Here is a 72089-nt window from a genome sequence, read left to right as displayed (position 1 = left end):
AACTGTGTGGTGAGGCGGCAGACTCGGTGTAATTTCGCCTAAATCTCCCAAACCACCGAAACCATAGACAGATACAAACACACACAGAGTTAGACACAGAGAGAGAAGAAGGAGAGGGGAGAGTTAGATGGTAACCTCACCTTCGAAGGCGCCGTTGAACGGTGGAGGAGCGACCGGCTTGGGAGTGATGCAAGGGCTCTTGTCAGAGAGAGAGAGAGTTAGTATGAGATATTGGTTTTGAGAGTGGGAATGGGGACATGTATCTCACATTCAACTGCGCCGTTCATCACTATCGGCAGTTCTGAGAGGAACGAATTCGACAGTTCTGGGATGAACGATTCTTGCTACCATGAGATATGAGAGTTTTTAAATTTTAAAATGAAAACCGTGAAGATGGAACTGTGAAGATGAAGTTTGAAATGGTGATTCAAAAATCGAGAGGGGTACAATTTATAGAAAATACATCATAACAGAAAAATCACATCATATGACAGAAGTTTCAGACTAAATGAGAAAGAAGGTTTCAGTTTTAGTAAAGAAAATGATAAAATGGTCCACGTAGAATAAGTGGTAAAGGGGTAGTAAATCAACCGCAAGGATATCATTACCCCTAAATTAAAGGAAGCATTAATGAAGGCCGCCTTCCTAGTACCATTGGTGCATGCAGAATAAGAATCACACCAAAGTACTCTCTGGCTAGCTATAAATTAGGCATTAATAAGCTGTATTTTCTATAAAAATCACCATGAGGTAAAACAAAAATTATAGTCATCATTTTCATATTACTTATTTTATATTATATTTTTAATTTTTTAATTTTTTTCTTATTAAATATGTGATACATAGATGATGAGTAAAAAAATTTATTTAGTTTAAGAAGAATAAAATTAAAAAATTGAAAAAATAAAAATAAAATAAAACAAGTGTGTAGGTTATAACTATAAGGAAAACAGATTTTTCAAGCGATCAAAATCGTCACAATAGGTCAAAATCTAGTTAGAAATTAGCCTACAAACAAACACAAGTAATTTTGTAAAGCAGTAAGCACGGATGATAGGGGTGAGATATTCAAATAAGTTGGAAGCCATACCTATGGTGACAGAAGACATCCAAGAGTCTAAAATGCACAAATTTCAACCTCCAATGTTGTAATTTCTTTGAAAAAACCAAACTGCCCACTAGGTATTGAATCGTAGGGCATAATAGGGTGAGGAAACATCACCGTAGCTTCGTTTTGCCTAAAAAAGGGGTGGAGGAGAGAGGAGAGAAGTGGGAAGGAAAATTAGAACTTGGGGGGAAAATAAAAAACTTCAATCAATTTTGGCGCTTGAGACCTAATCCCAACGATTCTTTGAGCGTTGCAATAGGTTTTTACTTTTTTCGGCGAAAACTTTCACTATAAAAACCCTATTAATCATTGAAAATGCAAAAACAGGGAACCACTCACTTTAAATCAACCATCAGCTCAAAAAACATTGCCACTATTAATTATTATTTTTTATATAGATCTCATATTTATTCACTTTTTCAAAGTGATTATATGGTGTTTGTACATTCACGACTGCAACTATCATATTTCTTAAATAAATGACGGGGTCTATGTGCATGAATAATTGTATGCCAAGTATTTTTGTTTACGAAATAAAAAAATTCTATTTATCATATTATACAGTACTACATGTACACCAATATATATGTTTAAATAGAAAAAAAAATGATAAATTACATATTTTTGTGTTATATAAAAATGATAAGTAGTATTTCTCTTAAAGATATAGCAACATTTTCTAATGTTCAATAAGAGAGTCTGCCAACCCGCCCAATATTAGTGATATAATAGTCGCTAGCGGCCTTAAATTAGTGGCCGGCCAGGCATATGTAAATGCCAGATATCAAATCTGTACTGCGATCTTAGATACAATCCTACATTAATCATCATTCTCTCTAATTTATATTCTAATCTACTTTCGTATATTCAAGCTTCGTATACCTCTTAAATCAAGGATGATTGACGTACATGACTACAAGAAAAATTATTTTTATTGACCAAGATCACATTAGAGATCACAATATAATAAATCTCATAGCTAAAGGTTATCATTTTTACGGACGAAAATTTTAAATTTGTTTCTAATAACACTTTTAACGACTAAAGATGTTGTTACCGTCATTTATATTGATAGTAAATACATAAACAAAAAAGTTTCACATCAAATGTGAAAGTAATTGCGACAACAATTTTAAAATCAACAACGATTGTAATCATAACTAATAATTTTATTGTAGTAGACTATTGCCAACGTACAAGTTGCATATATATTACCATAAATAGTAAGTTTTAGTGAAGTTATCATTGTTTGTCTGTTATAATCTAATAATTAACTTTTTGCGGTCTAATTTATCTTTGCAAAGGCTAACATGTCTCCTCATCTATTTATTAAAAAAATTGATAAGAATTACACACGATGAATATTTCATAGAAAAGAGGAAACATGGAATGAAAATGAGGATGGTGACAATGCTAATGAGAATGACTGGGTTAAAAATATTGATGATGTTAAAGAAAATTTAGATGCCTAAATATTAAACAATTAACCTTAATGATCTTAGTATTTCTTTGAACTAGTTACCTAAAATATGGAGATATAAGTACTAAAAATCTGCAAAAATTTACTTGAAAAATGAGAAAGTTGCAAGGTGCAGGTATCCAAGATGGAGGGAAGACTAGGAGAGGAATACAAAGAAAATGCATTCATATATACAAACATGAGTGAAGAAATGGAAAGAAATTTTTAGAGAAAACCGAGGAATAATGGACCATCTTTTTTTTTTTTCATCAATTGTCAGTTAACCTCCCTGGTTAACCCCTCATTCTGTTTTCTTAAAGGAAAAATATAGTTGCAAGCACAATTGTACACTAATTTGTGTATTACTGTGATGTGATTGGTCAAAAAGTAGATTTTATTGAAAATAGTGTTAATTTAAATTTTAAATATGAATGAATCAGTATTAACACATAGATTAGCACGTGACTGTGCTTGTATATAGCAAAACTCTTTCCTAAAAGCTAGGTATATGCCCCCATTTTCGAAGCAAGCCGTTTTGTCTCCCACACGTGTGAAAATGGGCTTTACCCTCATTATCTTTTTTTTCTTTTTTTTGTTCAGTACTGCTTATTCCCCATTTTCCCAAGCGTAAAGTACAAAATGACATGCATGTCACCAAATGAATTTCAACCCATCGTTGCTGAATGAATTAAAACCATATGTTGATAATAAGCCAACCATTATACTTATAACAAATACAAATTTATTATAAAACCAAGTGGCGTTACTCAATTACCAAACGTACATTCAGTAACCATTTTAGAAAATTATTAATATTTGTTGATAACTGAAAAGGGTTAATTAATTAATATTCAAATTAATCATCTAACGTTTCTTCAATATCATCCACATTTTCTACCCAGACATGATTCTCATTAACATTATCACGAATCTCATTTCCATTCTATGTTTGATCATCTCCTCCATGAAATACCCATTGTTTGTAATTCTTATTAATTCCTTCAATGAATAGATGATCATTCACCACATTTAATTCTATAATACCCATTCTTACGCTTGACACATTTACACCTAATCCTATTAGGCTTGTCTGCATAAGCACGTGTAATACTAATAAACTTGTTTACCCCTAATTTCTATATATGTTGTAGAAAATCTATTAGTAAGATGCATTTAATTACTTTTGTCCATCTTGTTATACCTATGGACAGTTTAACGAAAAAATTGAGCTCAACGAAAACTAAAACCATTGTCGAAAATTGTATATATTACTAAGATCCAAATAATTAGTAGGATTACAATAATCATTTATATGATCTATCAGTGCGACAATTATCATTTATATATGAAATATATTTTAGCACATTTATTCATTTCCTCTCAATTTCAAATCTATGATCACTATATTTTAGAAAATTGTCGAGACTTTGGACAGTTCAATGGGAAGAGATCAAGAACGGCATAACAATGTTCATGGTTCTCTTCATGTAGATGGTATAAGTATTGTTACTTAAGATCTCATTACTTATTTACTAATTTATGGAACCAACCAAAGATAGCTACAACATAAATTAAAATCCAGAACTCATAGTTCCACTAAATACTAAACAAGCTGTCAAATTAGAACCTGTCCACAACCGAAAATAGAAGCATGATGCACTGCTCGAAGCAAGACAAAACGAGCTACATTATTTAAAAATGTCACCAATAAAGTGTTGGATAAAGAGATTTGCAACCCCGGCCCACGACAAAAAAAAAAACGAAGGCCCAAACCCATCACAACCAAGATTATTCGCAAAGTCTCAAAATTAACCATGCATCACAAAATAAAGTAATCCAAAAATCAAATTATAATAATCATTATATAACCATTGAAATTCATACCAAAATTCAATGTAAAAGGGATTTCATCATGGGATCAGAGGTGGTGGAGGGAACGTAGACGATCCAACTAGCATTGACTATGAGTTAGGCTCAAACAATTAAAATGTTATATGTTAGGCTCAAACTTTAAATTGAGAGAGAGAGAGAGAGAGAGAGAGAGAGAGTTGGACTTTGTGTTGCGGGTTGCCTAATTATAAAAAATAATAATAAACTACTGGAACGATCAAGAATACAATCCGTATACAATCCATTAACCAAATTAGAACTTTACTACTTATCATCTCTACACATCCCATACCACACTTATTTTTATTTTTTTAATTTTTTGTTTTATTTTATTCTTCTTAAACTATTTGAGTTCTTCTATTCATGATTATCTATACACCACACATTTGGTAAGGAAAAAAAATTAAAAATCAAAAAATTATGTATGGTGTCATGTGGTGTGTGGGAATGATGGGTATATTTTTTCTTAATCAAAATAAAAAATAATTGATGAGAAGAATTAATAATAAAAAAAAAAACCTCAAATAATCAGAGGTATAACCTTAAAATCTAAATCGATCGCCAAATATTGCATCGTGAATTTATAACCTTTTTTTTCCTTTTGCTAGCTAGTTAGATACATGCATGGGATGTATTCAATATTTCCTGTGTACGTACTAGGATTACATGCGTCTCTTTTGTTATTAATAATATTGGTCATGTAAAGTGTGTGTAAGTACGTGTATATGTGTGTCTCAGGTGAGTGTGTGTACATATATATTCCGAACAACTGCAACATATAGATATATATATATATATATATATTGCAACGTAACTTCAAATTTATTTATAAGTACGACCAGCACATGAGAGAGAGAGAGAGAGAGAGAGAGAGAGAGAGAGAGAGAGAGAGAGAGAGAGAGAGAGAGAGAGAGAGAGAGCTGGGATAATTAAGTGGCATATAAATATATATATATATATAGATCTAAATTTGCTATCACACTTACAACGTCTTTGTCGCTTGCATGTTGGTGGGCATGAAGATTCAATTGCGTGGGAAAAGCAAGAGGTGTTAACGTTGGTGGCCTAGGCATTCATGAACATGCTTGAAAGGAAAAGCTGAACAAAAAGAAATTAAAGAAGAGTACTTAGTGGGCGGACGGTAAAAAAAAGGAGAAAGTAATTAGGTTAAGTGCATATCGATGGTGGACGTCTTAGTCGATAAAAATAATATTAAAAATGATCAATATATGACATGCAAAGGCCAAATCAACGTCGAGACATGATGATCATATAATTGAGATCATGTGTCAAATGGATATCGAATATATATATATATAGTAACTTTTGACTTTAGTTAAATTACTCTGTTGGCCTTTTTGTAAAAAGAAAAGAGGTGTAAAATTAAAGTTTTGCTAATAGAGAAGCTTTGTGAGTGTGTTTGGGGTGAGGAAAAAAATTGTGTGATTATAACAAATTTTCATATAATGGATTTTCTTCTATAAGTCTGGTGGTTTTTCTTTTGTTTAGGAGTTTTCACGTAAATATCTTATGTTATTATTATTTTTCTATTTTTCTTGTTATTACTGTAAATGATAGATCCTAAGAGGGTGAATTTGGGAGGTCCAAATTCCCAACTCCTACCCACTCATCAGTCTTCTCTCTTGCACTCAACTCCCTCTCCTCACCGTAAAGCCCCTATCCACCCCGTGTTCCTCTCTCCCATCGGCCGCTGGGAACCTCGACTACAAGTCCATCTCTTCTCGACACCTCGACCCTCTGACATCCCTTTCTCGGCTATCCCATCTCTCCTCGATGTTTAAGTTTAAGCAAATCAACAAGGGGGATAAAATAGATCTACCATTTCAAGAGGGAAGGGACTCGACAAGCAGAGATTTTGGTTGTGTGGCAAAATATTGAAGGAGTTCAATAGGACTTGACGGCTAGAGGAAAGGGACTCGGCAGCATCTGGACAAGGACTTTACAAGACCTTGATGGCGTTTGGGCGTGGCTTGACGGCGTTTGGGCACGGCATAGAGAGGAGATAATTTTCTCAAGGAGAAAAAATCCCTCATTTTCCTCCAAAAATACACGTAGCTTTCTAGGTTGCATGTTATATTAATCAGTGTTTAAGTAAGGTTTTTTTTTTTTTTTTTTTTTTCATTTGCATTATATAAATTGGTAAACTCGAATTAGGGTTTCACATGCAGGCATTAATTAATTTTGTGCTTGACTAGGAAGGAATTGCAGTACTCAATTCCGCGCGCCTTGGAAATGGGTGGGGAGCTACTGCCGGCGTGGTGCATGCCGTGCAGCGTATTATAATTAAGAGACTCATGCACGGTACCGGCCTTAGTAACTTAGTTAATTAGGCACACAGTATCACTTAATTTCTTGTGTATGCATGCCAAAAACACGAGGAAAAGAGACAAGCTAGAGATGATCATATATATATATATATATGGCGTGGTGCAGTGCATGCTTCACACATCCTTAAATTAAATATCACAATTCCTTGATAATTACTTAACTAGCTAGGCATGCATGCATATATATATATATGTATATTTATATATTACTTTAATTTTCTTCTGCCAAGAATAATGCGTTAAGTCTGCAAGATATTCTTAAATTGTTACTAAGTTTTGCTAACTTCAAATGAAAGAGAAAATGAAAATAAAGTGGGTCTTACGGTATTTATTAAACATTTAATATTATCCAAAAAAATTATACGGGAAAAAATAAATATTATATGACCAAACTTATATGTCACCTATCTCTCTTTCACATAAACCCTCAAGTTCAAATAAGAATCTGAAGAGATAATTTTCTCACATTAAGATCAGACGACTTTGCCTTGGCGTATAAATTAAGTATAAACCATACTCACCCACCCTTTATATATATATATATATATATAAATATATATATATATATATATATATTAATTAGGTTAGGCAAGGAGCTGTCTAATATTGTATAGAATTAATTGGATTCCCTAGCTACCCTATCAATCTACTAGAGTGAACGAATTCTATATTACATGCTAGCTTTCATTATTTCAATACTTACTTACAGGAGAAATTTAAATTTGCACCTCTAATTATAAATTGTGGTCCCTCTGAATGTAATACCACGTTTTACACATTGTACTCTCAAGCGGTCTTAGAAAGTTATAACAACGTACATGATTTTTTATACAGATCTGACAATTGCGTACATATTAAGATGTGGACCCAAAAAAAAAAAAAAATCACATATGATCAAGCGCGATAATATTGTTATAAAATTGAAACTACGACTAATATCTTAACCGAACATTTGTGCCCATGATATATATCATGCGTTCATCAAATGATCTTGCATTGGCTTTATGAGCTGAATTCTCTTAATAAACCGAAGAAACCATGCATCGTCGATCTGGTTCCAGAGGTAATTTAGAATTAATCAAACTGCCTCGATCTACTCATGTCAGTTCAGTTTTGGTTCCACAACCATTTCCCCAGTTTAGTTTGCTGGAGTAGAACTCCTGCTAATTCAGGCTAGCTAGCTAGCTAGCTATTTGAAATTGATCATGAACATGGATGGATCGATCTTCTTTGAAAAAACCGGGAAAGGTCGATCGGCTGTGGTGGGAATGCTAGTACTGAGAAATTAATCAGCTAGTTGGGGAAATGGCTCATTAATTAATACTTATGCGCGCTGAGATTTTCAACCTTTCAATTACAAGCCTTAGCACTGTACGTATTGTTGCCTAATGGATATCTAATGCATGCCCAATTAATGCTTGTTCAATACTTTTTTAATAAATCCTAGTCCCCGTGCCCACCTGCTTGGACATTTCTCTACAGCCAATTAATTATTGTTTTTAAATGCCTCTGTGAAGGCAACTGTTGTAGACATGGAGCTAATTGGGGGCATTTCAATTTCTTTAGTATGTTACCTAAAATTGCTCTCTTTAGTGACCTTATAAGAGATTTGGTTTCTTTGCCAAGATTTAGATCAAATAGGTAAAAATAATAGGAGGCGTATAAGGTTTCTCTTATCTTTCTAAGATTGCTAGATTTTTGTTTAAGTTTTGGTTTCAGAATTTGTTTTGTCCTAACTCTAAGAGCGTATTTTTAAAAAATGTATTCTTCCATCAAAAGTGAAAATAAATAAATATGGCACCGACGGGACATCCTTTCTTTAAAAACAATGATTAATTTATGGCCGCGTCCAATTTTCAAACAAATTTTTTTGAGTAATATTACGTACAGTTATTTTTATATACTCTATGTACATTTTGTTGGGAGCTTTTCTGACACAGAGACGATTCTAAATAAAGGAGGGACGAAATTTAACGTGGTTCGGCAATTGCCTACGTCCACAACTGCTGTAATTTCACTATGAAATTATTTTTTACAAAAAACTCTCTCTTGTAAACTCTCTGTTCACCCACTCTGTTTTTCTCTTATTTTTCTCCCACACTCTACTCCATTCTGCACATTTAAGCTCTCCTATTTATAGGAGAGCAGACCATTTACGGTGCAGCAATCTGCTACAAAAACTAAGGGGTGGGTGCCTAATAAAACAAAGGAGCAAACGGTGCATGGCTCACCGTTCACCATTTTGTCTCCACTCATAACAATCTCCCACTTGGAGACAAATGAGTTTACATATCTTCATAGCAATCATCACAGCAACTTCAAGTCATGCCTTTAAGTACAAAGGCCAACTAAAGCTACACACAGCTTCAGTTTGTCAGCAGTAACTACTTTTGTGAACATGTCTGCTGGGTTCTCTGTTCCTCGAATTTTTTCAAGTATCAGCTGTCCACTATCGAGAAGAGATCGGATAAAATGGTATCGCAACTGTATGTGTTTTGTTCTGGAATGAAAGGCTGGATTATTTGCAAGAAAAATAGCACTCTGACTATCACTGTACAGAATGTCTTTTTCATTCTTCTTTCCCAATTCCTCCAAGAATGACTGCAACCAAACCATTTCCTTCCCTGCTTTAGTTATAGCAACGTATTCCGCTTCTATAGTTGAGAGAGCAACAATCTTCTGTAACTTAGAAGCTCACGATACAGCTGTACCACCCAGCGTATACACAAATCCAGTAGTACTTTTTCTGCTGTCAACGTCACTTGCTAAATCAGCATCTACATATCCCTGTAGTTTTAAACCTGCTTTTGTAAAGCATAGTGACGTATCTGAAGAGCCTTGTAGATATCTTAAAATCCACTTGACTGCTTCCCAATGCTGCTTTCCTGGATTGCTCATGTATCTGCTCACAGCTCCCACTGTTTGTGCAATATCTGGCCTTGTACAGACCATGGCGTACATAAGACTACCAATAGCAGATGCATAGGGTATTCTGTTCATGCATTCTTGCTCTTCCTCCGTCTTTGGCGACTGATCCTTAGTTAGTCGAAAGTGACTAGCTAAGGGTGTGTTCACTGGTTTCGCCTTGTCTATGTTAAACCTTCTGAGTACCTTCTTTACATACTCCTCCTGCGAGAGCTTGAGAGTATCATTAGACCTGTCTCTAATATATAATTCTCATACCAAGGATTTGTTTTGCAGCACCCAAATCCTTCATCTCAAACCGCTTTGACAACTGCTTCTTCAGTTCATTGATTTCCTCGATGCTTGACCCTACAACGAGCATATCATCCACATACAACAGTAGGATAATATAAGAGTTGTCAAAGTTCTTCATATAGCAACAATGGTCAGCCTGCAGTCTTGTAAATCCATTACTGCTCATGAAGTTGTCAAACTTCCAGTACCATTGTCGTGGAGCTTGTTTTAGGCCATACAAGCTCTTCTTCAGTTTGCAAACTAGATTCTCTTTTCCCTTCACTGAGAATCCTTGTGGCTGGTGCATATAGATGTCTTCCTCCAAATCACCATGAAGGAATGCAGTCTTCACATCTAACTGCTCAAGATGTAGATTCTCTGCAGCCACAATTGCCAACACTAGCCTGATCGTAGTCAATTTTACAACTGGGGAGAAAATGTTTGTGTAGTCGACACCTTCTTTTTGTTGAAACCCCTTCACGACCATTCTGGCTTTGTAGCGCTTGCTACCATTGTGTTCTTCTTTAATTCTATACACCCATTTATTATGCAAAGCCTTCTTGCCTTTTGGAAGCTTAGTTAGCTCCCATGTCTGATTTGACATCAGTGACTCCATCTCATCTTGCATGGCTTTCTCCCACTTGATCGAATCTTCAATTTGTAGAGCTTCATCATAACTTTCCGTTCACCACTATCTGTTAGCAAGATGTAGTGTAGAGATGGTGAGAACCGCTGTGGTGGCCTGATTGTCCTTGAAGATCTTCGAATAACAGTAAGTGGTGTACGTTGTTCGATCTGTGTATCATCATTTTCTTGATCCTCGTTCTGATCAGTGTTGACTCGAGTAACATCAAAGTCAACAATCTCAAGTTTCTTTGGTTGTTCCTCAGATTTAGCTTGTGACTTAGCTTGGTACATAATCTGCTCATTAAATATCAAATTTCTACTTCTGATGATTTTGCGATTTTTATTATCCCAAAATCGATAGCCAAATTCTTCATCACCATAACCGATGAAAAAGCATTTTCTATATTTGGCTTCTAACTTGTTACGATCAGTAGAATCTATGTGAACATATGATAAACAGCCAAAAACTTTCAAATGGGAAAGATTTACCTTATTTCCGCTCCAGACTTCCTCTGGTAGATTGAACTTTAAGGGAACTGAAGGTCCCCGATTAATCAAATAGGCTGCAGTGTTAACTGCATCAGCCCAAAAACATTCAGGCAATCCTGAATTCAGCCTCATGCTTCTGGCACGTTCGTTGAGAGTTCTGTTCATGCGTTCAGCTACGCCATTCTGCTGCGGTGTCCCGGGAATAGTCTTCTGAAATCTAATCCCATTTGCAGCACAGAATTCTTTGAACCCTCCGTTGATGTACTCTCCTCCATTATCTGACCTCAGACATTTTAACTTCAAGCCTGTTTCATTTTCAACCATGACTCTCCACTTTTTGAAAGTATCAAATGTGTCAGATTTATTTTTCAAAAGATAAACCCATACTTTCCTGCTTGAGTCATCAATAAATGAAACATAGTACCGCGATCCTCCAAGAGAAGCGACTGGGGATGGCCCCCACAAATCTGTGTGCACCAACTTCAACTTTGTAGATTTTGGAGTTCTACCATTTTTCAAGAAACTAACATTTTTCTGCTTCCCAAAAATGCAACCTTCACACATGTCGAAATCAGTTGATTCCAACTTTGGTAACTTCCCCTTGGATAATAGTACCTTCATTCCTTTCTCACTCATGTGACCAAGCCTTTGATGCCATAGGTTGGCATTTGCGTCAGCAATTGCAACAGTATCTCTAATGCTTGAAGTCATATATAGAGTACTTGTTTTTGTGCCTCGAGCTACTACCATAGCTCCTTTTGTTATCTTCCACGTGCCACCTGTAAATAGTATCGAATGCCCATCAGCATCAAGTTGTCCTACAGAAATCAAGTTCCTCATGAGCTTAGGAACATGTCGCACCTTCTGTAGCAACCATGCACTTCCATTGGGCAGATTGATTGGTACATCTCCCATGCCTTCGATTTCTAACGCTTCACCATCTGCTAAGTACACCTTCTCGAAATCACCAGTAACATAATTCTGCATGATTTCTCTGTGTGCTGTAGTGTGGAACGAGGCTCCTGAATCTAACACCCAATATTCAATTTGGTTGTCGACTGAAAGGAGTAAGGCATTTCGGAGATCTTCTGTTGTGGCATTAGCAGAGTCATGCTCATTCTTCTTCTTTGCTTCCTTGCAATTATTTTTGACGTGGCCAATCTTACCACAATTCCAGCACTGTACTTGTTTTCCAGACCTAGATTTACTTCTGCCTCTTTGGGACTTTGACCTGCCCCGATTTGAACTTCTACTAGTTCCTCTACCTCTCGTCTCGAGATTTAAGGCAGAACTAGAAGTTGATGCTTCTCCTGTATCTCTTCTGCGAACTTCCTCGCTAAGAATATGGTCTCGGATATCTTGATACTTCATCTTTGTTTTGCCATAAGAATTGCTAACAGCTGTTCTCATGGCCTCCCAGCTTTTTGGCAATTGAGCTAGAGCTATCAGTGCACGTACTTCATCATCAAATTCAATTCCCACTGAAGCTAATTGATTGATGATGGTATTGAACTCATTCAGATGCTGAATAACTGGAGTTCCTTCTGCCATTCTCAAATAGAATAGCTTGTACATCAAATGCACTTTGTTATTGGCTGATAGCTGCTCGTACATGTCTGATAGAGCTTTCATCAAATCCGCTGTGGTCTTTTCCTTTCCCACATTGTGTGCAACTGATCTTGACAGTGTTAGTCAAATGACTCCCAACACTTGTCTATCAAGGAAATTCCAATCTTCATTGCTCATGTCATCTGGCTTTCTTCCTAGGAGTGGAAGATGTAGTTTCTTCCCATAGAGATAATCCTCTATCTGCATTATCCAGTAGGCAAAGTCTGTATCGTCAAATTTCTCGATACCAACATCTTTAACTTCTTCTCCAGCCATAACTTTACAAATGAGTTCAAATTCAAACAAACAAAGATCATCGTTGAGTCTGAAACACTCGAATTAGCTGGAAACGAGTCCAGAATGATCCAAATAGTTTGTCAGCACTATTTGATCGTTGCGATGGAACTCCAACTGGCGTGATCTAGCCCAAAATGATCTGCAACACGTGGATGGTTCAGATCTAATGTACTGATGCAGAATCTCAAAATTTTGACCGTACGGATGAGTCCGGAATGATCCAAATAGTTGAAAAGCACTATTTGATCGTTGAAATCGGACTTCGAATGGCTTAGATCTAGCCGAAAACAGATCTGAAAAACGGACGATTTTGATCTGTCTGGCGCGTGGGATACACGCGCTGCACAGTGTGCGTGGGCGGCGTGTATTACACACGCTAGCACTGTGTGCGCGTGGGAGAGAGTGAGGCGCGTGTGACACACGCGCCGAACCTCTGTATGGCGCGTGGGGGCGCGTGGGCGCGTGTCCTTCACGCGTCTTCAACCTCTGGAGTGCGTGAGGGCGTGTGGGCGCGTGTGGAGCACGCGTCTTCAACCTCCGGAGCGCTTGGGTCGCGTGGGTTACAGCAGATGCACGCGCCGATCTTCTAGGGGCGCGTGTAGGCTCGTCCGACCTCCGTTTTTGATTCCGTTTACGGAAACAGATTCGTCTCGACGCGAGAAACATCGTGGAGTTGTCAAAAATTGATTTTGAACAACTTAAATTTTTGGACAGCTCGAACCAGTGCTCTGATACCAGTTGTTGGGAGCTTTTCTGACACAGAGACGATTCTAAATAAAGGAGGGACGAAATTTAACGTGGTTCGGCACTTGCCTACGTCCACAACTGCTGTAATTTCACTATGAAATTATTTTTTACAAAAGACTCTCTCTTGTAAACTCTCTGCTCACCCACTCTGTTTTTCTCTTATTTCTCTCCCACACTCTATTCCATTCTGCACATTTAATCTCTCCTATTTATAGGAGAGCAGACCATTTACGGTGCAGCAATCTGCTGCAGAAACTAAGGGGTGGGTGCCTAATAAAACAAAGGAGCAAACGGTGCATGGCTCACCGTTCACCATTCTGTCTCCACTCATAACACATTCTACTGATGTGATTGGCTATATCAATTTTTTTTTTAATATACAACCAACCACATCAATAAAATGCGCAAAAAAATCCACAAAAATGAATGTATATAAAATTTTTGAATTTTTTTATCCAACAACCTCCTGTCATGCATTTTATAACCTTTTGAAGGATGTAAAATGCTGCATCAATTCTTGGGTCCCTCAGGAAGCTGCCTTGCAGTTTCCTCGCGATCGCCTCCAATCAAGTTTACGTAAGCACATACTTCTATATCCTCGAACTTTCATTGCAAGTTCCGACCAATAAAAAGCCTTAAAAAGTCGAACATATCATCTTCTGATCTCTACAATACAAGTTGTTAATGTTCTGTGTTCTCTTGAATTGAAGGACATTATACAAATATCACATCCAATGGCGACCGACAGAGTTCCTAATAAACCTTCAAAATGGTTCTCTAACAAAACTCTTAGGGTAAGCCTTCATCGCCGGGGATCGAAGTCTGGGTCAGGTTCATTAAGCTCTCCTAGATCTCCGATGTCAGCAGAAGCGCCAAAGTGCATCACAAGAGAAGAGGAGCTGAAAGAAGTTTTTCGTTATTTCGATGGGGATGGCGATGGAAAAATCTCTGCCCCAGAGCTCAGAGCATACTTTGGGTCGATTGGAGAGCACATGCCGCATGAAGAGGCTCAGGCGGTTATCGAAGATCTTGACTCGGACGGCGACAATCTTTTGGACTTCCAAGACTTTCTGAGGCTGATGAAGAGGGATGGTACTGGGGGTGATCAGGACTTGAGGAAGGCATTTGAGATGTTCGAAATGGAGAAAGGGTCAGGGCGCATAACCCCCAGAAGCTTGCAGAGGATGTTGCAGCGCCTTGGGGACACAAAGTCACAGGACGAGTGTGAAGCCATGATTCGAGTGTATGACACAGATGGCAATGGAGAGCTTGATTTTAACGAGTTCCACCAAATGATGATGGCTTAATTAATTACTGAAATATTAAAACTCCAGTACTACTGCATTATTTTGCTTGATCATGGTTTCAAAATTAAAAGTGATGCATGAGATCATGATTAATCCATGCTGGCCTCCTCTTGTAGAGTTTGAGCTCAAGTACTTGGGAACAAATGTTTCAGTGGCTTGTGGCAACCATAATTTGTAAGCTTGGGAGGAGTACATGCATGAATAAAGCATGCTTCTGTATTGGGTTTGATGCTTGTAAGTTGTCGTTTTCTTTGTTCATAAGATGGAATATGTTCAATTATTTCAGTACCATTGGATTTAAGGAAGAATCATATATATGCATGAGCATCCTTGTTGCCATCTTCATGTGTTAAAGCAAAAGTTAGATCTGGCCGGGACCGAAGTACTAAAGGGAAGTGCATGGACACAAAACTAATTATATTAGCTTTAAAGGCTGCCAGTGAGATAACATATCCCTTGAATTCATCAAATATTCCTCTTGAATTTTCACTAAACCAAAGGCTGCATTAAATTGATTGGATTGAGCGTTCGTATAGGCAAACAAATCACATCATTTAATCCACTCAAGAAGTAGCTTAGTTTATGCCTTTCTCATAGATCCTCTAGTTTGTTGGATAATCCTTCAAATTGGGCCTTGTAAGCAGTCACAGAGAAGGTTTGCTTTAAGTAAGTTAAAGCCTCCATAGAATCATCATAAGCTATGGACCCAAACCTCATCTGTAGGGCCTTCACAAATGAATCACATCCTGCAAAAATTTCACATGCAATTGATAGCATCTTGATACCACACCAGAGCCACACCTTTCATATGGTAAGAAGCCATCAAAAGCCTCCGACTCACTAATGTTTGATGGAATTTAAAGTATTGGATGACTTTAAAAATCTATCCAATAGAATTATTTCCATCAAAATGGAGAAATTCAAGCCTAACTTCCCATGGCAAGGATCCTCTCTCATCATTATTCATCACTCTAGGCCCATAAGACCCCTCCTCAAAAGGAGTTACTTGGTGAATTTCAACTAATGTTCTAATCATATCAATCAGTTGGTTTAACATGTTCATAATTCCATGGATGGCATGATGATGATCATCCAACTGCTTCTTAATTGCTTTTTACGGCCTCTGTGAGCTTTCTTGGTGTAACTTCAAAGCTACTGGATGCATTCCTTATGCGACGAGAGGATCGGCCTCTCTGATATCAATTGTCACGGGCTTATTGCCTTTCATGAACCAAACAAGATTGGAACAAGAAAATGCAAGAAAACAAGAACTCAAGAAAGAAAAGCCAAGAACGTAATTGTCATATTTTGGAAGAGATTTTCGAGTAATCTCCAAACTCTACTTAGTTTCAACATACATCAGAATTAATCTCCATTCACATGATTCTAAGATTTATACTCTTCTCGTACAACTGATAAGTAAAAATGCAATGTTTTATTACAAAACTACTCAATATGCAGCGTTTCATTTAAGCCCAACTACTACTCTTCAACCTTAACAAAATGCACTGCATAACTAAAGCCGCATCGCCCAACTATTATTCTTCATTCCTTTGCAAAACGTACAAGTACTTCACTAAAGCCACAATGCAAAGTTTTCACCCTTCCTTATATTAATACCGTTACTTTTCTATTACTTCATAAAACCCAACTCAAACTTCCCTTTCTAGAACACCTCTTACACTGAGCATGGTAGCAAATTGAGCAAGTGCATGGTGCCCGCCCCTAGTATATTAGTAGCACATGCAATGATAACAATCCAATGCCTTATGATTCAATTTTCCATGGATTTGACATAATGCTCTAATGTTGTAAAACTATCTACAGAGTTTAGAAGAGTGTTTTGCAGAGGCCGAGGATTGTTGTTGGGACATTTTTATTGCTGCCAGTTAATCTGCCTAGGATTTGGCTTGTTGGAGATACTGATCACTACAGGTTTTGGATTCTTACCGAATATTTTTTTTTTTTCCTATTTAGGTCGTGAGCAACACCAGAGTGAGGAGCGGGATTAGCAAATCGAATATCTTACTTGGTTAAGTACTAATTGTAGCAATATTTAAGCACACTAATGATATTTTGATATTTTTTATTCAATATGACATAAGCATGATTGAAGCACTTATCTTTACCATACGAAGTTTGGTTTTAGACACTGAGATAATATGAGATGATATGTTAATAGGAGTAAAATAGTTTATGTAAATGCAAGAGCTTGGCTAGAACTTGGTGACTAAGTTGATAAATTTGGATAAAACTAGATGCTAAGATGATAGACTTCATCTTATACTAAGATTTATAATTTAGATGAATGTAAAATAATTTGAGTTTATCTAAAATTGTTTTGATCTTATCTAGAGGGTATTAGGAAGTATTTTAGATAAGTCAAAAGTGTAGAAGTTGAGTTCCAAGAGATAGATCTGATCCAGAAAAGAGTTTGAATGTGAAACTGTCAATGCTGAAAAGAAAGTATCAGGCACTTACTAGTCGTCAGTAGAGTTTCATTGTGACTTGGAAACTGTTTTCAGAAATCTATTTAAACTATCCTACTAGTTATGATATGTAGAGATTTAGTTCCAAATATTTTTTAGAGTACTTTCCAGTGCATATTGACTCATCTCGAATGTGCTTCCAAGTATAGAAATGTCAAGTTGTATCAAGAATAAATCAGAGATCGTATTCCATAGGGACAAAGGGTTATCAAAATATTTGTAAAGTTTTTGCTATAAAAATTATATAAGAAATGATATTTGCAGTCGTGGTTATGTAAGCGGTATGCAGTCGCTTTGAAAAAAATGAATTAATATGGGACCTACATGAAAAAAAAAATTAACTTTTTAATCGTGGATCCCACTCTTTTTCAAAGCGATTACGCGGCGTTTGTAATTCTACGACTGTATGTACTATTGCCGAAATTATATTGACTATGAGAGATGAAAAATAAAATAAAATGTATTGTAAGGAATCTTGAAGATGAATTAAGATAAAAAAGTATGAATTTAATTTCTACAAAAATTAAGTTAGAATTGAAATTAAAGTTTCTAATCAAAAAGACAAATTAACAAACACTTAGATTGGATATGAGACTTTCTGTTTCAGTTCCTAAATAATTTTCTCGATTAACAATCCAATCAAAGCATTTTCAAGGCATTGAAAATAGAAGATAAAAAGTTATGCTCAAGTTTTGCAATATTTTTCCAAGTGATTCTCTATTTTACTAGCCAAACATACATTTACAATCAACTGAAAGAAGTCTTGATAATTTTCAAGTTTTTGTTATGCCTTGCGTCAATAACAAATCAAGAACAAAAGCCGCAATCTATTTTCAATTCAAATCTGACTAGTAACATAGATAAATCAACTTTTATCAATAAAATATTGCATAAACTAGAACTCAAAACCAATCATATCTCATTCCACAACTTAAACTTTAGAAATTAGTTACACATGATATCTTTAGCAGTAAAAATTAATCTAAATTGAACTATGATAAAATCTGAGAGAAAATATCAAATGGAATCACAAAGTCACTTCCGAGACAAATGATCCGAAAAAATCAAAACAAGCTACAATGTAATAACCCCAAAAAAAACCAATCTGTCTCAAATGAAGGTAAAACTCTGTAGAAAACAAAATCGAGATGACGTGCAGAAAATTAAAAAAAAAAAATAAGAGAAAATAAAAATCAGCAGCATCTAAAAAGTAAAAGCAAGAAAAATAAGAGGAAGCCGCTAGCCAAACAAAAATAAATAAATAAAAACAATAAGAATGTGAAAAAGCCCAAAGAAAACGAAACATCCAGGAAAAGGAAAAATATGTAAAGCTACCAAAAAGAAAAAATAAAAACTAAGCAGAACGCCCCCAAAAAAGTAAAACCGCATAAAAATAAAAATGAAGAACAAGCCGGCTTACGAAAAAAAATTCAGCAAAATGAAGGCGCCTAATAGAAATTGACTGCAATTTCTGGAAAACCAAAACTTCCAACCAGCCGAACGAATACTGAAGAAATAAAGAAAAAAAAATTGAACGGCCCAGCAAAAGAAAAATGAAAGAATCTAATAAAGACAAAAAGTCGGCTACTGAATGAAAGCTCCCCTAGAAACGAAAATAAAAGCAAACAGAAAAGATTAAAATGAAGCCGCCCAGAAAAGTAAAACCAAAGAAAGAAATAATGAAGAAGACGCCGCCTGAAACGAAACTAAGAAAAAAAAAACTAAAACTGAGAGAGAGTCCACCATCCAACAAAAAAAAACCGAAACGAAAAAAAGGTCCCCATCTGAAAAATAAAAAAACTGAACGAAGACAAGTATTCCCCACTCAGCTCCATCCGCCCACGAAAATGTAAACTAAAAAAAAAGTTACGGAAAGAAGTTCCAATCGAAAAATAAAAATGTGTCCGTAAGAAATAAAAGTAAAAACAAAAAAACAAAACCCAGCCGAAAACTAAGTAGAACGCCTCCCCTGCTTCTGCGTGATCTCCTTTTTCACGCCTGCACCAATTCCCGCAGCAGCGTCGGCGTGCTCTTTATTTTTTTGTCTTTTTCCTTCCAGCCTGTAGCACCTTCTACCTTTCCTTTTCATTAGGGGTATCAAATCGTGTTAACGGGTCATATTCGTGTTGTGTCAAATCGTATTAACGGATCATATAGGTCAACCCTAACCCGATCCGTTAAACTTATCGTGTCAAAATCTCAAACCCTAACACGACCCATTAACATAACAGGTCGTGTCGTGTCAACCCGTTTTGACCTATTAATAAATATTACGAAATATGTTTTTTTTATAAGTAAACAAATAAATTAAAAAAATATTACGAAATAGGTTAATACGACACAACACAACTCATTTTAAACTATTTATATAAATGAGTTGAATAGGTCTGAAATTAACATTTTTAACCTGATTAAATTTAGCATAATTTTATATAAATGTTAAAATTACAATATCTATAAAAATTATAAAACTAATTATAAGTCCAAAACTACAATCCAAATAATAAAAATATTGAAATTGAAATTCTAACAATTTTATTTTTAGATATAAGGGTATAATTGTAACTTTAACTTTCTTAACGTGTCATAACGGGTTATAACGGGTCAAAACGGGTTAACCCGTTATCAACCCGGTAAGCAATCGTGTCTTAACGGGTCAACCCGTTTTGACCCGAACCCATTAAGGCTAAACCCTAACCTGCTATTATCGTGTCGTGTTCGTGTTGGGTTAACGGGTCGTATGACATATTGCCACCCCTACTTTTCACCCGAGCATTCCAAGCGTGGCCCTACACAGCATTTTGTCGAGGCTTTCTAAGAATGCCCTCTTTTTAACAAGCGCTTCTATTATTTTCATAAATGACTTGCACCATATTAAAAGTATATTTTTTTTAAAAGTAAATATAGAATTTTATATATATAAAATATTGACATCAATTAATTTGATATCCAATACTAAAATTTAATGCATAATTAAGTGTTAAACTCTTTTTTAAAAAAATAAATCACTCACTTTAAGCAATATAATTACGCAATTCTAACACTTTATCACATATTTTGGTGAGAAAATTCATTGAAAAATTTTTATGTTGCTTCTCTTAAAGAGTCTGATCGTTGATCTAAGATTGAGATAACGTGATCGTGATTCAGCCACTAGAGTTTTAGGAGAAAATTCAATATTTGAATATCGTTAAAAATTCTGGCTGCTATTGCGGTAGAGACAAATGGATAATTTGTTATGTCAAGTGAGAGAGTCAATTGAAAAAGTTTTTATCATTGAGACTTACTTGTACTTGATTTTCAAATAATAAAATTGATTTTTCTTGATTTAGCTGCCCCGTAGGGTTTTACCTTATTTAAAGGCTTTTCGTTCATTACCAATTTTGATGTTATGTAATTGATTTATTTTATGTTAATGTTTTTTTATTATATAATTGCATGATTGGCGACTAACCAATTTTTTAGTAAATTGGTAGATCTTTGTGTTAATATACATGGATATTTGGGTAATTTCAATTGGAATTAGAGCGTGTTGAAGTTTTCTACAAAATACATACGAAATATTTGAGAAAATGTTTCTCTAGGCTTTGTTTTCATTAATTGATTTTCTATACAGTACTACTTGATATTTATACACGGAATTTCATCTAACAATATTCGTTACATCTGTGGATCAGGTGACATTTGTCATTCCAGAATATTCTCCTAATTCTTCTAATGTATTCGGCTGTGTAATTGACTCTATGCTGGCATCCTTTCTTCCATTCTTCTAATGTATTTTGTTATCGTTGCTGCACTCCTTTGATTTTCTTGAGCTTGTATTTTCCGTAATAGCCCCCCTCGCTTCAAGTGGCACTGAACAAATAATGAGTTTTGAGCGTAAAAGTAAAAATCGAGAAGTGGCCAATGGTTTGGCGAGAATATCGGCTATTTGATTTTTGCTGGAAGTGAAGGAGACTTGTAATGTTTTGGCTGCTACAAGGTCTCTCATAAAGTTGTCGTCCAATTCTACATACTTAGTGCGTGCATAAAGAACGGGATTAACTGAAAGATATGTAACTCCTAAGTTGTCACACCAAAGAGTGGGTGGATTGGGTGAGAAAATGCCAAGCTTTTTGAGAAGGAATTGGATCCATAATAGTTCACATGTGGTATTGGCTATAGCTTTATACTCAGCCTCAGTGGAGGAGTTGGCTATGGTAGGTTGTTTTTTTAGCCCCATGATACAAGGTGTGATCCAAAGTAGACACAATTCCCACCTGTGAACTTTCTATCATCTAGGCATCTGGCCCATTGAGCATCGGAGTAAGCTAAAAGACTGCAAGAAGAGGATGGAGAAAAGTGCAAACCAAAATGAGTAGTGAGTTTAAGATAATGCAGTATAATTTTAATAGCCTGCCAGTGAGATAACTGAGGAAAATGCATGTATTGACATATTATTTACAGCAAAAGAAATGACAAGACGTGTGAATGCAAGGTATTGAAGGCTACCGATAACACTACAATAAAGATGAGAATCCTCAAATGTGGACCCATCAAGTGGAGACAATTTAGTAGAAGTGGACACAGGTTTAGCTTGAGACATGTTTGTTTTATGAAGAAAATTAGTGATGTATTTTGATTGACATAGAAACAAACCATGACCATTACGTATAACCTCAATACCAAGGAAATAATGAAGATGCCGTAGATTTTTAAGAGGAAAAGATACACCAAGGGCAAGAATAAAATCAGTAATTAAAGATGGACTAGAGCCAGTAATCAAGATATCATCCACATAGATTAACACAAACACCATATGTGATGCATTCCTAAATATGAATAATGAAGAATCTGACCTAGACTTAATGAAACCAAGGGAAAACAATTTACTGCTTAATTTGGAAAATAGGCTCGAGGGGCCTATTTGAGACCATAAATTGCATTTTTCAATTTGCATACATGAGTAGAAAAGTTAGGATAAACAAACCCTTGTGGTTGGTGCATGTATATAGCCTCCTCCAGATCACCATGCAAAAATGAATTTTGTTTGTCCAACTAATGAATCATCCAATGTGAAGACACAACCAGGGATAATAAAATGCAAATGGTAATCGGTTTCACAACAAGGGAAAATGTTTCAGTAGTCTAGGCCTTCTTACTAATTAAATCCTTTGGCAACAAGGTGTGCCTTGCACCTCTCCAAGGATGCATCATCTTTTCTTTTTTTTTGAGGATCCACTTGGGTCCCAAAACATTGCAGGAAGATGAAGGAGGAACAAGGTCCCACATGTGGTTCTGTAATAAAGCTTGAAACTCAAGCTTCATGGCTTCGCGCCATTTATGAAATTTAGAATCTCAGTGTATGAGTGAGGCTCCTCAAGAATATTAACAGAGCTGAGTGAAGCAATAGGTTTGTGTGTGGGCCATAAAATTGTGACATTCATGCGATTAAGGGGTTTATGGACGTTTACCTTTGATCGTTTGATCATGGGATGTTGATTATGAGACAGGCTAGTTGGACTAACTGATGCAGGTAGAAGAGTGGAAGACTCAAAGGAAGATATGGATTGTTTGGGAAGTGAAATGGATGGCTGTGTAGAGGAAGATGAGGGTGATAAAGTAGGAGGGTTAGGTGCCACCGAATGATGGGAATGCTGAGTGGAGGTAGGTGAGGGAGGAGACATGTTGTCATCATGGGATGTGTTTAAGTGAGGAGATATGGGCCAGAATGAAAGAGGCTGAGAACCAAAATTAATGGTGGAATTCATTGGATTGGGATAGCATTGGACTAGACAAAAGAAAAGGGAAATTGGGTTTCGTTGAACACCACATCTCTTGAGACATAGACACACCTAGTTGGATAGTGCAAACATAGATATCCTTTATGATCTGGGCTGTAGCCCATGAACACACAAAGCTTGGACCTCAGGTCCCATTTGTGACAGTTAAAAGGCCGTAAGTTAGGCCAACATGCTGAACCAAATGTCTGCAAAAATTGATAATCAGGAGCATGATGAAAAAGTTTTTGAAATTGTGAGATGTGATTTAGAATTGGGGTAGGCATCCGATTAATTAGAAAAACCACATTTTGAAATGCCTCACACCAATATTTGGTAGGCATTGATGCATGAGTGAGAAGTGTTAGACCCATCTTGACAATGTGTTGATGATGATGTTCCACACTTCCATTTTGAGTATGAGAATATGGGCATATTATCCGACAGACAATCCCACATGATTGAAGTAATTTTTAAAGAGGGCGAAATTCCCCTCCCCAATCAGATTGGACAGCCAACACATTGGTGGAAAAATAATTGCTAACATAACAAAAGAAAGGTAGAAAGAAAGTTGATACATCCAATTTTGATTGTAATGGAAATAATCATAGATATTTCATAAAATCATCTACAATGGATAAGTAGAATCTACACCCAGTTGTAGATAATATAAGGGCAGGTCCCCAAACATCAACTAAGAGTAAAGCAAATAGTTGACTAGACCTAGAGGGGGAAGGGAGATGAGGAAGAGCATGACTCTTGGGCTGAAGACATGCGGTACAGGAAGAAAAGGCGACAATTTTGGTCACTGGAAGCTTGAGCCGATTGATGGTAAGAGAGGTAGTCTTATGAGATGGATGGCCTAGTCGCAAATGCCATGTGTTTGTGGTTTGTTCATCGACAAGTGCTTGAGAGGACGGTTTGAAGGAGGTGGAGACATCATGCGGTAGTACATACAATCCATTTTCAACAATGCCCTGGAGCAAAACCTTCTGGAGCTAAGAATCTTTCACAAAAAAACAATTTGCATGAAATTCAAAGTACACTGAATTATCAATATAGAATTGACGTATAGAGAATAAATTTTTAGCTATGGAAGGAATGTGAAGTAAATTAGAAAGAAGAAAATTGCCATGAGGTGAATGAAGATGTGCTGCACTTGTGTGGTGGGTCGGCAGGGATGATCCATCTCCAATGCTGACTTAATCAAATCTATGATAAGATATAGAATCCATATTAAGGTTATTAATGTCTACAGTGAAATGGTTAGTTGCACCCGTATCTGGGAACCAAGGATGGTACTGAGTATTGGGGAAGGCATGTTGGCCAAGTTGGCTGATAAGGAGGAAGGGGGAGGTGTTTGATAATTGTGATCGAACCGATGATAGGTAGAGAGGGTGGATGTGCTCTGGCTTATGGCAGACTTGACAAAGAGGTCGGTTATCAGGGCAATTTGGAAAGTAGTTGGAAGGACCATGGCCTCGTCCCCGTTGAGAGGAACGACCCCTTCTGCCCCTTAATGAAGATTGAGAGAGAAAATATGTTTTAGTGGAGGTGAGATTAGTTGAGATGGGATTTCCAGGGAGTAGTGTATGGGCTTGGTGATTCAATCGAGACTCATGGTTTAATAAATAACTGTATATCTGATGAGGACTTAAGGGATCAAGGCGGGTTGTAAGGGACGTAACCAAAGAGTTATAATCGGTGCCAAGTCCAGACAAAAGATATACAGAAAATTCAAAGAGTGAAAGGGTTTTACCAGTCGCACCAAGAGAATCAGCAAGCATTTAAACCTTATAAAAATAAGTAGTAATTGATTCAACTAGGGGTGTAAATTTTAACCGGTAAACCGGAAAACCGGACCGGCCCGGCCCGGCCCGGACCGGTTGTGCCGGTTTTGACCTGGTCCGGTCCGGAACCGGTTTCATAAAATGAAAAACCGGCCAGAACCGGTCCGGTTTCGGTTCCGGCCATTTTTAGACCGGACCGGCCCGGACCGAACCGGTACTATTTAATATGTGTATATTTTTTTATTTATTTAATGTTATATGTTATATATTTTATATTATATATAATTTTTTATATATAATATATAATAATATAAATTATAATTATATATAAGATAGTGTTATTTTAATTTATAAAATAAAAGTTTAATCTCAAACATGAAAATTTAATTGATCATATGCTTTAAATATATAATATTATAAATATATATTATTTATTAATAACATTTTATCATAGATTCATAAGAAGTAAGAACCTAAAAAGAAAGAAAATCACTCAAATATTATTACTAAATTTTAATGGCCTAATACACTTAAAACTCTTTATATTTTTTTTGATAAGTACATAAGACATTAGTAGATAAATATAAATTATATATATTAGCATATAATTTATATAAAGCCATACCAAAGCTATACTAATAGCATAAATCTTTTACATAGCACTTTTTTTTTTTGCATAGCAGTCTTTTTATATAGTAGTTTTTTTTTAAGTAGAATTTTTTGACATAGCAGTTTCTTTTTTTTATAAACAGATTTTTTTATAATAAATATATATTTTATTAAAACCGGAAAACCGGACCGAACCGGACCGGAAACCGGTAAAACCGGAATACCGGTTTAGGAGGGTAATCGGTGCGTAATCGGTTTTGAAAAATGTAAAACCGGTGCCTACCGGTTCGGTCCTAGATTTTGTCTAAAACCGGACCGGTTACACCCCTAGATTCAACCTCTTTCTTCAGTGTTGCGAGCTGATGCGTCTGCATTATATGAGCCATCGACTTAGCAGCAAACAATTCATGCAAGGTGCACCAGACCTCATAGGCAGTGGTACAATGCAAAACCTGCATAAGAATATTATTAGATGAATATGAATTAAGAGCCAAAATAATCAGCTAATCAAGTAGAATCCATTGATTGTGAGCTAGGTTTGGCAAGTTGTCAACTGTTACAAGAGGAGCCATAGACGTGCCATCAACATGACTATAGAGTTGGTTGTCTTTAAGAAATCGCTCCATTTGAGCTTTCCAAAGTAAGAAATTTTCAATAGTCAGTTTGATAGTAACAGAGTGACTAGCAAAATTTATGATGGTGGAATTGATTTGAGGGGTTTGGGATTTTGTGGAAGAGGATGAAGAAGCCATGATGACTAGAAAAAAATTAAATCTAGAGAGGAAACGATGAATGTAAGAGGGACGTGAGTCCTTTAGAAGGCTAGTGATACCATGTTGAAGTTTTTTACAGAATGCATACGAAATATTTGAGAAACTGTTTCTCTGGGTTTTGTTTTCATTGATTGATTTTCTATACAGTACTAGTTGATATTTATACACAAAATTTCATCTAAAAATATTCTTTTCATCTGTGGATCTGGTGACATATATCATTCCAGAATGTTCTCCTAATTCTTCTAGTGCTGTGTAACCGACTTTGTGCTGGCACCCTTTCTTCCATTATGTTGTGCAGTAGAGATAGTGTTTGAAATCTTTCTATTATTGTTGCTGTACTCCTTTGATTTTCCTAAGCTTGTATTTTTTGTAATAAAGCGTGGTTCACTCAGTTGAGTATGATCTATGTCCCTGTAGATTATTTCGTCGTCGTTATATGTCTCATCACACTTTGATGGGAAAAACTATACTTACTAAAAAGTTCATATGAAGGCTTTTCTCAAGTCTTTAGATAAACGTATGTGGTATGCATTGAATTAAGATGGACTAGGCCCGAAACAACTCTTGATGGTTGGACTAGATGTAACACCCCAGTTGTAGAGATCTAGAGAGTTAGCTCTTATTACTGAATATCAACTCTAATATTACAACTATAAAATCTAAAAAATTATATAAAATATTAATTCATTTGCTCAACCCAAATGTTCATGTTCATTCAAAGAAATACTAACCAAAACCCTTAATAAAATAGAGTAACAACTCCACAAAAATTTGAACTACCCATAACTCGACGTACCAAAATAACCGCCAAAAGTAAACTTACAAAATATGATCCTCTAAAAATACTAGTACCCTTAGCACCTATTCATATATGATCATCGAACTTTTCCAATACTTCCTACTTGTGTTCTCTAGCTGAACCATAAACAATATCTGAAAAATGTTATAGAGATAAAGGAGTGGGTTATTAACAAATTAGTAAGTTGATGACATATACTAGCTTGCAAACATGAGCATTTATAGAGTACAGTATGTAGAACAAAATGTTTTATAGGGTTATCATGCAGAACAAAAACATATTTTCCAACATAATAAAGCGATAGTTTTAAGGCCCATAAAACCCAGAATACTTTGGAATAACATAACCTGAACATCATCATCACATTAAAATAGAGCATCTCACAAAGCAGAGACCATGTTTAACCTCTATGGTAGGGCTGTGCTATCCTCAGTGGCCAAACCAGGCAAACACAGATGTGAATCTTCCCCTTATTATTCTCGAAGTTCTGAGTGTGCACATAAGAAAAATACATAAAAGCCACTTTGTTTCCAAAGTGGGTGCACTCAAAAACAAAGAAGTTGACACCAACCAAAATAGAGCAATGCATAAAAAGTAGAGCAGAGACAAAGTCAGATACAAATCAGTACACCATGCCAAAAGTTTTTCAAATGTCATATAAAAAGAAAACAAAGTACCAAAACATATTCAGATCATTTTCACATTCTAAAAACAAAAGTCGGAGCATCTTTCTAAATCAATGCACAATTTTTCATATTTTCAATATCATTTTTTGTTTTCACATTTTAGTTACAGCATGACAAAATATAGCTAATGTCCACACAATGCATGTCGAAAAATATTTTTCATTTTTGATACAGATTTCATGAGTAATGCAAATAAACGACCAATGTTGTTTTTCCCAAGTTCTTATTTTATAACAAAGCATGCAAAATTTTCAGAAAAGTCAACCTCAGTCTCAATAATTCGTGTAAAACCTAGCATAAAAATCTTGATTACTTGAACTTTTTAACTTTTTAGAAATTCTCCAAATCGTCACGTATAAAATAGTCACGTACTCCCATAAATTTCCAATCGAACATGTATATCAAATCTTAAACGTAAAATACTAGGTAATCTATTTTTCCTTAAAAAATAATCTATAACTCTCGTAACTCTAAAATATCATCACTTCCCAAAATCATCGATATCCACTTATTATTCACTTAACTTAATTCTCACTTACTCACAAGGTTTATTTAAAAAAAAAAAATTAAAACCCAACCCATTTAAAAAAAAACATGAAAAGTCATTGAAATAAAAATATTACCCGACCAAAAAAAAAAAAAAAGAATCCGAACTCAACCCAAAAACATTTTACTTTAAAATCACTTAATGTAACACACTAAAAAATATATAAAACAAAACCAAGTAAAAACAAACCCACTTAAATAAATCCTTAAAACACTATGTTTTAAAAATTGAGGGCAAAATTATAATTTATTAACAAAATTTTTACTATACTCTACATAGAACAATTAGGAAAAAGCTAACCAACTACCTTTAGTTAAAAGAAGAGGGAAGAGGTAGTGACAGAGGCTTACCAAGGGAGCTACGGGGCGTTACACTAAAGATGAGATCAACAACTGCAACTGGAATAGCAAAGCGCTTTTCATAGCTATATCTCTTGAAGAGTTTAAAAGAATCTCCGTGTGTGAGTGCCAAAGAAATTTAGGATATTTTAGAGATTACAAATGAAGGTACAAGAATAGTAAAAATTTTGAAATTGCATCTGGTAACTTTAAAATTTGAAGAGATTAAAATACTAGAATATGAGAGTTTAATGATTTTTATGCTAAATTTAATGATATTGAAATTGCTAAATGATTTTTATGCTAAATTTAATTTTGAAATTGCATCTGGTAACTTTAAAATTTGAAGAGATTAAAATACTAGAAGATGAGAGTTTAATGATTTTTATGCTAAATTTAATGATATTGTAAATTCCAGAATTAATCTCAGCGAGAAGATGGAAAATTCAAGAGTCGTGAGAAAGATTTTAAAATCCCTGCCTGAAAATTTTCACCCAAAAGTTATAGCCATTAAAGAAAGTAAGGATTTGGATGATGCTATAAAGGTTAAAGAATTGGTTGGCTCTTGCAAACATATGAGTTCTTACTTCCTCAAATAAAAAAAAGTAAGTCCATTACATTAAAGACTATGAAAGAAGATCGAGATGATTTTTCAGATGAAGAAAATCTGCAGGATGAAGATATAAATCTCATTACAATGAAATTTAGAAAATTCTTATTTAAGAAGAAAGTTAGTGGAAAACAAAAAACGAGGTAAGAAATTTCTTGCAAAGAAAAGTAATAAAGAAAATTTTGAGAAAAATGACAAAGTATAGTGTTCAAATTTTAAGAAAAATATGGAAAAAGTAATAAATGTCACACTTAGTAACTATTCAGATTCTGAAACTTCAAGGTCATCGTTTGTTGATGAAAACTCCTTTATAGCTTTTACCAATATTGTTTATGATTTTTCTGAAATTGTGCTAACAAAATCTAAAAGTGAAGTTGATCAAAGTGACTCAGATATAGTTCTTGTTGATGCTGACCATGAGCTGAGCACACATGATTCTTATAATGATTTATGTGAAGATGTGGTCAAGCTAAAAAAGTTTAACAAGAAGCTAGACAACAAACTCATAACAGTGGAGAATGAAAAGAACAATTTCTCAAAAGCACTGAGAAATTTCTAAAATGGAGAGATTGAAATTGATGGTTCAAAAGGAGGCACTAGACAAAGAATTGAAGAACTCCCTGAGTGCCAACAAAAATCAACAACTCAAAAATTGGATAAGATGTTAAGTATTAAAAAAAAAAAAAAATCTAGCTATGATCGTACTAGATTGGGGTACACAACTTCCCAAGGCAAAGATCCTCAAACCTCATCATCCGCTGTCACTACCTCTAAGAGTATTATCTTTGTCAAAGAAAGTCAAGTTGTGGATGCTCCAAGAAAAGTGCGTCAACGTCAAATCATCTTTAAAAACCACATGAGAGATCAACGACAAAAAAGTTAAACCGAGATAAGTGTGTGGAGGTATATTTGTCCCTATTTGCTATCATTGTGGTATTTTTGGTCACATAAGATCATATTACTTTAATTTGAGTAAACTGCAGAAAAATAAAGTTGAAAGAAAATCAAAGAAGAAGTTATCAAATTACCTCCCTCCATAAGCCTAAAGTTAAGTGAACCAACTAAATTTTATTTTCATAATAAAAAAAATCATAAAAAGTGGTGATGATGAAAAGAATTGCTCAAGACGTAAAACAAAATGGGTAGTTAAAGAAGATGGTGAGTGGACCTTGCCAAGAAAGAAAGTCATTGGTGTGTGTGACATTAAGTGATAGGGCCACTTGCATTTTTTTTTCCCTACACATCATTAGTCTAGAACATGTATTTCACAAATTTTTATTTTCTTTCATTATTTTTTTTATAAAAAAAAAAAAAAAAAAAAAAAAAACAGGTTGTTCTTTTTCTGCTTTATTTTTATTTAGTTGAACAAAATTCATGCTTGGTGTGCCAAGCCTTGCATACTTGGGTCCTCACAGTTCCTATACTTGCTGAAACACCTCTTTTTATTTGTGTAGTCCACAATGTAAGTGTAGGCCTTATGGCTCATTTTGTCAAAGTCAAATCTTAGTATACTGTGAGGAACTTATTTTCACATTTTTTTTATTATATATGTTCCATAAAGTTTTATAGATGATGTCCAAAAGGAGATTCTATACCTTAAATTGCTAATACTAGTTGAAACTAGTACTAAAAAGTAAGAGGTCTCCCCTTGCCAGACATAAAGGTTTGATCCATATAGAAAATTTTTATGTTTCTTCACTGTGAAAAAATGCAAACACCCTACACGTATTATGTTTTTCAAGCCCTTATAAAAAAATCGTTGCTTTATTCATTGCGGAAAAATATTAGCAATAAAATGAACATATAAGGGTTAAGCATTCGAATGAGATATTTAATCAAATTATCTAGGTTCTAGCATAAAGTTTGACTTTTAAGGTAGAGATAAATTTTTTGCGAGTATCTATGAAAATAAAAAAGGGAAAAAGAAAAAATATACATATATAAATGTGGATTGTTTTTATTGAAGTAGCCTTACACACACACACACTCACATAGAATTTCATCATGATGAACTTATGGGGTGTCCACATCCATTGTGATTTGTTGCAAATGAGAGAGTGTATTCCTTTTCTGTGATGATTTTGTGATGGATACTATGCTTGGACAGGTGGTGCACTTAGACAAGTGCTTTGACCTAATTGAATTTTATTTTTTTTATCCTTTTTGGCTTAATGTTAAGTACTTTTATTATTTCTAAGATGTTTTATTTTTGTTTGGTTTATTGTTTTTAGAATTGTTTTGCATTTATTTCTTGGTCATGGATATGAGCATATGAGTGTTAAGTTATTGAAAAAAGGTTGAGTCCCAATGGGACTCTAAGCCTTAGGCTCAGGTGCATGGCACGTTAAGTCACTAAGTGACTTAGGGCACTTAGTGCCTTAGATAGACACTCAACCCCCCCACCCCCCTCCCGATACTTTCTCATTTCTCAAGCATGACTATACACTTCATGGCTCTTCACTTTTTGTGCCTTAGCCAACTACTACTCCTTAAGAATCTCGAGCCCTAGGGTCCTTCGGTCTCTACTATCAAGTTTATCTTATCTCTACACGGGTGTGCTTGTGATATCCTATATTTACGTATATTTCAATTAAATAATTATCTTATTTATTAGGATTATGGGATTTCATGTTTTAAATTTTAGATGAATTACATGGTATTATTTTACGATTTATAACTGTGAAATTTAATTCAATGTGTTTTATTGTTATTAATTATTGTTCATTATTTAAAATGCTCTTTATTTTAAGTTAGTTTATTATTGGATTTTATTATTTTATTTTACTTAGTTACCACATTTAAATTATTTTATTTAACTTGCCATTTTGAAATTATTTTTGTTAGACCAGTTTAGAGACCCCAAGATGAAGGGCCTGAATTTAATTCCCCAACCCCTTCTTTTTCCCTCTCTCTTTTCCTTTCTTTCTCTCTCTTCTCCCTCTCCTTCAATTATGCATTCCTCCTCCTCCCTTTCACTTGATTTTCTCTTCCAGCTAGCGATGCCAATATGTTCTGTTACCAGGCATCACCAGCAGTTGCTCCCCCTAAACAACAACCACCTTCACGGACCCAGCCACTGTAGCTACCCCTTACCTTTCCCTTCCAAAAATGCCCTTCCCTCCTCTTGGATTCTCTCCCACCACAGCTGAACATTGCTACCAGGACAGACCATCATCGACCCCTCAAGAGTTGAGCCCAAGCCACAATAGCCCCACCCATAGCCCCCTCCCACTTTCCTGAAATGGGTCTTCTCCTCTACACAACTTCACCGTCACATGACCTTAGCACCGCTATTTACCTGTCCTTGTCCCACCGAGCACCACCATGCCATCACCTTGACCACCTCTTCCTCCCCTCCTTGACCCGAAGCCCATAGCCCTCCCATGCCCTTTCACTCTCTCAAGGGTTCTCTCTCTCCCACACGATCAGATCTGTCGTGCACTACCACCCACAGCTCCAAGCCTCCGCCACCTACCTCTCAACACCTCCCTTAACCCCTCCATGCCCCCACCTTAGCCAGCCAAACTCTCTGTTGAATCTAAGGTTTCAAGTTTTGTGTAATTATATATTTACACATGGATTTTGATAATAACAAATGAATTCAAATCTCAAGCTCAAATTGTCTACACAATAAAGTCAAGCACATCAAGCAACCAAGTATGAGCAAAAAATGGAACAAGTTTACATTAAAGTCATAAAGTAATGTTGTAAATTTCTTAAAAATTCAAAATCAGGATTAAGGATGAAAATTAATATTTTATCATAAAGCATTAAAATACATTTTCCACACGTAATTGAATATTTTGAAAATTAAATTTGAAAATTTTAAAAGATGATTGATTGTTATCTTTCACATCTACATTACATGATTAAAAGTTTGAAATTTAAAATATTAAAGATGATTGATTGTCATATTTCATATGTGCATGTTTTATTTGAATATTTTTAAAAGTGATTGATGCTTTTTTTGACTTACGCAAAAGGAAGATGTTTTTGTTTGAAAAATTTGAAAAGTAAAGTGTGCTCTTTTTGGCATATGCAAAAAGTAAAAAGATTAGATTTGAAATTTTTGAAGAGTAAAGTATGCTCCTTTTGACATATGCAAAAAATAAAAAGATTAGGTTTGAAATTTTTGAAAAGTAAAGTATGCTCCTTTTGGCATATACTCATTTTGTCATATGAAAAAAGTAAAAAAATTAGGTTTGAATTTTTTGAAAAGTAAATGATGTTTGTCTTTGATATGTAGATCTTTTTCTAAAGAAAGATCGAAACAATGGCAATAAAGCAATAAAAGATATATGGGATGATGATTCAAGTAGCTGAGATAGTGAAACAAGTAATGAAAAATCAGTAAATTTTTGTCTTATGGCTAAAGATGACATTGAGGTAACAAATCTTGATAATATTGAAGATCTTTCATATGAAGAATTGTAAAATATTTTAGAAGAGATATATGAGGAACTTGAAAAATTAGATATCAAGTATACTGCTTTGAAAAAGAAAAATTATTATTTAACAAACGAAATTGATATTTTAAGAAAAGAAAATATCGTTTTGAAAGATGAAAAATCTTGGGTTGAAGAAAAAGAAAATTGATTTAGAAAATATTGTTGAAAACCTTACGAATGAAAAAAAAAAAATTTAAAAACTTCTTGGTAGTTAAAGACGTGTTTTTGAGAATGCAGGCTTGAGATATATGCTAAAACAAAAATACAAACCTTATAAAAACTTCTTTGATAATCCTTCTATATCAAAATCTAGTATTCAAAATTCTTTTCATAAAAATAATTTTGTCAAAAAAAGATACTATTATAATCACTCAAGTTCTTTATATATACCACATGCTATTTCCAATTTTTGTAATATAAATGGTCATAATTATCATGCTTGTCCTATTAGAAGAAAACATACAATGACTATTAGGGTCATATGGGTACCTAAAAATCTTGTTTCTTCTAATACTAATAAATAAAGGACCCAAAGAACTCGGGTACTAAGAAAAATCATTTTAATTGTTTTTATAGATATGCATGAAGTCCTCCACAAGTAAAAATAAATAGTTTTTAGATAATAGATGTTCAAGACACATGATGGGAAGCAAGACTAAGTTCTTTAATCTTAGATCTAAAGAAGAAGGACACGTGACATTTGGAGACAACTCGAAAGGGAAAATCGTGGGAATAGGTAAAATTGGTAATGGATCTTCTCTCATAATTAAAGATGTTCTACTTGTTGAAGGTTTAAAACATAATCTGTTGAACATAAGTCAATTATGTAATAAAAGATTTACAAGTATTTTCAAAATGGATAAGTGCATTATTTTGAATGATCATAATTATAATATTTATTTTATTACTTTTAGAAGCAACAATATTTATAGAATCGATTTTGAAGAAATTACCTAACAAAATACTATTTATTTTTTAGTTCAAAATGAAACTAGTTGGCAATGGCATCGAAGACTAGGTCATCCCAATATGGAACTTATTTCCAAACATTTAAAAAATGATCTTGTGAAAGGTTTATCAAAGGCAAATTTTCTTGAAGAAAAAATTTGTGATGCAAGCCAATTTGGTAGACAAACAAAAACTTCTTTTAAAACCAAGAAACATATTTTCACTACTAGACCACTGCAACTGATACACATGAATCTTTTTTGACCAAATAGATTTGCAAGTTTAGGAGGAAAATATTATGCATTCGTTATTGTTGATGATTTCTCTATATACACTTGGGTCACTTTTCTTGTTCATAAAGATGAGGCACATAATGCCTTTACCAAGTTATGCAAGAGAATTTAAAATGAAAAGGGTTATACTATTTCAAGTATCCTAAATGATAGGAGAAAAGAGTTTGTTAATAAACGTATTGAAATATTTTGTGACGAAAATAGTTTTATACATAATTTTTCTGCTCTTCGAATTCCTCAACAAAATGGGGTAGTCGAGAGGAAAAATAGATTTCTTTAAGAGATGGCAAGAACAATGCTCAATGAGAATAACTTGCCTAATTATTTTTGGACCGAAACGGTAAGTACTGCATGTTATGTTATAAATAGAGTTATGCTAAGGTCTAAATTAAATAAAACCCCTGTGAGTTTTGAAATGAGAAAAAATCCAACATTAGTTACTTTCACGTATTTGGATGCAAATGTTTTATTTTAAATGACAGGGATAATTTAGGCAAGTTTGATGCAAAATCTGATGAAGGTATCTTTATCAGGTATTCTGCTAATAGTAAAACTTATAGAATATTCAATAAAAAGACTTTGACTGTACAAGAATCTATGCATATAGTATTTGATAAATCTAATTCTCTACTCTTCAAAAAATCTATGATGAAGAAACAGGATATATAAATAATACGGAAAGTTTCAATCTCAACAAAGAGAACCCAATAGAGAAAGTCCAACATGGAGACATTAGGAAAAATCATCAAAATTTAATACAAGATACAACTAAACAGTGAAAATTTGTGAAAGATCATCCAATGGAACAAATTTTAGGAGAACCTTCACGAGGAGTAAGCACTCAATCATCTCTTAGAAATATTTGCAATCATACTTCTTTTCTATCTCAAATTGAATCCAAAAATATTGATGAAATACTTCTTGATGAATCTTGAATTTTCGTTATACAAGAAGAGTTGAATTAAATTGAAAGAAATGATGTTTGGATACTTGTTTCTAAACCCAAAAATCATACTGTTATTGGAACAAAATGGGTTTTTAGAAACAAGAAAGATGAGTTTAGAATTATTACTAGAAATAAGACTTGACTTGTAATCCAAGGTTTCAATCAAGAAGAAAGAATCAATTATGATGAAACATATGCACCAGTTGCAAGATTAGAAACTATTCGAATGCTACTTGCATATGCTTGTTATAAAGATTTCAAATTTTTTCAAATGGATATTAAAAATGCTTTCTTAAATAGTTTTATAAATGAATAGGTATATGTTGAGCAACCTCCAGGTTTTGAAAATCATATTTTTCCAAATCATGTTTTTAAACTCATAAAAGCACTATATGGACTAAAACAAACTCCTAGAACTTGGTACAAGAGACTCAGTGGTTTCTTAATTGAAAAAAATTTTTTAAAAGGAAAAATCGACACAACTCTTTTAATTAAATATGAAAATGATGATATTCTTTTGATTCAGATTTATATTGATAATATAATATTCAATACTATTAATAAAAATATGTGTCAAGTTTTTACTAAGACTATGTAGGAAGAATTTGAAATGAGCATGATGGAAGAACTTACATTCTTTCTCGGATTGCAAATTAAGCAAGCAAAAAGTAGGGCATTCATCAACCAATCAAAATATATTAAAGAATTACTGAAAAAGTTTGGGATGGAAGGTACTAAGGAAATTAGAACACCAATGAGTGTCATTAACTAAACTTGATAAAGATGAAACTGGTAAGACAATTGACTCAAAAGTATATCGATGTATAATTGGTAGCTTATTATATTTGACAGCCAGTAGACCAGATATTATGTTTAGTGTGTACTTATATGCGAGCTTTTAATCATCTCTAAAAGAATTTCATTTAATTGCCGTTAAGCGCATTCTTAGATATCTTAGTGGTACAATTAACCTAGAATTATGGTATCCTAAATACACATCTTTCGATCTAATCAGCTACACAGATGCTGATTATGCTGGTTGTAAAATAGATCGAAAAAGCACTAATGGAACATGTCATTTCTTAGGTCATGCACTAGTTTCCTGGTTTAGTAAAAAAATAAAATTCTGTTGCACTATCTACTGCTGAGGCAGAATATGTTGCTGCAGGTAGTTGTTGTGCTCAAGTTTTTTACATAAAGTAACAACTTGAAGATTTTAAACTCATGTATAATCACATTCTAATCAAATATGATAATACAAGTTCTACAAATATTTTAAATAACCTAATAGAACATTCTAGAACTAAGCATATTGAAATAAGATATCATTTTCTTCTAAATCATGTGTAGAAAGGTGATATAGTACTAGAGTTCACAAACACACACGATTATTTAGCAGATATTTTCACAAAACTTTTACTAGATAATAGATTATGTATGATTAGAAGAGAAATATGTATGATGCATGCTATGAATATCTCTTAAAAAATATACCAGAGTTAATAAAAATAGAGAGAGATTTTTTAAATACTTTTACATAAACTTAAGATTCTTAGCCTCATGTTTGAGATGCTCATTCTCTTCATACAATATCATGTCATCCCTATCCATGGGAACTGGCAAGTGAAAATGAAGAATCTAATAGAGATTTCAACTATTTATTCTTCTGCCGAAAGATTCATTCATTTCTGTGAGAATTTTAAACAATTTATTGAAATACAACAATTTATTATTTAAGTTTTTTAACCTCATGGTTTCTGACTTGTAGCTGCTATAAAAAAGTAACAATAGAAGAAGAGTAGCGAGTTCCAAGTCGTAGATAGCATCAGAATCTGACTTATTAGTCAAATTATTATTTTCTTGCTACAATATGGCACCAATTGCAACTGCATAAAGGACAGAAAGTTGAGGTGTAGAATACCTCATGGATGGATTTAGAGAAATGTTAGAAGAATGAGCTATTGAGAAAAAAATTGAAAGCTTAAAGCAAGAATACTGAAGGAATGCAGATGAGTTATAGAGATAAGAATAAGATTTGATGCGAATTGGATGAACCTTAAGACTGATTTTATACGGTATCAGATGAGTGAAAATGATCATTTATTTTAAAACTCAACCCTTGATCTTGTTTGTCAACAACATTAGGTGATTGTTCAAATCTCCAGCCACACTTGTCGTGTCACGAGGGCTCCAAATTTTCAACTATCTACAGTGTCTACTAACACACCGTTTTCTTCAATCTATTTACTTGCTGCGGATCCTTTTTAATGATGCCAAAAGGGGGATAAGTTTTATACGAGAACATTAACATTGTTTGAATTGATAAACTTGTTATATATGCTTGGAATTATATTTATACTTTTGCTTGAAAAACTAACGCACATTCTCAGGAGGAGTTTAAGTATTAATACATGTTTCAAGTTTTATCAAGTATTTTTCATCATCAAAAAGTGGGAGATTGTTGAACCTAAGGTTTCAAGTTTTGTGTAATTATATACCTACACATGGATTTTGATGATAACAAATGAATTCAAATCTCAAGTTCAAATTATCTACACAATGGAATCAAGCACATCAAGGAATCAAGCATGAGTAAGAATTGAACAAATTCACATTAAATTCATAGAATGATGTTGTAAATCTCTTAAACATTTGAAATTAGGATTAAGGCTCAAAATTAATATTTTATTATAAAACATTAAAATACATTTTTCACATGTGCATGAATATTTTGAAAATTAAATTTGAAAATTTTGTAAGATGATTGATTGTCATCTTTTACATGTGCATTACGTGATTAAAGGTTTGAATTTTGAAAATATTAAAGATGATTGATTGTCATCTTTCATATGTGCATGTTTTATTTGAATATTTTTAAAAGTGATTAATAATTTTTTTGCCTTATGCAAAAGGTAGATGTTTTTGTTTGAAAAATTTGAAAAATAAAGTGTGCTCCTTTTAGCATATGCAAAAAGTAAAAAAATTAGATTTGAAATTTTTCAAAATTAAAGTGTGCTCCTTTTGACATATACTCCTTTTGGCATATGCAAAAATTAAAAAGATTAAGTTTGAAATTTTTGAAAAGTAAAGTGTGTTCCTTTTCGCATATACTACTTTTGTCATATGCAAAAAGTAAAAAGATTATGTTTGAATTTTTTAAAAAGTGAATGATGTTGACTTTGACATGTAGATCTTTTTAAATTTGAATATGAAGTCTCACATGCCTATAAATAGATCATTTGATAGCTTCACATTTACAACATCAAGAGTATACAACATTCATTCAAAGTTTTCATTCTCTCTTCTCTAAGCATTGAGCTTTAACCCTTTTTCATTTTGAAAGATATAGTTTGCGCTGTATTATTCTTATTTCACTCATTGAGAAGTGTTTTCTGATAACCTACCCACTATCAGCTCTTGTATCAGTAAAAGAGTGTGTATAACTCTTGTGCATGTATAAAGTGTTCTACACAGGGAATAGTTGAATCATCACGTGTAAGGTGATTGCAAGTGTAGAGGGTGTTCTACACGGATCCTTTTGTAGCGGTATTGTTCAAAGGTGTAATAGGTTTCTATCTCCACCTGAAGGAGGTTGAATAGTGAATTTGGGGATCCTCAAGAAGTAGCTTAAGGCGAGGACGTAGGCAGTGGGTCATTTTTACGAAGTCACATGCACGATCGTTACCCATAGTATGACAAAGGGAGCGAGGGTGTGTGGATGGTCCCTAAGGGAGGTCATGGTGCATACAGAATAATTGGATAATGGGTCATTTTTTAGGAAAATTGCGGTTTTTGATAAATAGATGTGTTGACCATTTTAGGAAAATGGTAGTTTTTAATTGGGTCATTTTTTAAAAAAAAAATAGTTGTTTATTTTGGACCAAATGGGAATTTTTTGTGTGTTGGAAAAATATTCATTTTTTGGAAAACAATGATTTTGGGTCTCATGCATATTTTAGCATATGCATGCATATATATTGGTTGCATAAATGTATTTTTATCTCTTAAATTTTTTATATGGTTACTTACTGAGATTCACAATCTCAAGTGGTATTCGCATCTTACGGTTCCATTTTATGAAATCGTAGATTTTGATACAGATGAGGACGTTGAACCTGAGGGATTGGCTTCATCGGATATGACGCCCCCAACTCTCACATATAGAAATATGGGAATCAAGGAGTCAGGATGATGACAATACGGGTCAGCACCCCAACAACAAGTACTAAGTGTGTGCACATGCAACACATGTAAAACAAAAGACGCAGCGGATAAATTAAAGTCAATCAACTAAATACCAAAATTGTTAAAATACAAATTTACTTAAACACAAACGTACAAAAAATATTACAACTATCCAATAAAGCATAATAAAACCATAATACAAGAGTCAAACGCGGGAAATAAGTCCCGATAATGAGCAAGTGACACCAAATCACTCCTTCGGCAAAACCACATCCTCAGGCTCAACCATCTCATCATCTGTATCAAAGTCTACGATACCACAGAATGATACTGCAAGTAAGTATTAATCTAACAACCTATGAGATAAAATATATAGATTCAACCAACAAATATACATGCATATGATGGGTTATGCATGAAACCCAAGAACATAATTTTCCTCGAAATTGAATATTTTCCACACACGCCAAAATTTCATTTTGACCCAAAATATTTCAATAAAATATAATTGCTATTTTCTCATAAAACAATCCATGTAGAAAATCCAGCATTTTTGTAAAAAATGGCCCATCATAAAAATCCACAATTTTTTTCAAAAAATAGTCCACATAATTCTTTAATCAAAGCCTGTCATTTTCTTAGAACCAATGTCCAATTTTATCGTATGCACCATGATCTCCCCTAGGGATCATCTGTACACCCTAGCTCTCATCGCCACACTACGAGTAACGACCACCCATGTGACTTCGTAACTAGCGATACCTAATTCTACACCTAGCACGTACCATGACTAGGCATCCTCTAACCCCCGCTAGTGTAGGGGCCATGAAATCAACACGACATCGTTACCTTATCATCCAAGCCTGTTGTCGCCCAGCGACAACCCAAGGAACATTACCTAATATATTTCGCTCTCAAGTGATCAGAGAAGTTCCACCGAGATAATTCACCATCTGGGTTTGGAGTCATGATACACAAGCACCCTAAAATCCTTTTTCATATGAAAATCCAGTTTTCAAATATCCACAAGAACATGTATGCAATTATACAAAAACACAGTTTTCAATTACAAACATGAACATGCGTGCAATTGTAATGTACATGACACGGCATGAATAATCAATAGCCAACAGAATGCCAACAAAAACCAAATCACACAAAAACTCTATCCTCCAATCCATCCGACCACCTTACTCCTCGGACTTAGTCCGGCACAATCAACCAATTCACAATAAATATGAGTTAGAGCAAAAATATAATTAAATCTCAAAAGTTCTTTAGAAAAATATTTACGGCGCTATAATATAATTTTTTGATAATCACGGAGGTGCAAGAGGCGGCGGCAAGGCAACGTCACAATGCAAAATGTACTATAGTCGTGGGTCTCAGAATACCCAAATTTGAACATAGACAAATAAAGACTAGGGAAGGATAGGGTAGGGCTTAGGGGTGTTAATGAAGCCAAAGGTGGTGGTGGTGGTTGGCCATGGGTGGCGGCGTAGAGAGCAGTTGAAAGCCAAAAAGGCCAAATCAAAAAGTGAAATGGCTGGGCTTCATCGGTGGCAAATCGGGGCTGGGGAAGGATGGTTTAGGTTGCTGGAGGGCAAGTGATGAAGTGGTGAAAGAATGGCGGCCAATGGTAGAGCGACGGCAACACTAGAGCACAAAGAAACTGTGGCTTGAAGAAGGGCGTAGGGGCTAATGATGGCACGGTTGGGGGTAAAAATGGAGAGGGAAGGTCGCCGGCCAGTGGGGAAATGAATTGGGGGGGGGGGGGGGTGGCGACCAAGGACGGTGCACAGTGGCTTTGGGTGGAGGAGAAGAAAATGGACGGAGAGAGAGAGAGAGAGAGAGAGAGAGAGAGAGAGAGAGAGAGAGAGAGAGAGGGAGAGGGAGGGTTGGGTCGAGCGCGGGAGCAAGGAGAAGCAAAGGAAAAATAAGAGGAAAAGAAAAGATAAGGAAAGAAAAAAGGAAAGAGTGAAAAAGAAAAAGAGAAAAATGAAAAAACGAGGAAAAGAAATGAGTTCTAATCCTCGACTTGGGTCATAAAACTGATCCAATGAAAAATAATTTTAAAACAGTAAGTTGAATAAATTAATTTAAACGTAGTAATTAGCAAAAACAAAATAATTAATAAAAACCAACAACACAATAATTTCAAGTCCAAAACTATACTAATTTAAATTAAAGAGCAATTTAAACACAAAACAATAATTAATATTAATAAAACACATCAAAATAACTTTCACAACTTAAAAATCATAAAAAAAATCTAAAAAACAAATTCGATAAATTTAAAACAAAAGAACCAATTTTTAAATCAATCAAAATATTCATTCAATAAAAATACACTAAAATACAGGGTATCACACCGAAAGAGTGACTTGGGATCACTTTTTGTGTTTGAGATTTGTTTCCCACTTTTATTATGTATTTTGGGTTATATTATATTATTACCGGATTACTGTATAACTTTTGAAGGTATTTTTATTTTAAAGAATATGTATTTAAAATTTTGATACTTAGTTGGCTAACTTTTGATTATCTGTTGCAATTTTTGTTGTACATTCTTTACATGTATACACACTTAACACTCTTCGTTGGGGTGCATAACCTGTGTTGTCATTATCCCGATGTCACAATTCCTGCATTTCTATACGTGGGAGTCAGGTGAGCCACATTGTTATTTCATAAGTGCAATATCTTCTTCTTTCTAAGTTATAGGGTTTAGCAAACACTAGGTTGGGGATTTTTTTTTACACCTTCAGTCTCTGCCATCAAGTTTATCTTAGCTCTACACGAGTGTGCTACACCGTAAGTACAATATCTTTTTCTTTCCAAGTTCTAGGGTTTAGCAAACACCATGTTGGGGATTTTTTTCTTTTTTAAACCTTGATTTCTGACTTGAAACTTGAATTGTTATGATGGTTGGGGTATGAAGAAGTGGATTGTGTAAAGTGGGTTTGTTTTTGTTCACGTACCAAGGAAGGATTTTTTGTGGTTAATGCTCTTTACACTTTGATTTTTATGCTTTGCCCACCAAGTGTTAAGGTTTTTGTCTCAACCAAGTTGTCTCATTCATATGTTCATTGATTAACATGCATTCGTCTCTATACATCAGGTTTATCAAAATGCATGGTTGAGTTAAGATCAAATGGAGTTTAAGTAGTGCCAAATTAGGGTCTTTCTTAGTATCCTCATCTTGGCACACATAGGGTTGGTATTTATTTTTCAGATTCAGATGGCGAGAATGTTTGAGCCTTGTCAGATTAGTGAAAAAAATTGGGAGTTAGAGGAGCATTAGAGGAGCAGATTGATTTTTTTGGTATTATGAAATTTAAAGGGAGTTCGAGTAAGTGTGTTGCTGAGGGGCAGTTGAATGAGTTTTTTGTTATTCTATTTAAAATAGTTTAATATTGAGAGGGAGAACTAAATTCTGGTTTGCAAAAATTAGTTTAGAAACTTTTACTTGATGGTTGATTTCATTTAAGTTTATTTTTGCTGAACATAATTTTGATGTTGGACTAGAACCTGCTTAAACTTTGAATTAGCTTTTAAATCTTGTGAATTTCAACCACTAGAGTTCCAGGAAAACAAAACCAATGTTTGAATATCATCAGAAGTTCTAACTGCTACTGCAGTAGAGACAAATGGGTCGTTTGTCGTGTCAAGTAAGAGAGTCACTTGACAAAAGTTTCGTATTTGAGACTTACTTATATTTAATTTTCAAATAATTAAATTGAATTTTCTAGATTTGGCTGCCCCGTAGGGTTTTACCTTTAAAGAGATTTTTAAATAATTTCTTTTCATTACCAATTTTGGTGTTATGCAATTGATTTATTTTATATTAATGCTTTCTTATTATATAATTGCATAAGTGACGACTAATCAATTTGTTGAGTGAATTGGTATATCTTTACGTTAATATACAGGGATACTCGGGTAATTTTAGTTTGTGTGTAGTAGTGAAATAGTTTGAATTGAGATGTTTTATGAGATTTTGAGAAATGAGAAATAAAAAGATGAATAAAAATATTCTAAAATTAAAATATTATGAGAATATACTTCTTTAATATAATTTTTGTTTTGAGATTTGAGAAAATTGAATTATTGCTTGGATATTGAAATGAGATTAGAGGCTTTCAACATCCAAACTAGATCTAGTCATAAACAGATTTCATAAAAGTAAATTTACAAATTAACACAGCATGATGTTGTACGTTAGATTATAAAATTATTTTTATTATAAAGTAGATCTAACGTTTTATATAAATTTGTGTCAATTTGTGAATTTATTCTTGTATGATCTCTTTGTAACTGTAACACTTTTCTATTCAGAACCATGATCTCTATTCAAATATAAATATCAGATTTTTTCATAAGTATGTGTACTTTGGCATCATCGTCCTTAACCTTAGCTTCAATATTTTCGTTCACCTTTTTTTCCATAAAAATTTTTCTTGTCCTTGATAGAGAGTTCATTATCCAAAGAAAATATTTGTAAAGTTTTGTAGTATGCAAATCCTGTGTAATCCCTTTAAAAGTGTGGCCTACTAAGATCCACGTAAAAAAACTCACATTTTATGGTTGACTCATCTTTTTTATTTTTATTTTATTTTTCCAAAAGAACTGTATGATACTTGCTAACCATAGAACTGTATCTAGTATTTTTATCATTGTGTTAGTATATTGTTGAAATATTATGTCAATACCAATAATTGGATGTCATGTATAAAAAATGGAAAATATAAAATATCATTTAATAAACAGAAAAAATAAATCCTAGATTTATTTCACAAACCAAGCACATCCTTGGAGTATGTTATGGATAGACTTTTAAATTCTAACCATTTTTTCAAATTAAATGATAATAATTTTATAAATCGCAACTATTTGAACTACAAACAGTAACCACACATTTATTCACGTTGGCATTGACCGTGTTTAGTATGAAAATGATAAATGGTGACTATTACGAAATCTCGAAAAAATTTGGTTTTAAAATAGATAAAAACCATCATGAGTCATCCTCTATTAATCTACATCATGATTGATTTCTTTAATTCCCAACTATTGCTTTGATATTCAATTGTTTTCGACTTCAAATTGAAGTATTTGTCATTTTAATGTGTACAATGTTTAACATATTGAATTAGAGTTTCAAAGTGATAAAATGCTTATGTGACAGAAGTCATCCCATTTACTTTGAAATACATGATTGAGATTTAAGAATTAAGAATTACCTTAAAAACTATTATTAAGAATTAAAGAGATCGATCCAGTAGAACAAGTCCTATTCGTATTTGAGCACAATGCAATCTCACCCACATTCTAGTATGATGAGATGAACCTTTAGCTGAGTAAGTTTTGAGTAGACGAGAAGAAACGTGTATATATTCGTTGATTCGATGTTCCTATATATAGGAGTACAAGGTAGCATCATTATGGGGCCAGGAGGAGATTACAGGAATTGCACATATAAAGGAGAGTTCTCTCGTTTATTTTTCTCCTGAATTCATATGGGTTTGGGTCCTATTGAACTATATATCATGACATGACAGTTAAGACAAGACATTGATTCATGTGGGAGGGAAAAAAACTAGGATATAATATCACTGTATAATCTATGGAAAGCTTCCTGTCATTCGAATATGGTCAAGAGTTCTCTTTAGACCGTATTTGAGCACCGCCTGGTTACCTAACCTGAATCCTTCTCCATAAGCTGATGATGTATCGGACTCGATCTGGTGTTTAAAAAATTCACCTAGTTTCTTCTCAAAGTCGGATCTTTTACCCTTTTTTGATGAGGTATTAGAGGATGACGAAGATGAGGAAGATGGTGATGAAGATGATGAAGAGGCAACATCACTTCCAGGTATCGAATATATCTCAGACTCCAACCACATATGAGCTAAGACCTGGCAGATACCTTCTTCAACCTCTGGACGCAGATTGGGGTAACCTGTCAAAGATTTCAATTGGTAAGTTCAATGCTAGACACATCTGAAACACAAATTATTGTCGATGGGAAAAATGATGACAGGACACGCAAACACCTTTAAGCCTGAGCCATGCATGCATCATCTCGTGTGCCAGGATTGAACCCGTCAATAACCTGAAGTGTTGAAGTTGTTGGTCATGCGCAAAAATCTTAAGCAATTATCATCATTTGCAACAGTATATGTGTCTAGGTGCAAATAAGAGAAAAAGTACCTTGGGAGGCCATATAAAACAAGAATTGCTGTCACTTCACATCGACGACTCAGCCTATAAGGCTCAGTTATCATGTCTATGATCCGGTAGCCTGCCCCAATCCTTGGCCTCCTTAGGATCTGGTAATTTAATGAAACTAATTATGGAGTCTGATCCATTACAAGGAAAGAAAGCTTGTTTTCAACACTCAGAAAGAGGCTCTTACAGTCGTAACAGTCTGTTCTTCCGACAAACAAAGTCCTCTGGTCTCAGGCAAGTGATGATGACCCTACCACAGTTATAAATATAAGATAATTAAATAACATAAAAATCAAGATTAACACCCAAAAGAAATTAAAATGCATATTTGATCTATGAAAAACTAAATGCATCAGCCTTTACATTCTTTTCTCCCTCCATTGCCTCATTTAGTGCTTGTCTCTCAACCAAGAGCATTGGGACTTGCTGCTCCACTTTCATATTTAAACCTTCATAAAATCCTTGTATTTCAAGGTAAAGAGGTTGACATTCATGAGTATCCATAATGGCTGAGTCTAGACACTCTAGACATAGCTTCCGACCATCATCAAGCGACAGATATCTTGTGTCCGTTGGCTGCATGGATTGGAAGGTTAGCATTATGAATGGCATGATGGAAACAGATACTCATAGGTGTTTCTGAAAGATGTTTTCCAGGTAGTGGAAGTGCAAGAAAAAAAAGAAAGAGGGGGGGGGGGGGGTATGTTTTGCAGAACTGACCTCCATTCTTTCACAGCTACAACAACGAGGAGTCCTATCGCGTTCATGTGAGGGGCAGTACTTTTGCAGCCAGAAAGGATGTGCCCTATACTCAATAAGACCTGCTGAATTTGTTGGGATCTGTATAAAAAAGAATTAAGTAAATAAAAAACAATCAAGGGCAGCAAATACTTGGTGTGATGTATGCCATAAAGAATTATTTATCCCGTGAAAGCTAAGCACCTCTAGACATTTTAGCATATCCAGAAGAAGGTCTGCTAATCTCATATTTAAACACGTGTGACCAGACTCTTAGAAAGAACATCCCAATTTCTACGAAAAGTTCACACTAAAACTAATAGGCACAATTAAGAGAATTTATCGTTTTATATATTTATGAAATAATTTTAATGAATGACTCTGCATGTCTGCTGAATAACTGAACTAGAGACCTGAAAAATTTGCACAGGCATTTTATTAGAGAAAAATTTATTACTGATCTCAACCTTCTAAGTTATTTTTCAGCTGTTAATTTTTGAGATTATCATAGTCCAGATTCGATTTACATAATGTTTGATCACAAGTAAACAAGATGAAATGAGAACAATAAATCTCGGTATTTCGGGTTTTAAACAAAATATACTTGATGGAATCACAAAACATTAAAAAGACTTACATAGTTCTTGCAAACATCACATCTTGGGTGATTCTGCTCCTTATAGCACGATTTGTGATACGGGTGATTGCCAGACATAGAAAACTGTCATTATGGAGATTTCCCACTCAGTAATAATCATTGAACCAACAAAATGGAAAGGAAATCCGACAAGAATTCAAGCATTTTGTTATCCAGTTCCAAGCTAGATTTTCAATTCACTTGAATTAGTAGCACCTCATAATCAGTAATAGGTTGATTGCAAGCACGACACCGAAAACATTCTGGATGCCAAACAGCACCCATGCAACTCAAAAACCGTCCATGGCCAATCTCAGTCTTGCAGCCAGCGCAGATCCTGCAAATAGTTTTGTCCAACAAACAGGTCAGGCTTCCTTTCTCTGTCCAACAAACAAGTTTCAAGAGGTGTTGCTATAAGTACATCTTCACATGTAAATTCATGAAGTTATATGACACGTTCCATGTTCCAAACCCAACTTTTCAGGGTCACAGTGAAACAACTCCTAAGTTATTTTCAATGGTACTCCCAAATTTCATAAGATAAAATTACAAAGCTTCTGTTTCTTAGATAAGTTTTTCCAATAAGATAAATTTGCACATCTTCATATGCTCACGTGTTTTTGATACTCCAACAGTTAGATGTCCTTTAGAACTCTTGCACAATGTCGAACATTCAGAAAACTGGAAATCATATGTTTTTCAATTAAATAATTAAGTCACCAGCTAATATCAACAGTATTTCTAAAGAAATGGCTATTGAGCAATGCGATAATTGATAAAATGGCTGGAACATGAGATGAGGGAAAAAGTGAAAACATTTTAGAGAATGATGCTTATAAGCCTTGAGTTCATCTTCTCAACCATGATTCTCCCCAGGTAAGTTAGCCTAGCTCAGTGCCAGGAAATGCAATCCTGAGTATGTTATTATCTTCTCTGTTTTTTTTTTCTTTTTGTTGGTCATTTACTTTACAATAATTAATAAAGATGTTATGAAAATTTTACATGATTGAATATATATGATAATTTCTATGAACTCGTTTAGCAAATTACAATCTAAAATTCAAAAATAATCGCCACACAGCCAGTCAGTCAAACAAAGAAAGTAAAAGAGTGCTTTTAAGAGAGTTCCTATACAGCTCTATCTAATTGAAAGTACAAATATCTCTCTCTCAACAAATGTTAAAACATAATGAGAAGAGGCACTGGTCTCTTCATTGCCCCAAGCATCTCCACCTTTCTTATGACAAATTTCCCTTTCCAACATGCAAAACAAAATCCATCACTGCAATCCAAATAAAGTTTACATCCAATGATCACGATTCTCTGTACATATTGCAACCTAAAAGAAGATGATCCATCCTCTTAACACAATTCTTACACATGCAACACCTTGTCCCAAATTCTCAGCCATCGACATTTACTAGGCAGTTATCAGGCCAAACAATACTACTTTCTTGCTAGCTTTCTCTTCATTTTGAAGCTGCCAAATTGAAATTGTTGAAATCGTAGCAAACTAAGGGTTGGAGCAACTAGCATATAGATAATAGTGTACCACAGATGGCATAATGACCACATATACCTGTATCCACCTGACGAGAAGAATGGAAAAGGTTGAAATATATTTCCGCTATCATATCGAGGAGGGGACTCCACAAACATACTTTCCTGAAGAGCTTTTGCAAGTTGTTCATCTTCCTCCAATTGAACTTTAGCAAGATGTTCATCTTCCTCGGGTTGAGCTCTAGCAAGATGTTCATCTTCCTCGGGTTGAGCTCTAGCAAGATGCTCATCTTCCTCCGATTGAGAGTCATCATCTAAGAAAAGAATGTAAAAGATGGGAGTCCAGGATACCATTTATTTCCATATATGTAAGTTCTGCATCAGAAGATAACTCCTGGAAGGATTATGTACTACTGTTTAAGAAGACTGTTACTATTCATTATGGCTTACATGCATCCATTTATGCATTCATTTATTCCCATGGAATAACTATCAATAGCATTTTCAAACTTGGAGCAATCTGACAAGTAACATATGTTAAGCAATTGAGAGGGAAAACTGACCTGTAGAGGAGGAAGAATGAGGCAGTGGCGAGCAAAAGAGTGCAAATTTTATCAAATACATCATAAAAGGTACTCTCTTATTCCATTCATGCAGATGAATGATAAAAAAATCTTATAACCAGTTTTGTCAGAAAAACAAAATACAGAAATAACATATGATTTAACAAGAATGAATATAACCATCTAATAGAATATAAAGATCCAACATAGAGGCATATATAAACAATTCGCATGGACAATGCAAGAAATTGAGGTATTACATTGCACTTCATAGCAAACATCTTTCAATGCGATATTGCAAGGTAATTATATCACCGAGTTACCACTCTTGTTTAATAGAAGTCATGAACAAACCTATCCAGATAATTTGAAACATGCAAGAGGTCGAGTGCAACTTACCAATCACATTTTTTCCTTTATGGTCTTCTTCTGCGAGGGAAAGTGCAATAGCACAATCAATTTCTTCTTTCTCGACATCTGTCAGTTCATCCTGCATCCAAGTTTTCCACAATAAGATAAACAGGCTCCATATAATTTGAGCACGGATGTTAACACTTCAAATTTAAGCTGGTTTACAAATTTTGTTCTTTTATAGATAAAAAAATCGTGAACCAGCATAAATTTGAACTTGTAATATGTGAATTTTATACAACAAATCACCAACTGTTAAAGAATAGGCTCGCTTAAAAATATTATGGATGTGCAGGACCCATGAGGTATCCATAAGAAGCAGAATCCATGATTACCACTGAATTACGAGCTTCATCCCACATTCTTTCTTCTTGATATTTCCCATGATGGTGCCCTTTATAGCTAGAACCTTTAAGAATCTTGGTCAGCCAACCCATAACATCAAATGTTATTTGCCAGTAGCTTGGCAAGCTTTTCCCTGCACCAAAGTCGTTCATTTGATTTAGAGCACCATACTTTGACCACTGAAAGGAAATTTGATAGGTACATAGAACCTCTCTGACCATTGCGGATGCCTCGTACAACCCTAGATTTACATATACAACTGTTTGAGAAGTTCATTTAGACTCCAACAAAGAGGATGAAAATCTAGAATTACTGTTACTGTTTGGTAAAGTTTAATACGAGGAAGATATGGAAGACGTTTCTGCGTTCAATTGAAGTTCTAGGATGGTAAAGCATACTCTTGAGCAGGCATCTCCAATATAAAGCTGAAAAAACAAAATAAAGTGGAAGGTAATGGCAATCTAAGAACGAGTAACCAAATTCGCTGAGAGATTGAGGAACATAAACCAAAACTATGCATAATAATTTGACTTGTCTTAATATGGGACGCACAGTCTAGAAATTGAGGCAGTAGTTCTATTGAGTAACTGAGGAATTGAAAGGAGTTAAGTTGAAATTTAAAGAAGCTATAACGAAAGAGGGATATTAGAGGGAAATACCAAAATCTTCATTCTCTCAAGAGTTCACTGGCCTGAAACAGCAACCACACAGCTAAGGTCTACAAAAGATTTGGAAAATATCAAAGAGACTAATCTTTCTGAACTAGAATTCTTCTCATGTCCACCCAGCTATATATATTTATCCAATCTAAGCAAATGACTCTATCCCTCACCAATAAAAAACTCAGAACAAGTAATAAAAGAACTCTACTTATTTGGGGAAGAAGTTGAGGAAGATCACTACACATATTGGGGGAAAAAGGTAATCAAAGAACACAATGAATCACCCACCACAGATTCAAATTTTCCGACAACGCTTCGATTCCTCAATTTTCAAATATGATGCGAAAACAACGGCCTAAATAAAAAAGCTGAGAAATGAAATTAGCCCAATACCATCGAAGACCCTCTATTTATACAACCTCCAACAACCCCATCCAATTATTGATTATGAAGCAAGTATAATCTCCCAGATTGATACTGTTCATATAATGAATATAACATAACAGCTATAAATGAAATGAAGTCAAAAGATAAATTCCAACTTCCAGAAACTCACTCCAGATAAATTAAGAATCTGCAGAGACAATAGAATCTGATGAATCTCGATCAGATAAAATCCTGAACACCCATGAATGTAAAGTCACCAAAGAAGAATTAGAGACACCAAAAGAGGTTATCTTTCATAACATTAATTACCTTCGGCCCTGCGAAGCAGTGACCCTTCCAAACACCTTAGAGAGAGAAACAGAGAAAATAAAGATAAAAAGAAAAGGGTGCGACCAAAGATAAATGGGAGTGGGAAACGACTTGGATCCTACGCATAAAAGGAGAAAAATAAACGGTAAAAACGAAAAGCCAACATGACTGTTAATCTGGATGCTGTGGGGAGAGTTGTGTTGATTCTAACACTACCGTCTTTTCTCGCTTGTGGGTCCTCTATACCCCTTTCTCCACCACACTTCCACTAAATGTCAAATACCCCATTGAATCTCTCTCTTTCTGGTTGACAAAAGCGTCATCACCAAGAGAAAAGAGGGTTTTTTTTTTGGGATCTTCCATTCAGGTGTTCACTTAACACTAAACAGTAAACCGCAACTCTATTTTCTTTGCATTACCAGCAGCCCCATCTCCAAGTGGTGTGGTGTGGTGTGGTGTGGTGTGGTTCAGTTCCAGAGGGACCCAATGTTAACACCACAACATGATTTTGCCTCGTGGCCAAATTAACGGCCTACAATTTTTTTGACAAACAATATTGTATTTCTCCTTTTATTAATAATACTGTAATTTTTTTAAACTTATAAATGATTCATGCATGCAGCATGCAAACAAATCATGTCCAATATTTGGTTACATATATAATTGGCTGGTGTTGCAAAATGAGGTAATAGTCCCAATATATTTTTAATTCAAAGCAGTTGGATGCTGATGTGTCAAGGGACAACTTTAAAACCCCATCACGTGTCCGAACCACTATGTTACTTCCATCCAACGTCATGGTCTCTCTCCCTCAACCATCTATAATTAATTATATATAATTTCTGGAAAAATATTACCTAAAGACAGCACATTTATGAACGGCCTCCCCGTCCTAGTCCAAGTGATGCACTTATCGTATCTTATCCTTAATGGTTAAGTTTTGGAAGTTGTAAATAAGGTTCAGTTCCTATAGAATTTTTAAGTTGATTAGATGGGAAAATGAGATAATATAAGATCTTTTTAGATAAAAGTTAAATAAAATATTGTTAGAATATTATTTTTTAATATTGTTATTGTTTTAAAATTTAAAAAAATTAAATTGTTTATTATATTTTTTACCTACAAATTTAAAAAAATTATAATGATAAAATAATATGGATTTAGAGTATTTTTCAATCTCAACAGCTTCTAATATGTCCCTTTACTCAATTGGTATATATCCACTCAATGACATCTTGATTATGAGAAATTGGTATACTTACAATAATTAATTATTGAATATTCTAGATAAAGGGTATTATATTTATGCAAAGCTTAAAACTACCCAAAAAAAAAAAAATAGTATTTTTATCGGGAATTGTTGCAATCACATTATATAGTTTATTGTAAAATGAGTCATTGTAAATAATTAAACAAATATCATGTCAAGATTCCTTACAATTTATTGAGCTTAAAAATTAATGTAGTGGAATTTACAAGTTATGTTTATTTTTTTGAAATTGTAGAAAGTGTTTGAAAAAAAAAAAAAATAGTGAGAATCCTGATATTCAAGTATAAAGTATTTCATCTGAAACTAGGGATTCCACCATTAATGTAGCTTCCATATATATGTGCTGCCATAGCCCATAACTCTAGTAATATATATGTATCTGACTTGGTCACCTTGCCATGTGCATGCATACAGACTACAATGGTCGATGCAAGTTGGAGGTCACATTTACGAGAAAAATGTGCGATGTAAGTTAAGTGATTTGATTAGCCGTGGATGTGGGTAGATGATGATCTATAGCTAGGTAGCTATCTCAAATCGATGTGATGGAATCACTTTTCCATTGGAAAGCAAACCACTCTCTGCCGACCATTGTGTTTTGTTTTTTTATCTTTTCTAAAAAGTCATTATCCTTTCCTTGCATCGTATGTCACTGTGCTGCCTGTCTTCTCTCTTCCTCTCCATGTTATTCAACACACAAAAGGCCGAATGTGCATAAATCTGATGGCGATGTCCACTGTTGTGGTTGGCGCAATGAAGAAAGTTGACAGTCGCAGTACTTATAATCTCTTGGCCAATTCTAGATCACTACTATTCTGAATTGAATCTAATTAAAATGGTTAGGTTCGAGCTGTCTAGATGCATAAATTCTAACTCCTAGCCGTCATCTTGCTTTTCATAAATTTCTTTTTCTCGAAAGCTTCCAGATTAAAGGAAACCCATCGTTAATTAATATCTTGGAGGAATATAATCTGCAGCAGTCACTTTACCATGGTGGCTCGTTCATCTTTTTTCAAAGTTCATTATAATTGCATATATAGAACTGTTTCTAAACTTTGTAGGTACTCCACCTTATAATAAAGCTTTACCTTCGGAGTTAAGACACACAGACGAATAAATTCCAATCAGAGTACTGTATAAGATACATACATATAAATTAGCCAATGAATATACATGATATTAATTAAAGAGTACCACTAGTGGGTCATCAAAAATTTATTACTAATATGGTCTTCTTAACGTGACACCATCATGTAGTGCCATATAATTTATTAAAAAATTATATTCAAGCTAGAAGGGTGTCAAAAAAACAAATATATATATATAAGACACAAACTCTAAGTTCTTTCTATCCTTATGTCTTTGTCATATTTTTAATTTTTTTTAATAAAATACGTAGCATCATATAGTGATGCCACGTGAAAGAAATCATTTGAGCAGAAAGTTAATTTCATCTAGCGAAGTAGCATTATTTGATGCAAAATCTATAAGAAATCGGCACCTATAATGGGCACTTTTTCACTTTCTCTTGGGGGTTATGAAATTCATGGTTAGTCCTTAATGACCAATTTGGGGTTACACTCAGAGGGGCTATGTATAGCCCGTCCCCCCTTTGGATGATGTATGTTTAGAAATAAAAAAAAGTACGATCTCTGTCTTAAAGGAATGGTTCTTTCTAGTCCCAACATCTAGATTATAGATCAATTCGTGGGTGTTATTATGGTATTACCATGTAGCATAGTACTCTATCATCACCAAGAGGATTTTGGATAAACAATGACGTCGAAGAATTTGTAGAATAATCGCATTAGATTTAAAATATTTTCAACGAGATAGTATCGCTTTCATTATACCTTCTAATATAGTATTTCTAACATCAAAATCAAAAAATAAATCTTCTAATGAAACACATGATAAATTAACTTGATCCCTATCTAACGTATGCTAATAATTTGTTCTTATGCAGAAATTTAAAAGCAAATTTCTACAAAAGATTTTGTCTTCACGTCATGATCAATCATCTTGATCACGTACGATCCATGCTAATTTTTCTTTAGTTAACAACAACATTTGAATCGTTCTTAAAACATTTAATTTGATGATAATAAACTCTTCTCCTCTTCTTCTTCTTCTTCTTCTTCTTCTTCTTCTTCTTCTTCTTCTTTTTTAATAATTTTGGCTAGGGATCATGTGTGTGTATTATTAATAGGTGTAGGGTACACATCATCAATTAATGCACTCTTCTTCCCCATCTAGAGCCATGGGGGGAGAGGTTTGCAATCGGCCAAAGTTTGCATTAATTGCCAACATAAATAAATGATCATTTAGAGTACTTTTTGAAGATGATCTTAAAAACATATATAAAATATGTTTAGTTTGTGTATATATATATACACACATACCATTAATCAAATAATTCAAAGCCAATCATGATGATAAGTTTTTCCCTTATTAAGTTAACATAATCTCTTTTTTTTTTTTATTAAGGGAAAAATATGCAACTTTTTAAAAAAGTTTCGACTTAAACGTAAACTTCAACTTTTGAGTAAAATGACACCACCAACGACTTAGATTAGATATATAATTAAGAGTCTCACTCAAGAGTACTCCCAATGCATTATATATAAATCATTACACCCCAACGATTATATATACATATGTCTTCTTTCAATCCCTTGCAATTTAATTAATCAAATGATAAAGCTGTAAGATCAGTAGTACTTGCTAGCTACCACAATTAATTAATAAATGAATGCATATTATATATATATATATATATATATATGCAGCAACGTCATGGGGTCTACAGAAATAATCACTTATATAATTAACCATTCACCTAACGCTTTGTCATCAGCTCCACTAAATCTCTTATAATTCTCTACAAAACTACGTACAAAACAAACAAGTTGTCGGTCTTGGCAAAAGAATAAAAAACCATTAGCATTTTCTAGTAGATCAAACATTAATCATAATTAGACTCCTGTTTGTCTAATCATAATTAGATCTAACAATCATAAGTACTGTTCAACCCATGCATGCACTTCTCATGTCTTTTTGTATGTTGTGGTACTGCTCGCTCCGTCCTGTTTCTTTTATTTATTGGTTTGTTTGGGTGTTTAATTACGTTAAACTCATGCATGCTTTCTTTGAGCTTGCTAGCTAGGTTTAAACAAGCAGGAGCCGGACCAAGCTATTAAACTGAGTTTCATGACTTTTGGGTTTTGGTCCAGTACCCCACATCAGTCGTTGGATGGGAATTCTAGGCCTTTAGAGCAAGCTGGAAATAGGTAAGCTTTAAATGCATTGGTTTAGGGTAAATTAGCGCCCTCCCATGCATCCATCTTGAAACTCCAGCTTCCTCATTGGGAGCGTCTGGCTTACATGATGTCACGTGTGTTAAGCATGACGCTAGCTTTTCATCCCAAGTGGTCAAGGTCGAACGTCGTCTTTATTTCCATGGGCCGGTAATCTGATCTATTGTATGGTTAAGAGGTTGCAGTAGTCGAACCTAACCGGTTAAAAAAAAAAAAATGCACGGATTCTCGGATTGGGTATGCTAGCATGAAATTGTGCACTACTTGTTGCAGGATGCTTACCATGTAAGGCCCGGCAATGGGATTCCAAGACATGAAAATCATGGGCTCAAATGCCAAGCCACTTTTCTATTACTATATATATCAAGAGATTTTAGCCCATGCCCAATTTCACTGTTCCAGATCAGAGCCTATGATAGATCTCAGAATGAATATTTTTTCACTTAGTTTATTCCTGGTAATTGAATCAATGATCAAACAGAATATGGAACTTCAAATGAAATCTTTCTTTGAATATGAACCCAAGATACTAATAAGAGAATTCCTCTAGCTCTTAGCTATCTCCAAACATCCAAATACCTAAAACTCGTTTTTGTATCCTCCACCGGCACCTGCATCCTCATGTCCTTCTGTTCTTATCCATACCCATATCCATATCCATTTTTAGTGGTATTTCTTTTATAATTTGCATTTTCTATGATGAGTAATGACCGAACTACAACCTTTTGGTCATCTCTTGGTGACACACACCATTCCAGCAAAATTCTAGGACACCAATCTATAAATTCCAAGAAGTGGCACATTGTTACTAAGGGTGGATGTATCTCACGCACCACCCATCTTCAGAGTGTTTATAGTGGCATGCGTTGCTCCAACATGATCCTCAACTTCATATTTACAAGATCATCATGATCTGCCATAGCAGCTAGCAAGCACGCGATCTACAATCGTTGGTACAATATTCTAAGTCCCTTGAAACCTCGCAAAAGTATATATGATCAGTTTGATCTACCATTTATCTTACCGCATTTCTAAAAATCAAGAGCTAGCACAATTTTAAATTTTCATAAAGCAAGTTTAAATATTGAATCGTTGCCGCCCACAACTACCCTTAAAACCATTCACTAACTTCTTTCCTCCAAAACTTACAAGCCTCACCCTTATTTTTATTTTAGCCTCACCACAATAGCCACTCAAAACTTTTCAATGAGGAGTGGAATTCACTCAAAAACGACTCACGCAATCAGTCAATCTTAGACTTTCAACTATTTCTCTCATTGTACAAGTTAGCGTCCTTTATCCAAAAATAATGAAGAAGAGGAAGTGAATTTCTTTAGCAACCAGTAAAAGCAGCAAAATGTAGTGCTGCCCAATTTGCCAAAGCTCACAATCGTGGATTTATAGTATGTGGCCACTTGGACTATATCAAAACAACTATTCTAGGCGGCACCCAGCCTCTTGGCTTAGCAAAGAAAATTGGGGATGGTAGAGAGCAATCCTTTGGTTCTAAATGAGTAGAAAAACTCATTTAGTTTAACAAGAATAAAAAAAATTAAAAAATTAAGTCTGGTGCGGTGTAGATAGCTGGATAGAAAGGCTATATATATATATATAAACACACACACCACCTAAAGAGGCTATATATTGACATATAGGTGAATAAAGACCCCATATTTAGGTTTAAAAGGACACAAGACATATAGTTCTGCTAGCATATATGTGACGCCCCCAGAATCCCCACGCCCGAACAGGGGAAAATTGAGACGTCCGGATGGTGACAACCCGGGTCACCACCCCAACGACGGATGCCGAGTGTGTGCAAGGCAGCAAAAGTGTACAGAGAAACACGCAGCGGATAAGATAGTCATAACTAAGTACCAGAATTTTTTCTTAACATAATACAAGCTGTTTAAAACGTACATAGATAAAATATTACGTATACCACAAATACAGTTTTAAACAAATAAAAAGATAACATCAGCAACCCGGCGGAGCCGCATCCTCGGGCTCAGCCTCTTCCTCCTCAACCTCATCTCCTGCACCAAAAGCTACGGAACCACGAATGGTACCGCAGGTAAGTAAAACCCAAACACTACCAGATAAAAACACATATAACTCAAACAAGATGCATGAAACATGCCCAATGCACAAACCCGTAAAACACAAGTTTTCCACGCACGCCAAAAGACACATTTGACATCTCAAACCATTATCCAATTTTAACCGTATGCACCATGACCTCCCCTAGGGGTCATCCGCACACCCTGGCTCCAGTGTCACACCGCGGAGTACCGCCACGCATGTGACACCCAACGAGCGATGCCCAGTTCCGCGCCCGGCGCATTCGTAGCCAAGCACCCCCTAGTCCCGCTCCCATTATCGCTTTCGATAACTCAGGGGACATCACTCAGTTTATTCCGCTCCCGAGTGACCAGAGGAGCTCCACCGAGATAATAACCCATCCCGGCTTGGGCTCGTGATACACACGCACCCGCAACACACTCACGCCAAAACACAGGCTTTTCTCATAAACCCACAACACACGTGCATGCATCATGTAATGCCATAACAAAGCACATTAAAATGATCCAATCACATAAATCAAATAATCAAGCAACTCCATCCTCCATCCATCCGACCCCCGAAACTCCTCGGACTCAGTCCGGAATCAACAACCAACAACAGATAAATAATTGAATGAGCAATATATATTTAAATCTGAAAATAGGGTTTGGAAAATACTTACAGCGCTATACGGCAATTTTAGAAAACACGAGGCGTTGCAAACGGCGGAAAAACAGCAACGTCACAGTGAAAATTCACTGTGGCCGTGGGTCCGAAAAACCCACTTTTGAACGGGGACAAACTAGGTCACGAAATTGATAGGGAATGGTCTAGGGATGGTTGTGAATCTATTGGAAGTGACGGACGGCCGTGGGTGGCGGCGGAATGGCCGGAAATGGCCGGATTACCCAAAACGGAAACTAAGCTCGTAGGAGCTGTTCCGGTGGTCGTTGGAGGCCGGAAATAGGTGGGTTAGGACGGCAAGGAGTCGATGATGAAGTGGTGAAGAAATGGTGGCCGGAGGTGGAGCGACGGCGGCGGATCGGAGCAAAATCCGTGCGCCCTTTGGAAGCTTTTTCCGGCCAAATGGCCGGCCGGTTGGGGGTGGGTTTTGGAGGGAAGGTAGACCGGAAGGAGAGGAAGAGAATGGGACCGGTGGGAGGCCGAACGGTGGCCGGACGGCGGCGGTAGGGCTTAGGGAAGGTGACGCCGGCGTAGGGAGAGAGAGAGAAGAGAGAGAGAGCACGGGGGGGTGACCGGGTCGAGCGGGAGAGAGGAGAGAGAAAAGAAAGAGAAAAAAGAAAAAGAAGAAAAAAGAAAAGAAGGGAAAAAGAAAAAAGGAAAAAGAGAAAAAGAAAAAAGATGTGAAAAGAAATGAGGTCCAGTCCTCACTCCGGGAAAAAGAAACAAACCGCCAAAAAGATTAAAACCACAAAAACAACTAAAAGAAATAGAACACAACCTCAAATAAATTAAAATAAATTAAAAACCGACTTTAAAAACGCAATTAAAATAAAATAAAATATCTGATATATTAATTAAAATAAAAACAATTATTTCAGCGAAAATACACTTAAAAGCGGGTCATCACATCCTCCCCTCCTTAAAAACAATTTCGTCCTCGAAATTGCAAGATCACCACCAACTTAAACCAAGCCACACAAACGCACATGAACCAACTGAGACCAAGATTAAAATTACATACCTTCATCATTCAAACAAATATGGATATAGCTCCCTCATGTCCGCTGCTCGCTCCCAAGAGAAGTCTTGAGCTAACGGATCTCCCCAAGCCACTTTAACCAACGGTATCGTCTTGGACCTCAATTGTTGCTCCTTCCAATCCAAAATCTGCGACGGAACAACCTCGTAAGTGAGATCCGGTTGCAACTGAATACCTGCTGGGTCAACGAAACGTGGCTCTTGCTGCCCAAAGCTCTTCTTCAGGGATGATACGTGGAAGACATCATGAACATCCCCAAAATAATCCGGCAAAGCAACTCTATAGGCGACGGACCCTACTCTCTCCAGAATCTGAAAAGGGCCGACGTACCTCGGATCTAGTTTCCTTTTCTTACCAAAACGCTTAACACCTCTCATGGGAGAGACTTTAAGATAAACCCAATCACCAATTTCAAATGACAATTCTCTCCTCCTGGTATCAGCGTAGCTTTTCTGGCGACTCTGAGCTGCCGCCATTTTTTCTCTGATGATCCGGACTTGGCTTTGCATTTCTTGAATTATTTCGGGTCCAATAATTCTACTCTCCCCAACTTCATCCCAACACAAGGGCGACCTACACTTTCTCCCATAAAGAGCTTCATAGGGAGCCATCTGAATGGTCGCATGGTAGCTGTTATTGTAGGCAAACTCAATGAGCGGCAAATGATTTTCCCAACTCCCTTGGAATTCCAGGGCACAAGCTCGCAACATGTCTTCCAGAGTCTGGATGGTGCGCTCTGACTGGCCATCTGTCTGCGGGTGATAAGCAGTACTGAACTTCAACTTAGTACCCAAAGCTGCCTGCAAACTCTTCCAGAACTGCGACGTAAACCTCGGGTCTCGATCCGACACTATACTCTTCGGTACACCGTGTAGTCGCACTATCTCCTTGACATACAAACGAGTCAACTTACCCAAAGAGTCAGTGTTGTTAACAGGCAGAAAATGAGCACTCTTCGTTAACCGGTCCACGATCACCCAAACAGAGTTCTTCCCACTAGGTGTTCTCGGCAAACCCACTACGAAATCCATCGTGATGTCATCCCACTTCCACTCAGGAATAGGGAGGGGTTGGAGCATACCTGCAGGTCTCTGATGCTCGGCCTTTACCTGACGACACGTGTGGCATTTCTCCACATATAAGGCAACGTCCTTCTTCATTCCATCCCACCAGTAAATTTTCTTCAAGTCTCGATACATCTTTGTACTGCCGGGATGAACTGAATACGGGGCCGCATGAGCTTCCGCCATGATTCGTTCTTTGAAATCTGCGTCCTTCGGGATCACTCTGCGATCTCGGAACCGAAGTACCCCATCACTATCCATGCTATAGTGCAACGGCCCTCGAGATTTTCGGACTCTTTTCCTGATGTTCAGCAGCTTCGGATCCTTTCTTTGGAGAACTTTCAATTCTTCAAAATCGGTTACCCGAATGTCCAGAACCGAAGACAAAATCTCTACTTGCTGCGAACTCTCTATAAGGAGCCTTCTCATCCCATAAAGTAACGAATCCATTTCTGACGGTTCGGCTTCATCCTCCAAATGAGACTTCCGGCTCAAAGCATCAGCAACTATGTTAGCCTTCCCCGGGTGGTACTTGATCTCACACTGATAGTCACTGATTAGCTCTAGCCAACGCCTCTGCCTCATATTCAAATTTTTCTGGGAAAACAAATGCTTCAAGCTCTTATGATCAGTAAATACCTCACAAGCTTCCCCATACAAGAAATGCCGCCAGATCTTGAGTGCAAAAACGATCGCAGCCAACTCTAGATCATGCGTCGGATAATTCTTCTCATGGTCCTTAAGCTGACGAGATGCATAGGCTACAATCCGTCCTTCCTGCATAAGGACACAACCCAAACCGAACTTAGACGCATCACTGAAGACTACAAACGGCTTATGCGGTTCTGGGAGTGCTAACACTGGTGCCGTCGTCAGCCTGTTCTTCAATTCCTGGAAGCTTCTCTCACATTTCTCTGACCAAACAAATTCTGTATTCTTCCGAGTCAAAGCTGTGAGAGGTCCGGATAAGCGAGCAAAACCCTCTACAAACCTTCGGTAGTAACCGGCGAGCCCCAAGAAACTCCTGATCTCGCGTACAGTAGTTGGGCGTGGCCATGACAAAATGGCTTCTACCTTACCGGGATCAACTGCCACTCCACCCTGGGAAATTACATGCCCAAGAAATTTAACTTCTTCCAACCAGAACTCACACTTGCTGAGCTTGGCGTACAACTGGTGCTCTCTCAATTTCTCAAGTACCAGACTAAGATGATACACATGCTCTTCAATATCTCGGGAATAAATCAGTATATCATCAATAAATACTACCACGAAGGAATCCAGATAAGGTTGGAACACCCGATTCATCAAATCCATGAAAGCGGCAGGAGCATTAGCTAGCCCAAACGGCATCACCTTAAATTCATAGTGTCCATACCTCGACCTGAAGGCAGTTTTCGGCACATCCTGCTCTCTGATTCTCAGCTGGTAGTATCCTGACCTCAGATCAATTTTTGAGAACACCGCTGCTCCTTGAAGTTGGTCAAACAAGTCATCAATCCGCGGGAGAGGGTATTTATTTTTGATGGTCACCTTGTTCAACTCCCTATAGTCAATGCACATACGAAGGGTTCCATCTTTCTTTTTAACAAATAAAACTGGAGCACCCCACGGCGACGTACTAGGCTGAATAAACCCCTTCTCTACTAATTCTTGCAACTGAGTCTTCAACTCTTTCAATTCAGCCGGTGCCATGCGGTAAGGAGCCTTATGCACAGGAGCCGCTCCAGGTTCCAAGTCTATAACAAACTCCATCTCTCGCACGGGGGGTAGTCCGGGCAAGTCATCCACAAACACATCGGGGAACTCTTCCACAACTGGAATGTCTGCCAAGGACTTCTTCTCAGACGGCGTGGACACCATCTGAACCAAGAATGCATCCGCTCCCCATGCAATCTCTCTTCTTGCCTGTATCGCCGATATAATCATCGGCTTTTCTTTTAATCTACTCCCCGCAAATTCCAGACAATCACCATCCGGAAGCTGAAAGCTAATTGTCCGACTTCTGCAATTAATAGTCGCAGAATATCGGTATAGCCAATCCATCCCGAGGATGATATCAAAACCCAACAGCTTGAATACCACCAGATCGGCATCCAAAAATCTTCCCTCAAAATTTAACGGGCATCCCAAAGCAACCTTGGAACACCACACCATCTCGCCGTCGGGCAGCGCCACTACCATAGCCTTCGGCAACGGTTCCGTGACCAAATTACACACCCGAGCAAATGTGGAAGACACAAACGATCGTGAAGCACCAGAATCAAACAAGGTACAAGCATAAAACTCATACAAACGAACTCTTCCTGAACCAAACACACAACCCATAAAATCCAAAAAAAAACAACGAAGAAACCAAATATACCAAAAATTAAATCCAACTTAAAAAATTAAATTAATCCATACCTGTGATTACTCCAGCATCATGGGTCGCTGGTGCCTCAACATCCACCTCTCCGGGTGTGACTGCATAAACCCGGGCTTGTACTGCTTGTCTCGAGTTGGTTCTTCCACCGTGTCTACCTCCACGGCTTCCTTGAGCTCTGACGGGGCAATCCCGAACTATATGTCCCACTTGACCGCACCGATAACACTGGGGTCCGCTACTCGTGCGACAGTCGCCCTCATGAGCTCTATTACAAACCCCACAAACAGGCATACGTCCTCCCATGCGAACACTGGAGGATGCTTGAGATCGGGTTCCAGTCCGCTGAACAAACTTCTGAGGCGAACCCGAGCTGCTTCCTTCACCAGAAAAACTCCGCCTCTTTTGCCCTGAAGGGGATCCCATACACAGATTATTTTCCCGCTCTATAAGGGTGGCCACATCCACTAACTCCTGAAAAGTGGATATCCGATGGCTGACCACCAAACGGCGTATATCAGGGCGTAGTCCCTCCTGAAAACGCTCAGCTCGCAGCTCCTCTGTGGCAACAAGATGAGGAGCAAACCGCTCAAGTTCTATGAACCTCCGGGCGTATTGTTCCACTGTTGCGCCCCCTTGGACCAGATTGGAGAACTCTCTTGCCTTTTGCTTCCTTACCGATGCGGGAAAGAAGCGGTCATTGAATTCCTTCTTGAAACGCTGCCAGGTCACCGCAGCGAAAGATCCCAGTTCAGCTTCCAACATCACCCTCCTGGTATCCCACCAATCAGAAGCGATACCTTGTAAGAGGTAGCTGGCATAGAGTACTTGTTGTGCTTCAGTGCATCCACACACCTCAAAGGTTTTCTCCAGATCCTTGATCCATTTCCCAGCCTGAAGTGGATCCTCATTCCCATTGAAGTGTGGAGTCCTATGCGCCAAGAAGCGCTCATAGGTGCATCCGGCTTGCACCATGCTACTGGACCCTCCTTGATACATCCAAGGCCCTCCCTGATATGGCCAGGGACCTCCTGGTTGTGGCCAATACATTCCCTGTGGCGGACAAGGCTCTCCTGACGGTGGATAGGGCCCTCCTGATGGTGGCCAAGGACCCCCTTGTGGTGGCCAAGGTCCTTGTGGTGGCCAAGGCCCTGCCTGTTGTGGCCTAATATTCTGTTGCATGAACTCCGTCATCTGCCGAATTGCTTCGGCTATGGAGTCATCCCTGGATGTATTGTCTTGCGGTTCCTGAGTATTTTTCCTTGGTCTACCTGGTCTCCCCATATTCCTGTCCCAACACCACTCTTGACCCTCCTTTAAGAAAACAAACAAAAACCATCATAAAACCAACAAAACAAAAACAGCACCACGCAGCGAGAAACAAAAGAAACCCGCATGCCAAAACATAACTAAATAAAACAAGCAACCAAACATAAACAAATAAAACAAATAAAACAACTATACTTAACATAATTTTAAAACACAACTTTAAAAACATTCTGGTACTACCTACGGGACTTGTGGTTTTACCCAGAGCCAAACCGCTCTGATACCACCTGTGACGCCCCCAGAATCCCCACGCCCGAACAGGGGGAAATTGAGACGTCCGGATGGTGACAACCCGGGTCACCACCCCAACGACGGATGCCGAGTGTGTGCAAGGCAGCAAAAGTGTACAGAGAAACACGCAGCGGATAAGATAATCATAACTAAGTACCAGAATTTTTTCTTAACATAATACAAGCTGTTTAAAACGTACATAGATAAAATATTACGTATACCACAAATACAGTTTTAAACAAATAAAAAGATAACATCAGCAACCCGGCGGAGCCGCATCCTCGGGCTCAGCCTCTTCCTCCTCAACCTCATCTCCTGCACCAAAAGCTACGGAACCACGAATGGTACCGCAGGTAAGTAAAACCCAAACACTACCAGATAAAAACACATATAACTCAAACAAGATGCATGAAACATGCCCAATGCACAAACCCGTAAAACACAAGTTTTCCACGCACGCCAAAAGACACATTTGACATCTCAAACCATTATCCAATTTTAACCGTATGCACCATGACCTCCCCTAGGGGTCATCCGCACACCCTGGCTCCAGTGTCACACCGCGGAGTACCGCCACGCATGTGACACCCAACGAGCGATGCCCAGTTCCGCGCCCCGCGCGTGCGTAGCCAAGCATCCTCTAGCCCTCGCCAGCGAAGGGCCACGGAGTCGGTGAGTAGGCCGATGCCCGGTTCCGCGCCCGGCGCGTTCGTAGCCAAGCACCCCCTAGTCCCGCTCCCATTATCGCTTTCGATAACTCAGGGGACATCACTCAGTTTATTCCGCTCCCGAGTGACCAGAGGAGCTCCACCGAGATAATAACCCATCCCGGCTTGGGCTCGTGATACACACGCACCCGCAACACACTCACGCCAAAACACAGGCTTTTCTCATAAACCCACAACACACGTGCATGCATCATGTAATGCCATAACAAAGCACATTAAAATGATCCAATCACATAAATCAAATAATCAAGCAACTCCATCCTCCATCCATCCGACCCCCGAAACTCCTCGGACTCAGTCCGGAATCAACAACCAACAACAGATAAATAATTGAATGAGCAATATATATTTAAATCTGAAAATAGGGTTTGGAAAATACTTACAGCGCTATACGGCAATTTTAGAAAACACGAGGCGTTGCAAACGGCGGAAAAACAGCAACGTCACAGTGAAAATTCACTGTGGCCGTGGGTCCGAAAAACCCACTTTTGAACGGGGACAAACTAGGTCACGAAATTGATAGGGAATGGTCTAGGGATGGTTGTGAAGCTATTGGAAGTGACGGACGGCCGTGGGTGGCGGCGGAATGGCCGGAAATGGCCGGATTACCCAAAACGGAAACTAAGCTCGTAGGAGCTGTTCCGGTGGTCGTTGGAGGCCGGAAATAGGTGGGTTAGGACGGCAAGGAGTCGATGATGAAGTGGTGAAGAAATGGTGGCCGGAGGTGGAGCGACGGCGGCGGATCGGAGCAAAATCCGTGCGCCCTTTGGAAGCTTTTTCCGGCCAAATGGCCGGCCGGTTGGGGGTGGGTTTTGGAGGGAAGGTAGACCGGAAGGAGAGGAAGAGAATGGGACCGGTGGGAGGCCGAACGGTGGCCGGACGGCGGCGGTAGGGCTTAGGGAAGGTGACGCCGGCGTAGGGAGAGAGAGAGAAGAGAGAGAGAGCACGGGGGGGGGGGTGACCGGGTCGAGCGGGAGAGAGGAGAGAGAAAAGAAAGAGAAAAAAGAAAAAGAAGAAAAAAAGAAAAGAAGGGAAAAAGAAAAAAGGAAAAAGAGAAAAAGAAAAAAGATGTGAAAAGAAATGAGGTCCAGTCCTCACTCCGGGAAAAAGAAACAAACCGCCAAAAAGATTAAAACCACAAAAACAACTAAAAGAAATAGAACACAACCTCAAATAAATTAAAATAAATTAAAAACCGACTTTAAAAACGCAATTAAAATAAAATAAAATATCTGATATATTAATTAAAATAAAAACAATTATTTCAGCGAAAATACACTTAAAAGCGGGTCATCACAATATATATCTCAGCTCAACATTCCAAAGATGAATAATCAAATCAACATATTACAATTGGAATGTCAACTGCAAATATCGAAGACGCTCATTACTTACTCTCTACATATCAAATCCTAGATGGAAACAAATCAGTATCTTAGAAACTGTGTTTGTGTTTAAATTTACTTGATATGCTGCATTTATATTTCCTTTCATTTGTATATTTCCATACCAAGTGTACATTGCACTCTTGTATAAATTCAATAGAAACGTATACTGGTTTGGTGTGAAAAAATAAATAAATTATTTCCTATCTAGTTATCTCGTGGTATCAAAGCATTTCATAGGACTACTCCTTTGATCCTGCTTTGAAAAACATGGAATCTAGCTCCATCAGTTTTTGCTGCCACACGGCATATCACTACTTCTGCCTTATCTAGCATCATTCATAAAATTATATGGCACCAACTACTTGAACTAGTTGTCACAATTTCTTCTCCATTCTCAAAAGCTATGAACTTATGGATATTGTTGCTGGCACATGAGTCAAACCCATCATAATTCCTTACTGATGAAACAAGGAAAAAACCACAATAATCAATCTTGATTACTCATTGTTGCAAAAGAAAGACCAATATCTCCCTGATTGTTTTAATACCACACTTTTGAAAACTATTTTTGGGCTAAACAATTCGAGACAAGTGTGACAGCATTGGTTGCTAGATTTTCATCCCAATGATATTGATCAATGGTTGCTTATTTGAAGCATTACAATCATTGCAGCAAGGTCCTAAAACATGCTCAGAATATCTTGGTCAAGCTAAGTCATGGGCTGACCAACTTATGGCTATTGGGAAACCTATAGAAGATATTACCTCATCTCATATATATTGGGAGGATTGAACCTAACATATACAACATTTATCACTCCACCAAACATTCACTCCTATCCTTCCACTCAATTTCTCTACCCATTACCCTAAAAAAATTGCTTTGGCCATAAAACAAATTCGCTAGCAGCAGGCTATGTAAGATAAGTTCAAGGCACTTCAAACAACCATACTTGGACATTATGTCCTAGACCACATCACGAGAATGTAATATCTAACAAATGGGTATTTAAGGTCAAGCAGAGAGCATATGGAAACATTGATAGGTTCAAGGCTACGTAAGTGGCCAAGTATTTCGAGCAAAGGGATAGGATTGACTTCATTGACACTTTTAGTCCAATAGTCAAAACTTCAACCATTAGGACTATCCTAACTCCTGTTGAGCAATTCAACTGGCTCATAAGGTAATTGGATGTCTCCAATGCCTTCCTTCATATTTCCCTTGAAGAAGAAGTTTAGATGGAGAAACCTTCAAGTTTTGTAGATCACCAATGTCCAAGCTAGGAGTGTAAATTTCATTAAGCTATTTATGGGCCCAAACAAGCCCCTAGGGTCTGGTTCAACCAACTAACAAGCACACTTCTCAACATCGGATTCATTGAGTCTAAAGTAGAGTGGACTACTGTCTTTTCATCTTTCACCAATCTAATATTCACATATTCTTCTTAATTTATGTTGATGATATTATAGTGATAAGTAATAGCATGTATACCATCACTAATTTGATTTCAAGTCAAACATTTTCCATGAAGGGCCTTGGACTCCTGAATTCCCTTCAAGTCTACACACTCTTGAAGGACTTCATTTGTCACAATCCAAGAATTTCTTAAGGTTTTTGACAGAGCCAAGATGGTGGGAGAAAAGCTTGCTAAAACTTCATTGTCTGCTGGGTCCAAACTCTCTTAATGTGTTGGAGATTCCCTAGAAAATTCTACTGAATACTGTTGACATTGCATTCTCTATAAATCAACTGTACCAATTCACACACATTCCCTCCACCACTTACTAGATAGCTATAAAAAGGTACTTAGATACCTAAAGGGTACTATTGATCAAGGGTTATTCTTTGATAAATGTTCTCTAGAACTATAAGCAGTTAGTGAATTAGACTAGGCAGCAATCCTAATGATGAGAGGTCCACTTCTAGTTATGCCATATTTTTTGGCTCCTCTTAAATTAGTTTAAGTGCAAAGAAATAACTAGTAGTACCTAATTCTAGCACTCAAGCTGAATATAGATCACTTGCCGTAATTGGTCATTGCAGAACTATTTTGGCTAAGGTTGTTGTTCTATAACAGCCTTCAAGTTCAAATTCTCACAATTCCTAGATTGTGGTGTGACAATGTAGGTGCCATATGCTTGATCTTCTACCTAATATTCCATGCTTGAACCAAACATATGGAGGTAGATTATCATATCATGCATGAAAAAGTTCTGCAAAAGGATATACAATCATATATCTTCCCATAGTGCAACATACATAATATATTTTCACTAAAAGTTTGACGTATGCTTGCTTCTTCATACTTAGAGACACTACAATTGTTCAACATGAAATTTTATTTGAAAATGCTTTGAGGTTAACTGAACTTTTTGATGACCAAATTCACGGTTTATAAAAATAGAACTGAAACATTAATATTTATTTAAGCTATTTTATGGACTATTTATGCTCCTACTACAGTAAACAGTTTCCCAACCAGAAATTCAATACTTGCTAATAACTTATTTGCAGCTAACTATTTGTGGCCTGAAATTTGAGGAGGATCCTTAATATTTACGTAAATTTTGGTGATTGCCTGAAATGCATATCATGCATGGACCATTTAGTAACTATATACCATCCAAAGCATCTGTGACGTCAAAGTTATCAACACAAATAAATGCATATTTTAAGATGCAAATTTCTTTGTAATTGCGACAACCTAGGGTCCTAGAGTGTTGCAAAAGATTACCCCATTGTGGTAACAAATTTCTTTTGTGACGACATACATGTGCCGCAAAAAGTAAGAATTCATTTGAGGCGATATTTAATTTTTATGTCACCATCACCTCATCGTAATTATTAAATTTTTCCTACAATAGTCAACATCATTTGCGTCTATCCTGTCCAACTTTAGCGACGACATATGACGCTGCAAAAAGTTTGCATATTTTGCGACGATATAAATTCGACGTGAAAAACTGTTTAAGACTCGGTGGTACCATCCACTTAGCGTTGATGAGAAATGGATGGTAACAACCTTTTGCGACATTGTGAAGGCCTTAAAATCAACGCAAAAAGCAGAATTTCATGCAGGGAGACTATGTGATTGTGTATAAGTTGTACATGATATGATGCAATTATCTTTACTTTCATTATATATTTCCATACCAAGTGTATGTTGCATTCTTGTATAAATTAATCAATAGAAGCATATATATATAATATTAACTAACTTGGTGTCACTACAATAGAATATGTTTTTTGGGACGAAAAATTTCATCCCAAAAAATGTTTTGGGACGAAAAAAATTCGTCTCAAGCTTGTCCCAACAACACTGTCCTAGAAGATATTTTGGGACAAAAATCACCATTTCATCCCAAAATATTTCTTTTGGGACGAATTTGAAGGAAATCATTCGAACGTGTTCGAACGCGAAATTTCTTTTGTCACGGTTGAAGTTCGTCCCAAAATATCATTCGAACGGTTAAGATTTACATTCGAACGGTATTAATTTGTTTGAATGATTTCGAAATACGTTCGAACAAAAATACAATCTGAGAACATTCGAACGGTATATAGACAGAATGAATGGTACAAGAGTTCAAATGGTACGTGGACAGATCAAATGGTACAAGAGTTCGAACAATAGACAGACAGATCAAACGATACAAGCGTTTGAATGGTAAAAAGACATGTTCAAACGATACGAATATAAATTAGATTATATTATTTTTCGGATGATTTAATAATTGGCGTTCGAACTGTATGTGGTCGTTCGAACGGTAAATATTTTATTTAAACTCAATAAAAAAAATAAATAGACATTCATAATATTTAGTCAAATACATTAGAAACTATTTAATACTCACAAATATTTTGCACTAAGTGCAAACTAACTAAGTAATTCAGTACTAGCAATGTTCATACATACATAAATAGATAATCCCAAAATACGTCAAAAGCCATCAATTGCTTGAAAGCCTATACTATTGCATATACTGCTGCATTTGGAGTTTCATTTGTCCCTAAAATCTTCTTGTTGTTCTTCATATTGTTTGATGCACATTTCCATGTCTGCTTGTTTCGCCAATTGAGCTTCAAACTTATATTGCCTTACAATCAATTCTTCGATTCTAGAATTCGCATTCTCTAACGTTATAGAGGTCGTAGATGCAAACTCAGAAAAAGAGGAAGAGGGAGAAGGCTTTACACAACGATCCAAACCCCTCAAATATCCTGAACGTTGACCCAGGACCTGTGTAAAAACATCAACATCACTTGTTAAGGAATTTTGATCTGACGCAGATTTAGCACATAGGGCAACCATTTTACCCTAGACATAAATAAGATAAATAATTAATATCGCCATAAATATTTTAATATATTTAATTAAAATATGTTATAATGTTTACATAATTTTCATGAGCATGCATCAGGATAAGTCTTCTCTCCATTACGATCAGTGTACGATACAGCATAAAATTTTGTCAAATCATAATTGGTATCTGAATCTTGCTGCAATAAATATGTGTTAAGATAT

At 36.0% G+C, this 72089-nt stretch overlaps 2 protein-coding genes across 10 annotated transcripts; one reads left to right on the top strand and one right to left on the bottom strand.

Moving 5' to 3' along the window:
• Positions 1-14287: 14287 nt before the first annotated feature.
• LOC122296804 (probable calcium-binding protein CML41) lies at positions 14288-15417 on the top strand. The gene has a single exon (XM_043106602.1). It carries the CDS (start codon positions 14506-14508, stop codon positions 15076-15078), a length of 573 nt encoding a protein of 190 aa, XP_042962536.1. The 5' UTR covers positions 14288-14505; the 3' UTR covers positions 15079-15417.
• A 30256-nt stretch (positions 15418-45673) lies between these two features.
• On the bottom strand, positions 45674-52396 carry LOC122296776 (protein DA1-related 1-like). Of its 9 annotated transcripts, XM_043106580.1 has the most exons (14): positions 52085-52395; positions 51945-52006; positions 51386-51444; positions 50717-50859; positions 50370-50460; positions 49487-49721; positions 48124-48244; positions 47908-47991; positions 47253-47372; positions 46896-47108; positions 46720-46782; positions 46515-46633; positions 46358-46416; positions 45674-46263 (listed from the first exon to the last, which is right to left on the bottom strand). In XM_043106580.1, the coding sequence occupies exons 4-14, from the start codon at positions 50816-50818 to the stop codon at positions 45926-45928; spliced, it is 1545 nt and encodes a 514-aa protein (XP_042962514.1). In that variant the 5' UTR covers positions 50819-50859; positions 51386-51444; positions 51945-52006; positions 52085-52395; the 3' UTR covers positions 45674-45925. The 9 variants fall into 9 exon arrangements, with proteins under 9 accessions (XP_042962514.1, XP_042962525.1, XP_042962522.1 ...); XM_043106591.1 differs by lacking the exon at positions 51386-51444 and having other exon boundaries at positions 52085-52396; XM_043106588.1 differs by lacking the exon at positions 51945-52006 and having other exon boundaries at positions 51386-51417; positions 52085-52396.
• Positions 52397-72089: the final 19693 nt, after the last annotated feature.

This window comes from Carya illinoinensis, chromosome 2 (assembly GCF_018687715.1).
Source record: "Carya illinoinensis cultivar Pawnee chromosome 2, C.illinoinensisPawnee_v1, whole genome shotgun sequence".
Lineage (NCBI taxonomy): Eukaryota > Viridiplantae > Streptophyta > Magnoliopsida > Fagales > Juglandaceae > Carya > Carya illinoinensis.
The sequence above is the reverse complement of the archived record's forward strand: the minus strand, read 5'-3'. Positions and strand labels throughout refer to the sequence as shown.

Bases quoted from the DNA above. Each gene is read 5' to 3' on its own strand.
- LOC122296804 (XM_043106602.1), top strand. From the start codon at position 14,506: ATGGCGACCGACAGAGTTCCTAATAAACCTTCAAAATGGTTCTCTAAC.
- LOC122296776 (XM_043106591.1), bottom strand. From the start codon at position 50,818: ATGGGTTGGCTGACCAAGATTCTTAAAGGTTCTAGCTATAAAGGGCAC. The intron at 48,245-49,486 runs GTATATGTGGTC...AACTATTTGCAG, and splicing joins TTCTCGTCAGGTGGATACAG to GATCTGCGCTGGCTGCAAGA. The intron at 46,264-46,357 runs GTGTTTGCGTGT...AATCTTTGACAG, and splicing joins TGCATGGCTCAGGCTTAAAG to GTTACCCCAATCTGCGTCCA.